At 46.4% G+C, this 69742-nt stretch overlaps 4 protein-coding genes across 4 annotated transcripts; 2 read left to right on the top strand and 2 right to left on the bottom strand.

Annotated features, from left to right (window-relative positions):
* The first annotated feature begins 31198 nt into the window (after window positions 1–31198).
* USP49 (ubiquitin specific peptidase 49) lies at window positions 31199–38912 on the top strand. Its single transcript, XM_068961041.1, has 5 exons — window positions 31199–32539; window positions 33813–34017; window positions 36883–36991; window positions 37535–37740; window positions 38722–38912. The coding sequence occupies exons 1-5, from the start codon at window positions 31199–31201 to the stop codon at window positions 38910–38912; spliced, it is 2052 nt and encodes a 683-aa protein (XP_068817142.1).
* Window positions 38913–45064: 6152 nt separating this feature from the next.
* On the bottom strand, window positions 45065–46444 carry TOMM6 (translocase of outer mitochondrial membrane 6). The gene is made up of 3 exons (XM_068960689.1): window positions 46208–46444; window positions 45565–45670; window positions 45065–45356 (listed from the first exon to the last, which is right to left on the bottom strand). Exons 1-2 carry the CDS (start codon window positions 46333–46335, stop codon window positions 45574–45576), a joined length of 225 nt encoding a protein of 74 aa, XP_068816790.1. The 5' UTR covers window positions 46336–46444; the 3' UTR covers window positions 45065–45356; window positions 45565–45573.
* Window positions 46445–46891: 447 nt separating this feature from the next.
* On the bottom strand, window positions 46892–54227 carry PRICKLE4 (prickle planar cell polarity protein 4). Its single transcript, XM_068994144.1, has 9 exons — window positions 54089–54227; window positions 53650–53907; window positions 52271–52404; window positions 50695–50838; window positions 49913–50020; window positions 49009–49146; window positions 48516–48719; window positions 47747–47951; window positions 46892–47267 (listed from the first exon to the last, which is right to left on the bottom strand). The coding sequence occupies exons 1-9, from the start codon at window positions 54225–54227 to the stop codon at window positions 46894–46896; spliced, it is 1704 nt and encodes a 567-aa protein (XP_068850245.1). The 3' UTR covers window positions 46892–46893.
* A 3187-nt stretch (window positions 54228–57414) lies between these two features.
* FRS3 (fibroblast growth factor receptor substrate 3) lies at window positions 57415–62934 on the top strand. Its single transcript, XM_068961054.1, has 5 exons — window positions 57415–57480; window positions 58315–58501; window positions 60634–60795; window positions 61599–61756; window positions 62020–62934. Exons 1-5 carry the CDS (start codon window positions 57415–57417, stop codon window positions 62932–62934), a joined length of 1488 nt encoding a protein of 495 aa, XP_068817155.1.
* The last annotated feature ends 6808 nt before the right edge of the window (window positions 62935–69742 follow it).

Below are 69742 nucleotides of genomic sequence, written 5' to 3'. Positions count from 1 at the left end.
AATAACCAGTCTCTTCATTCTTTCATCAGTATTTATTGAACACCTAGTGAACACTAGGACACCATCAGTGTTCACAATTAGTAAATTAAGATGCTGCTGCTGTCCTCCAGGAGCTTACAGGGGAAGACAGTTACAGGCAAGAGACAACACAGGTTAATAAATATAAAACTATGAAATATGTAATAAAATATTTTGAGGCATATAAATGTAAAACTATATTTTAATGACGTATAAATTATATACAGTTTAGATAACTTTAATTACCTAAAATATGGATCTGTTCTACTTGGTAAACCATCTGAACATTCCCTACGTTAATATTAGAGAGCTCTTAAGGAAAGCACCTTGCTGCTGCCACCCTGATGCTAGTCCCTGGTGGCCGGTATTTCTTAAGAGGAGAAACCTGGGTTTGAATCCTAGCTCTGCCACTTTTTAACTGTTGAACTTATTTGTGTCTCGGTTTCTTTAACATTTTTTTCATGGCATTTTTATGATTTATGTATTTATTTCTGGTTACCCTGGGTCTCCATTGCTGTGCATGGGCTTTCTCTCGTTGCAGTACACAAGCTTCTCTTTGTGGTGGCTTCTTTTGCTGCAGAGCATGGGGTCTAGGGCTCGCAGGCTACAGTAGTTGCGGCACATGGGCTTAGTAGTTGCAGTTCCTGGGCTCTCAAGCACAGGCTCAGTAGTTGTGGCGCATGAGCTTAGTGGCCCCATGGCATGTGGAATCTTCCCAGACCAGGGGTCGAACCTATGCCCTCTGCATTGGCAGGCAGATTCTTAACCACTGGACCACCAAGGAAGTTCTGAATCTCAGTTTCAATGTCTGTGAAATGGGAATAAAGATAATACCTACCTCACAGTTTACTGTGAGGACTGACTGAGTTAATATTGGGTTGGCCAAAAAGCTCACTTGGGTTTTTACATAACATTTTATAGAAAAACCCGAACAACAACCCACTATATGTTAGAGTGCTTAATTGAGTGTCTGGTACACTTCAAAGGCTATAGAAGTGTCCTTGGCAGCTATCATCATCGTCATCATCATTATCGTTATTGTTTGGCAGGATAAAAGTAAATTGAGTAAAGTTCTCAAGAAAGAATTTTCTCCTCAGCCCCTGAAAATTACTGTAAATGTCGCAAGATGAGGGAAACTAAACTTTTGTTAATCATCAGCTATGTGGTAGGCTGGACTTCCCAGGTGGCTCAGACGATAAAGAATCTGTCTGTCAATGCAGGAGATGTGGGTTCAGATCTCTGGGTTGGGAAGATCCCCTGAAGAAGGAAATGGTAACCCACTCCAGTATTCTTGCCTGGAGAATCCCCATGGACAGAGGAGCCTGGCGGGCTACAGTCCATGGGGTCGCAAAGAGTCAGACACGACTTAGTGACTAAACAACAACAATGTGCCAGGCAGCTTACTAGGATTTTACCTGCATTTTCATTTAATCCTTACGCCAGTGCTCTGACGTAGATGAGAAAACAGGCTTAGAGAAATTAGATTGCTTGCGTAAGGTCTGGTATGGCCACCATGATGATAACTGGTCTCTGTTACTCTACATCTTATACTCTTCTTGCCTCGCACATGCCACAAAGCCTGAGAGTTCAGCAAGTTTCACTTATAATAGGTACAATTGTAATTTGCTTGTTTGGCACTTTATCTCTAATAACTATTTAAAGGAATGTCTTCTACATTTTTAGTTTGGTCCTATTGCAGTGATTTGTTCTATATATCTGAATTTTCACCACCCCCCATTCAAAACTATATTATAGTAGTATAAACAATATAAATGGGACCTAGATGGAAACTATTTGAATGAGGGTAGTCTTATTAATAGTTTGCAGAATTAATCTGACCCATTATAACTTTCCAGTTTTCAAGATCACCGTCATAAGTATTGAAGTCACTGCTCGACAAATTAATAGCTATTTCATAGGTCTTTTAAGCTTAGCCTCTGTGTAGTAATGTATACTAGGTGCTCGGTATAGAACTGATTGTTTTGGCCAGCTTTTGGGTACATCCAGAATGAGTTCAAGTAACTTGGATTTAAAAGTAATTAAGTTAACTTTTAACCATTTGCTGTTTTTATATTAAAAGCAGGGTTGAAAGTTTGGACAGGAAAGAGGGAAATTTTATGAGGAATTCCCTGGTGGTCCAGTGGTTAGGATCCTGTGCTTTCACCGCCAAGGGTGTGGGTTCAGTCTCTGGTTGGGAAACTAAGATCCCACAAGTGGCACGGTGTGCCCCTCCCCCCAGCTAAAGTAACAAGGGAAAGTATATAGTTGTAAAATACCCATCCATATAGTGTCAGCTTAGCTTCCTGAATAAGGTTGCCTCAAACCGCCAACCTAGAATGTGTGCAAGTTGTAAGCTCTTCTCTTCCTAAAAATATGTGTGCATTTCCTGGATTTTCAGTTCAGTTCAGTCGCTCAGTCGTGTCCAACTCTTTGCGACCCCATGAATCGCAGCACGCCAGGCCTCCCTGTCCCTCAGCAACTCCCGGAGTTCACTCAGATTCACATCCATCGAGTCAGTGATGCCATCCAGCCATCTCATCCTCTGTCATCCCCTTCTCCTCCTGCCCTCAATCCCTCCCAGCATCAGAGTCTTTTCGAATGAGTCAACTCTTCGCATGAGGTGGCCAAAGTACTGGAGTTTCAGCTTTAGCATCATTCCTTCCAAGGAAATCCCAGGCTGATCTCCTTCAGAATGGACTGGTTGGATCTCTTTGCAGTCCAAGGGACTCTCAAGAGTCTTCTCCAACACCACAGTTCAAAAGCATCAATTCTTCAGCACTCAGCCTTCTTCACAGTCCAACTCTCACATCTATACACGACCGCAGGAAAAACCATAGCCTTGACTAGACGGACCTTAGTCGGCAAAGTAATGTCTCTGCTTTTGAATATGCTATCTAGGTTGATCATAACTTTTCTTCCAAGGAGTTACCATCATGCAATTGCTTCTGCCTCCTGGGCCCTGTTTTTCTTGCCTTGTGCCTCTGATATGCAGCATAATGTCCTCAGATGGGATACTTGGCTTCTTCTCTGATTCTCAGAAAGGCCCTGTTCATACACGGCATTTGTGTTCTTAGTTAGTACACCTAACTGAAGAAAGGAGGAAAAACGAGTGAGCCCTATATTGCATTCATGCACCTTCCCTCTAAGGCATTCTTGTTCTGAAAATGTTCCAGACCTCCCTTAACTGGAGAACTTCACCTCCCCCTCAACCCCAGCTTCACTCTGCTATACTATTCTTTTCTTCTCTTCCTGTTCCTCTCATCATCCTTCTCTCCGTTCCTTTCAGAGATAAAACAAGTTCTTCTCATCTAATGTAAAAAGTTCCCCTTTCTTGACCATCATTCTGGGATCTTGACAGCCATTCTTCAGGGAACCATCCATCCCAAGGGGACTGGACCTGAGTGGTGGGAGACCCTATTGAGGGAACATGTTTTCAACAAGAGAGTGTCTTCTAAGAGAAATTCTTGTGTTAGCTATTAGGATGGCAAAATAGAGAACTTTTCATCTTGTTACATGGTGGCAGACAGTGTATTAATTTCAAGTTTATTGAATCCTGCCTCCTGAATACAGTGTGAGAAACCTAAAAAATGATTGTGCACGTAATGTGTCCAAATTCTAGATAGTTTAGACTAATACAGTGTTCTTGTGCATAGAATGTATACTGCTTACCTAAAAGACATGAAGCCACCTAACACAAAGATGTCACCACTTGGCATCTTGCATCATTACATGTTTCACTTACACAGAAAGAATTTGGGCTTTTGAAACACAATTATTTTTGTTGCCATGAATTTGTTTTGATTTTTCTGACAGTTTCAAGCTATATGCCAAGGCAGTGTGTAATCTTTAAAACCTAAAATAAACACAGAAGTGCATCTTTTCAGGAAGTAAACCTTTCATACTTCCATCAGTCTATTCATAAATGACTTAATGTTTGATTGCTCTTAGCGGAAAAAAAAAATTACAGCTTTTTATCCTCACTCTTTTACCTCAGTTTTGAAGACTTGTGGGGAGTTCACTAAACTGCACTGTAATATACTGATCCTGTTTTTTGAATTTATAAATAAAATCCATGAAATTGTTTTTCTCTTGCTATATAACAGCCTGACCTGACAGATTTTTCCCCCCGTAGGTAATAGAGACGAGGAGACCTAACCAATGACTGTGGAGTAATATGGAAGAAGAAGGGAAAAACTTGTTTAATGGGTAAGAAATTAAACTGTAATAAAAAGTTGTTCGTGGAAACTATTCACAGTAGTATTATGTAATACTAGGCTTCAGTAGGTGGCCAAGATTGGTATCCTGTTAGGGCGAGTGCTCAGCCACTGTCTTTGTCTTATCACCATTCTGAACTTTCATCGCCTTCTTTCTTCTTACCCTTGTGACTTTTTAAATGCTATGAATTAACTTAAGAGGAGACACAGCTATATTTGAAAATAAACACAGGACCTGGAGACCAGCCCCCATAGTAAAACAGTTCTTGGGTAAGTCTTGTTGCTTACTGTTGCTTGGATAGAGACCATATCTGTCATGACCTGTCTAGAGTGTTAGCAGCCCCTTTTCACTCTCCAGTTACTGCCGGCTGCTGTGATGTTAGGCTCACCCTGGGGATCCTGTTCTTTAGCCAAGTGCAGATTGTGTGTCAGGTGGTAATCAAATAGAATTCTACGGAAAATCCAATAAAAAGGTGTTACTGAGTTTATGATATAAAAATTTATACGAGTCCGTACATGCTTATTGTCAATAATTCAAACATTACAAAGAACAAAAACGTTCTGTTCAAATCTTAGCCGCCCCCCCATCCCGCCCCATATATGTAAGTGCATGATGTCTTTTTCTTTGCCTGCTGGTTAAAAACTTGCGCTTAGGAACCAGACTGTTTTTGACTAGCCATTAGTAGCTTGACATTTGTGCAGGTTAATTTCTCTTTGCCTCAGTTCCTTGGGTATAAGTGGGAACAATAAAATGCCCATCTTATAGCAATGTTGAAAATTAATTAGTTAATCTATATTAAAAAAAACTTGAAAGAATGCCCAAAACATAGTGAGTGTTCAGTAAATGTTAGCTATAGTTTTCTTATGTATCCCAGTTAGCATTTTTATGTACCAGCCTTCCATAGATGAATCTTGTGATACACTGCAAGAGGTAAGCCTTCTTGGATAAAGTCAATCCTGATGTCAAGGATTTTTAATTTTTTTCATGAGTGTTTTCTTTCTTGGCTTCAAGCTTCATTTCTCTCAGAGTATGCTACAAGACTATGCGTGAGAATAGAGTTATACACCCTCATCTCTTACTACATATCATATGGTGTAAATAATGTTTACAGGTATGTATGAATTAACAAGCATCTTCGGGCTGTGATAGTTTTATCTTGCCCATAAAAGTATCTGTGTCAAAAAGGATGCACAGTTCTCTTGTTTCTAGATAGCTGTGTTACATTTTCTGTTAAGATTCCTTTAATCTATTTTGAAGGACAAATCTTGAGTTTTCTTTTCTTCTTGTTTCACAGAATCACGATAGTTTTGAAAACGTCTGGTATCTTTTCCATGGCTAGTCAGCACTTCCTTAGGTGATACAGGCAGCTACTTATTTTAAGAGAGAAGGACACTAAAACAGTCATCTCTTTTTAATATTTCCCTTTTGTATTGTTCCAGGGCTCTATTAGGTTATAATGGACAATTTTTTTCTGCTGTGACTATTTTAGAAGACAAATATATAAAAACGGGTTGACATTCACTGAGTATTTATTCGGTGTCAGGCACCATTTTAAGTGCTTTGCTCATTTATTCATTAGTGAATTTAATCCTGTCATCCACTTATGCTGCTGCTGCTGCCGCCACTGCTAAGTTGCTTCAATTGTGTCCGACTCTGTGCGACCCCACAGACGGCAACCCACCAGGCTCCCCCGCCTCTGGGATTCTCCAGGCAAGAACACTGGAGTGGGTTGCCATTTCCTTCTCCAGCGCATGAAAGTGAAAAGTGAAAGCGAAGTCGTTCAGTCGTGTCCGACTCTTAGCGACCCCATGGACTGCAGCCTACCAGGCTCCTCCGCCCATGGGATTCTCCAGGCAAGAGTACTGGAGTGGGTTGCCATTGCCTTCTCCGCATCCACTTATGAGGCAGATGCTGTTATTATCTTCATTTTAAAAGCTGAGAAAAATGAGGCATTGATTAACTTGCTCAAAGTCAAATCACAAGTGGCAGCTTCAGGATTCAAACCCAGGTCCTCCACTCTGGAGCCTGTGCTGTTAACCAATGGGGTGCTGGCCTAGTTTTTGATCAACTTAGAAGATTTGCTAAGGTGCACAGGGATTTAAGTAAGATAATAAAGTCAAATATCACCTGAAAAAGTCACCATAACCAATCTGTTTCTGCTTGCTTGTGAGAAAGAAAATTTTAAATCATGCTTCTTCTTTAGTTTGGGAAAAATAATGGTGTGAGATGATGTGAGATTCATAAATAATTAGTTTTTTCTTGACTGTACTTAAATGAATACAACTGTTTTACTTCTTTATGAATTGTTTGTAGTAGATAGAAATCACCTGACTCTAGCTAAGGAACAGTACATGTTAAGTGAGTTGATTTGTAGATTACTATTTAATTGCTGCTCATGGAAACATGCAGACAGAAGGACTGAACTGTGCAGCAGTTTGTAACTGGTTGGTAATTAGAAATTGTTCTTTTGTCCTGTTAAATAATATTTGACTGACAGCAGGAAGTTGTTGAAGAGAAGAAAAGGCAGGAGAAAAGGCGATATGGGTCTTGTAATTAGAGTGTCACTTATAAGTGATGATCTAAAAAAGTAAAGGTACATGAGCAGCCGACATTTATATAGGAACTGGAAGGAGTTAGAGTCCGTGGTTTTTGGTTTTTGTTCTGTTTTGTCTTGTCAGAGAGAAATGCTTTTCTTTTCTTCAAATAGCAATTTCATTTCCTGTTGAAATATGGTAAAGTACAAAGAGTAAGCAACATTTAAAGTAACACAAGCACACTGATGAAATAGTTCAGCTTTCTTGTAAAGTGTGGCTACAAGCAGTGATGTTTCCCCCTCTCCATCTTTTTGAACTCTCATTCCTTGTTTGAGAATCCCTTCTGAATGTTCGTAACAGTTATGGCTGTTAGTGTACTCTTTGCCGCACTTAGATACTCTTTACCACAGTGTCTTAAAGGGTGGCCAGGAGCCCCTGAAACTTTCGGGAGTCAAAGCTAATTTCATAACAGTATTAAAACATACTTGCATATGAGTATGCAGTAGAGTTTTCCAAAGACAGCATGATGTACAAAGAATGGAGGGAAGAGATAGGGAGTGTGGAATCTACATATATTCTCTGCTATATTTAAAACGGACAGCCAGCAAGGACCTGCTGTACAGCACACGGAACTCTGCTCAATGTTATGTGGCAGGCAGCCTGCACAGGAGGGGAATTTAGGGGAGAATGGATATATGTATGTGTATGGCTGAGTCCCTTTGCTGTGTACCTAAAACTATTACAACACTGTTAATTGACTTTACTCCAATATAAAACAGAAAGTTTAAAAATAAATAAACATGTATCCTCTTCTCTGAAAGAAAGAAAAAAAGAAATAGCAGAATCCAGCTGTCTTACTTATTCCAGGCATTTAAAAGATTTGTAAAAATGTAACATACAGCCACTTTTCTCACTAGATATATAATGATAATTACTGAGGTTTATTTCTACATTAGCACATTACAATGACCCCAATATAGGCAAGAAAGTCATGGCGCTCTCTCTAGTGACTGGGCGGACTGTGCCTGCCACACAGCATCCCATGCAGATTCTAATGACATCCCAATTGAGTGCAGCTGTGTCCCCCAGATTAGAAAAGTGAAAATGCTGTTCCTTTTTCATAGTTGTGCTAGAGGATATGATAAAGATTACATTGGTTGTTTCCAACTTTGGGAGGACCAGAAGGCCTTCCTGGACAGCCTTTTATTTTTCAGTATTAATTGAGCATCTGTGATGTTGCAGTCTTGTTTTAGGGCTGGAAATATCAGTGAACAACAACAGCAAAAAAACCCCTCTACCCTCATGGGGCTTCCATCCCAGCCTTTGAGTCTTTTGCTGTAGTGACAGCTCCCTCTTGAGGGCAGTCTGAGTTCATGGCAGCGTAGCTATGGTGGGTCTTGAACACTGACTGCTGTTTCTCAGTGGCTAAGAACCGAGAATAAAGTGGGAGCTGCTTGACATTTTGCAATTTTTTTTTTAAAGGCACCAAACGTTTTGGGATTTTTCAAATCTTATCTAGAACCCCAATATAACAATAAAAGTGGGCCTGTCCAGTCACCAGTATTGTGGTTGTTTTAATCTTATCTTGTTTTCAAAGTTAGCACCACTTTTTTCAAGAAGTGTAACTTTTAAAAAAATTCAGTACCAACTGATGTTAAATTTATTCTAATCGTTTTTTATTTGTTGAAGGAAAAATGTTCAGATATGTGTGAGATTTTCATTGCCTGGTGAGTTGCTCCCAAGACCCTATAATTTGTTTAATAGACTTTTATACAGAAGGAGACTACTTGGCTCATTAGATGGAATCACTTAATAATGACTACAAGGTTAACTAATGCGGCCATCAGACTCCTGCTCAGCATTTGGATGTCTCTTGTATCACTCACAACTTCAGCCATTTCTGAATGCACACAACTGGGAATACCATTAGAATATTAATGGAAAAAGAAGCTGACATGCAAAATGTGAATGACCAAAAGTCATCTCTAAAGATTATTTTAACCTTTTTAATTTCCAGGAGTTCTGCATCAAACTTGGCCTTCCAACTTGAGAAATTCTCAACTGTATCAGGAATGCCATGAAATCATTGCTTTCCAGCTGCTTCTGCTTCTTTTTGTTGCTTTTCTTCTCTTACAGTTTTTATTTGATCTGCCCTTTCACTTAATTTTTCCTGCATCGCTGTCACTAGAGTAAAGAGCATCACCATACCAGGGCTTTCTTCTTGCCTGAAATGCTGATAATTTAATGTCTGCAACATTATTCATAATTTCTGTGAAATTACTCTGCAACATCATTATCTTCTAGGTTTACCTGGGAGATTATTTCCTAGAGGGGCGCTTCATCCAGGTACTTCTTACTATATGTAGATTTGAGGATAGTCTGGACAGTTTCATCACTTTCTTCAGCCTCAGATGTTACAGTAATGGTGAAGCTGGGTAGATTTTCTGATAACACTTAGCAGGACCTTGTCAATTGAAGCACTACTGAAAGAGACTGCGGTCTCAGGAGAATCCATTCATATTCTGGAATACTCTTTGTTAGGGGGGGTTGAATTAATGTACAGTCAAGCTGTGAAGGAATTATGGTAGCTTGCATGGCTCCTTGCCATCGTCTGTCATGACCCTTGATCATCCCCGTGAATTGCCTAGACATCCTGTCTGCTGTGGCATTGGCTAAGTAGGCTCAGATGCAAAGATCCAGGCTGAGAGGCCTGTGGCCCAAAGCCAGACCAGGAGCAACACCCGACACTGGCCTCCACCACCTCCCTTGGCAACCTTCTAAAAGGAGAAGGTAACTTCTGAATCCATACCTTCTTCACTTACTGCCTGATCTGTGTGTAGCGCTCCCTTCTACTGTCTTTTCTTTGGCAGTCCCTCAGACCCGTCTTCCTGAGAAAAGCTTTGTTTACAGGCCCCTGAATGACCTTGCTTGTTCTTCCCCAGTATTCTATAGACTATAATAGCCAGAAGGACACAACCACAAGGTCAGTTAATAAAACAAACAATATAAGCAGGTTCATATGTAGTAAAATAGAACTGTTTATAAATAGCTCTAAAAAGCAGGTGGCAAAAAATAAAAAATAAATAAAAAGCAGGTGGCTTCTGTTCTGTAGATCAGCGTTTCTCAAACCCGTGATGTTTGTGTACCACTGCATGGTTTTTACCACAGTCCAGTAACATCTGTTGAGTTAACTTAATATTTTTCTGTAAACCAGATTACTTTTTTTTAACCTAAAAGCCTACTTCCTCACCCTAAAAAAGATACCTACGGAGATATGGATTTTCTATTATTTTATAAGACACATAACCATATTTGACTGCTGCATTTAAAGATACTTGCCTCTGGAGAGTTCCATTTCTGGATAAGATGAAGTAAGCACACTCTGCCTAGTGTCTCCTGCTGAATGCAGCTAAAATCCTGGATGGAACTCATAGACCAGCAATTTAAGGACTCTGAGAAGTCAATAGTAGCAGGTGGATTAGAAAAGACCAGGATTTTAAATACAGCTACGAATATTACCTGGCCTGGGTGGAGTGCACTCCACCCTGGAAGTGGGAATCAGGCATGGAAAGAGAGAGCTCTAGAAGAAACCCTCCAATCTTGACTTGATGGGGAAGGAGACTTCTAACGCTCAGAGAAAGAGGTGTAGAAACTTCCTCCCTTAAAAAAGCATCCCTCCCTTCTCCCAGGCCCCAGCCGCCAGGCAGTCTTGTGGTGTCGTTGCTGGCAGTGACAGCAGCAGGGCCCACAGCGCCTGAAAGTCCTAAGGGAGGGGAACCATCCCCTCCAGTTGTCGGTGTTGTTTGGTCACTAAGTTGTGTCTGACACTTTAAGACCCCATGAACTGCAGCACGCCAGGCCTCCCTGTCCTTCACGGTCTCCTTGAGTTCCCTCCAGTTAGAGAAGCGACAGTCCTAAAAAGGACCCCTCACTTTTTTTCTTTCTCCTTGTCTTCCTGCTGCCTAGCTCTCAAAATATCTGAGAGAACAGGATAGCAAAGGCCTCAGCTTTCTGGCTGGAAGACAGAAAGGAACTGAAAGGTACCTAGGAAGACAGTGGAGGAGGAGGAGCTCAGGAAACCAAGCCTGCAGAGTTATCTGTGCACTCCTGGGTCCCCTTCTCAACACCATGCTGCATGAATCTGGTCCTGAAGAGCACACAAAAACTATTAGAATTGATTATGCGATAAATAACTGCCCAGGGCCTAGACTGGCCACTGGCTAGCCCTCATGCCAGACAGTCCTAATATTTCTGCAAAGGCTTTCACTGAGGAACTGATATACTTTTATTTATTTATTTATGGCTGTGCTGGGTCTTTGTTGCTGCAAGGCTTCTTCTCATTGCTGTGGCTTCTCTTGTTGCAGACCACAGGCTCTGGGACACGCAGGCTCCAGTAGTTGCGGCTCGCATGCTCTGGAGCACAGGCTCAATAGAAGAACTGATACTTAAACCTTACCTCACAGAAGGGTTGGTTGGGACTTGTGATCTGAATCCCACCAGGTTGGATTGCAAATATCAACATTTTCCTTAGGATTTAAGCAAGACTCAGAATCTCACAATATTCAAAATGTCCAAGATACAATACAAAATGATTCAACCTGCATGTGGATTACGCCCTTCCCCTTCAGTTTGATTGGCAAAGCTAGGCCACATGCCCACTGCTAGACTTGTGACCATTGCCTGTGCACAAACTGGCTGAGACCTCACAGGGCCCATCCCTGGAGCTAGTGCTGAAGTCAGCTTCTGCTGAAGCACATGGCCTCGTGGAGGAAGAGTGGCTACTCTAGGTGCAAGCAAACAAAGACCAGCTCCTCCTTTTAGACTTCATTGCTAAGAGTCGGGCACGACTGAGCGGCTTCACTTTCCCTTTTCACTTTCATGCATTGCAGAAGGAAATGGCAACTCACTCCAGTATTCTTGCCTGGAGAATCCCAGGGACAGAGGAGCCTGGTGGGCTGCCATCTATGGGGTCGCACAGAGTCGGACACGACTGAAGCGACTTAGCAGCAGAAACAGCAGAGCTTATCTAACTGCGTTCTCAGATTTTAAGGGACTTTTCTATAATAGGTACAGAGAGGATTGAGAAGAGATGATCTCTCCTAGGACTCATTACAGATTTTATTAGGCCCTTTATATGTTTTCCCTTTGTGTATGATTCTTTCTATTTTTACTTTTTAGCAGATGGGTAAACATGCCTCGAGGCTAACCATCACTTTAGCTCTGAGTTAAATAACCAGTTGAAGAATACAGATGTAATGAGCTACACCTTAGCCTTTGTAGCTGAAGATGCCTGACCAATAATTACCATCTCGCCAGCGGGTCACCACCAGCTGCCCAGGCTGGTCCATGATTTGCAGCTGTGTGGAGTTTGGCATAGTGTGCACCTGCCATCCTCTCTTCAGAAAAGAGATACTCCAGGTGCTCGTCAATGCTCCCTAGGCTTATCAGCCGCTGTGATTTCTCTGGGTCCCCAGTGGTGCTGTATCATTTGAAGTTTTGCTTTAGTGTGTCTTCAAAGTGTTTCCTTTCCGTATTCTGCTTGAGTTATCTCTGTGCAGCTCATCACACAGCAGCTACTTGAGAATGCAAAGCAGAGCATCTCAGAGAGCATGCTTGAGAGAGAGGCTCCTGAAAGTGGTGAAGCCGATTAATATTACATATTCTTAAAGCCTTAAGTGTGTCAGATTTTGAATTGGGCAAACATTTTTCATCTGAAAAATATCTAGAAGAAGGTAGTTTTAAATTGTAAACAAACTTGCAGCATTAAAATGGCAGGATCAGATTGTGAGGGACTAAGTTGGATTCTACTTGAAGAGGTGTGCAGTAATGTGATTTATAAAATATAAATATATACTGATCATGCAGATGACCAAAATATGTTTCTCACATACATTTGGTCTTTGTGCATAATTCCTGGCTCACAGCTCCAAAACCCCGTGGAATTTCCCAAGTGTTGAGTGATGGAGGTGTAGTTGGCTATGTTAATGAAATGACTTTTGAAAAGCACCTGAGGACAGGGTCTGGTTGCCCACAGAACCACCTGTGTGATTAGAGGGTGGGAACTTTTAATTTCACCACCTGACCTCTGCAGTGGGGATAGGGGTGGAGATTGAATTAGTCCCCAGTGCTCAGTGATTTAAGAAATCATGCCTATGTAACGAAGCCGCCGTAAAAACCTAAAAGGTTTGGGCTCAAAGAGCTTCCATGCTGGGAAACCAGAATGTTTCCATGTGCTGCTGTGCTGAGCCCTGAGTTCCATGAAAACACAAGTCCCTTTTAGGACTTTGCCCTTTGTATCTCTTCATCTAGTTGTTGATTCATATCCTTTATGATAAATTGGTAATACAGTAAGTAAACAGAGTTTCCTAACTTCTGTGAGCCATTCTAGCAAATGCATCAAACCCAAAGAGGGAGTCCTGGGAACCTCTAATTGATAGTTGGTCAGAACCACAGGTCACAAATTGGGGTTTCAGTTGGTGTCTGAAGCAGAGATAGTTTTGTAGGACTGAACCCTTTACCTGTGGAATCTGATTCCATCACTGGGTAGATAGTGTCAGAATTCAGTTGAATTATCAGACATGCTGATGGCGTCCAGGAATTAATTGCTTGTTGGTGTGGGGAAGCCTACACACACCACACAGACACACACACACCCTTGAACTGGGTCCAGGAACCTAATGTAAGGTGACTGAGAAGAGCCCAGAGTAAGAATTTGCCCCCGAATACCTGTACATTACTTTTATGTTACTGGACCAATGGGAAGAGGAGTTTGTGTGGGTAGTGGAAGGATTTCAACAGAGAGCATAATCCTAGTTATAATCCTCCCTTTGCTGGCGGTGCCCGTTTGTGATGTGGAGCAAGTTACAGGGTCGCTTTATATGCTGACAGGCATTTCTTGAGCTCTGACTGTGTGCTGGGCATTGCTGCAAGCATTTTTACAGATGTTAATTCATTTAATTCTCACAACAGCCCTATGAAATATAAACTATTATTGCCTCCATATTACAGAGAAGGAAACTGAGGCCCTGAAAGATTATTTTCCCAAGGTCATATATAACTAATAACAATAGAGCTTGAACTCCAACCCCAGCAGTTTGGCTTGAACATTTAAGTGCTATGCTATCCTGCTTCTGGGGGCTTCCCAGGTGCTGCTAGTTGTAAAGAACCCACCTGCCAATGCAGGAGACATAACAGGTGTGGATTTGATACCTGGGTTGGGAAGATCCTCTGGAGGAAGGTGCAGCAAGCCACTCCAGTATTCTTGCCTGGAGAATCCCTTGGCAGAGGAGCCTGGCAGGCTGTAGTCCATAGGGTCGCAAAAGGTTGGACATGACTAAAATGACTTAGCATGCACGCACATATTGCCTCTAGTTTATTTGTAAAAGACACATTAAAAATATGTGCCATAACTATTTTATAGGGTAGGAAGCTGAAGATGAAATAAAAGTACTTTTAGTAAGGAAATAGTTCTCTGCAAAAGAAAACATAGTCAAGAGCCCAAAACTAATGCTGGCAATTACCATGAGAAGCCTTTCTCTGTGCCATTTAGAATCGTAGGCTCAGAAGGTTAGAAGGCTCTCCAAGGCTTTGGTCTAAGAGGACTTTATCTAAAACAGTAGTTCCCAGATTTTTTTATTTCATAGATCTATAAAATACACACTTGCAGGCACACATGTATGCCAACCCAAACTGTCAATCTATTATCACTGTAAAGAAGGGGACTTAACACCAAGAACATTGGAGAGATGTAGTTTCTTAACAAAGAACAGTATTTCCCAAGAACAAAACAGATAGGCATCTTACCTTGGCCAGTGGAATTATTGGTCTGGAGAGTAGTTGGGGAATGTCTTCATCTAGACTGGTAGGTTTAGATCCATTTGTGGGGGTAAAAATTACCTTGGGGTAGAGTGAACTCCTAGGTGATTGCATCAGTCATATCAGTTGGAAGCACACTCAGGAAATACCAGTTGAGGTGTAGTTTACCTTGCTTCTTAGTGAAGCTTTTACTGCGTTTGCTTTGGCACCCTCAGAAGGGGCCCTTACCGAGTCAGGCTCTCTCTATTTCTCATCTTCCATGTGAGATTGGAAACTCTTGAGTTCACAGGTCTCATTTGTGCTGAACAATGTTATATGTTCATTTCTCATTGTGCTGAACAATGTTATATGTTTCTTCAAAAAGGAAGAAACATATAAAAGTATCATCTTAACCAGTTTTGGTTAAAATGTGATAAAGTTAAAAAAAAAGGCAAAAAAAACCTACTGAGATTTCACTGATGGTCCAGTGGCTAAGACTCCTCGCTCTCAGTGCAGAGGGCCTGGATTCGATCCCTTGTCAGGGAACTAGATCCCACAGGCTGTAACTAAAAGATCCTGTGCGCCACAACTCAGAGCCAGGGCAGCTAAATAAAGGAATATTTTAAAAAACTACTATTATAGCCATTTCAGTAGTGTTAAGGATATTCACCTTGTTGTGAAACAGAACTTTTTCGTCCTGCAAATCTAAAACCCCCTACCTACCCTTTTCCTCCTCTCCTCAGTCCCTGGTAACCACCATTATACTTCCTGTTTTGAGGAATTTGACTCTCTGAATATTTTCCATACCTCATGTAAGTGAAATCATACTGTATTTGTCTTTTGGTGACTGGCATATTTCATTTAGCACAATGTTCTTAAGGTCCATCCATGTTGTATTATGTGTCGGAATTCCTTTTTTTAGGCTGAATCTATGCCATTGTACATGTATCAGTTTGTTTATTCATCCATTGATGGGCATTTCTCTGATTACTGATGTTGAGCATCTTTTCAGTGCATATTGGCCATTTGTATATCATCTTTGGAGAAATGCCTATTCAAGTCCTTTGGGTTATTTGATTTATATTTAATTGTTTAATTGGGTTGTTTGATTGGTTTTTTTTTTTGATGTTGAGTTGTAGAAGTTGTTTATACATTTTGGTTATTAATTATTTGAAAATATTTTTCCTATTCTGTAGGCTGCCTTTCACTCTGTTGATTGTATCCTTTGATGCACAGGTTTTCAAGTTTGATGTAGTCTTCTCTATTTTTGCTTTTGTTGCCTGTGTTTTTGGTATAATATCCAAGAAATCGTTGCCAAGTCCAGTGTCATGAAGATTTTCCCCTATGTTTTCTTCTAGGACTTGTATATTTTTAGGTTAGGTCTTTAATCCATTTTGGGTTAATTTTTGTATATGGTGTAAGGGTCCAATCATTCCTTTACATGTGGATATTAATTTTCTAAAAACATTTGTTGAAGAGAGTTCTTTCTTCACTGAGTGGTCTTGGCACCCTTGCTGAAGTTCATTTCACCATATATATAAGAATTTATTTCCGGTTTTTCTGTTCTATTTCACTGGTGTATTTGTTTTTATGCCAGTACCATACCATTTTGATTACTGTAGCTTTGTGGTAGGTTTGGAAATGAGAACATGTGTGTGTTTTTCCAGTGGTGTTCTTTTTCAAAATTGTTTTGACTCTTTGGAGTCCCTTGAGATCCTATATGAATTTTAGGATATATTTTCCTATTTCTGAAAAAAAAAAGCCATTGAAATTTTAATAGGGATTTCATTGAATCAGTAGATTATTTTGGGTAATATTGACATCTTAACATATTAAGTTTTCCAGTCTGTGAACATGAGATGTCTTTTCATGTATTTGTGATTTCTTTCAGCAGTGTTTTGTAGTTTTCAGTATACAAGTCTTTTACTTCCTTGGTGAGGTTTACTCCCAAGTATGTATTCTTTTTATTTTATTCTATTATAAATGAAATTGTTTTCTTAGTTTCCTTTTCATATTTCATTGTTAGTGTATAGGAACATACTGAGTTTTATATATTGATCTTGTACACTGCAACTTTGCTGAATTTATTAGTTTTAACTGTGTGTGTGTGTGTGTGTTATCTCTAGAGTTTTCTACATATAAGATCATGTCATCTATGAACAGAGGTAATTTTTTCAATTTTCATCACTGAGTATGATGTTAGCCCTGCCTGGGCTTTTCATAAATGGGTTTGGGGGAGCCCAGAACTCTGCAGTCATCCAGACCTCAGGATTTTGGCGTTTTTAACAGATAGATTATTGTGTTCAATACATTTTTCTTCTTTCGAACTTCAGCCTTAGAAGATAAAGCCTTATCTGCAGTTTTAGAGACATTCTGCATCATCTTCACGTATGAACACAAAGTGAGGATTCCTTTATTTCTTAAAACTGCTTAATGACATCAACACCTTAGTGTGTCCTGCCACACTTCCCACTAAATTCTGAGATATTTTCTTTACTGGCAGACTCAGGCTGGCCTCTTAGAATAAATAATGCATTAAGTGGTCCCTCAGAAGACTGTTAATTCGTCTCTTGGAATATGTAATGTCTGTTGTTTAGCTTCTGCCAATATTAGATAAGATGTTTTTTTAACTGATAGTTCCTTCAAAGTGATTTAAAGTGAAAGAAAGTGAAGTCGCTCAGTCTTGTCCGACTCTTTGTGACCCCATGGACTGTAACTTATCAGGCTCATCTGTCCATGGGATTTTCCAGGCAATAGTACTGGAGTGGATTGCCGTTTCCTTCTCTAGCGGATCTTCCCGACCCAGGGATCGAACCCAGGTCTCCCGCATTGTAGACAGACGCTTTACCGTCTGAGCCACCAGGGAAGTCAAAGTGGTTTAGTTCTTATTAATCCTGATAAGTTCTTATGTGAATGATAGGTATAGTGATAATGTATATGTTTTGATAAATTGGCTGTAGTGGAATTGGGTTGTTTGATAGGGACTTTACCTTTGACTGTAGGCTATTAGTGACCAGTGACTTAAAAATAACAAACTGAAGTTTTCTGAGATGTCAGACTCAGAAAGCACATATTCAGAAATGAAAGGTTTAACTTGAGAAAAATTACCATTCTGGTTATTCATATGTATTAAAAGCTACAGATAATGAGTAGCTTTTAATACATATGAATAACTAATTCTGGCCTGCCGGAATCTTGTTTTGTTATACCTCACTGAGGTTATAACTTGATGGGTATGGACAACGTTCAGCACAGTTACCACAGGCAACATGGGAAGGATACAGGGGAAAAAATTGATGAAGTCAGTAAAGCTTGTTTTTTGCTCTCATATTGTTTTGTAGGGACCTTTAAGCCTCAAGTCTTCCTTCTCCAGGGTCTCAGGCAGTGATTCATACTTTCCCTTCACTCTTTAGTTGCTTCCTCTTTGCGTTTCAGTTGTGCAGTATCCTGCCCCTTCGCACCAGCTTTCCACTTCCTGCTGTGGTAAATTAATCTATACTTAATTAATAGCAGTTGATTGGTTTTATGTGTTTCCCTTATAAGATTCTCTATTTGCCATTAATGGGAGTGTCAGTGCCTTCATCTAAATGGTGGGACCCACCGGCAGGCCAGGATATATTTAAAATTGGAGAAGAAGTGGCTGGGACTTGTGAGATTTAAACTCCATGAAGTTGGTTGCCTGGGTGTGCACTGGCCTTCTATTCTCTTGTGCCAGCTCACTATAGTTGAGTTCCCAGAAGTACTTCTGCTTTATTCTTAGTGAGAGATGAGGGTTCATGCACAGTTCATGTCTTTGAAATGCCTTCTCTGCCTTATTTGAAAGAAGGCCCCCTTTATATTTTTGCCACACAGCACATTCTGTTGGACCTGTAAGTATTCAATGGGTATACCCCCATTGGAGAGTCTGAGTTGAGACCGAGTCTGCTTCTTTAATTCAATGGCATTTTATGATGCTCTGGGTTTGTTTTTAACATCTTAATTGGACTTTTACTATCCTTACTCTGTGTTACTATTAAACACAATTTTTCAAAAACCTAAGGAAAAGAGATAGTAAATAATAAAACTCTCATTTATTTTGGAAAGGTAGTGATTTTTCTTATTTTTTATGAAAGTATCCTCTGTTTTCTTATTTAATAATATTTTGGTATGACAGGCTTCTTGGATGAAACTATTGGTAAAGTCAAGGCCAGATAATCAGTTACTGTAAGCTGGTCAATTAGCCAGCCCAACTCTAAGCCCTGTGGAAGCAAAAATAACTTTTGGGGAATGAGTGCCAAGGTAGCCAAGTCAGCCAGTACTTTGTTTAGAGTCATCCACTTTCAGAATGCATTTACATGGCCATCTCATTTGCATCTCCCTCAGAACAGCTCTTCGGAGTAGGTGTTATTGCTCCTCAGGTTTACAGACTGAAGACACTGAGGCTTATAACGTACCTGATGTACCTGGAGTGGTGCAGAGGGAGGAGGCCTCTGTCACCCAGCCGATGGCCTTCCCCATCCCGGTGTACACCTGCACTGTCACACTCGTGCTCCTTCAGAGAAGTGGCTTGGGTGTTGAGAGAATTACTTTGCTGCCCAGTAAACTGAAATAATGTTAGGAGCTGTCCATGAAGGAAATGAAGCTCTCTTGAGAACTGGAAGAGTCTGCACACAGAATTCCCTTCTATTGACAATTTTCGGTAGTGGCCTCTGGGGAAGCAGAGTAAAAATTACCTTGGTACCTTGGCTGATATGAAATTTCAAATGATTGGCATGACCGACTGAGGCTTCTGCAATAAGCCAAAGAGGTCTGCACTTTGCTGGTCATAAGCTTGTAGAAAAGAAGTATGTGAGGCGCTTCCTTTTGCAATGCTTAGTGCTACTAGGATATAATTCCTTAGGTTCTCCATATGCCATAAGTACCACCAGACTGCCTGTCCCCGAATCCTATTTTCTAATAAAGATATAGTAAACCATATATGCTCTGTGCTTATCTTCTGTCATCTTGCTGATGCCTGACTTTTTAAAATTGAAACAGTTTCCTCAGTGCTGTATCCTTTTGGAAAATAGATAACACATTTTTTTTTCCCCAAAAGGTACAAATGTCAATGGCTCTCTTTTTTCCCCACCTTTACTCCCCTCCATCCCAGTTTGCCGCTACAGGGCATGTGATAAGAGAGAGGGAGATTGTGCTTGCATAGTTTTTTCCAGTCTTGATGGCATATTATAGGCACTCTTCTACCCCTTTTCTCTTTAACATACTGTATTTTAAAGTATTGTATACATAGGCCTGCCTCTTAAAAAAAAAAAAATGAAAAACGACTGGTAGTTTCAGTTATATGGCCAGTTTATAATTTATAACTTGTTCTCAATTAAAGCCTGAGTGTTTTCTTTGTAGCTTCTAGTCTTCTCCTTTTGTGTGTATGTAACAAACACCACTTTGTATTTGGCCCTTCTCTTTGGACATTTGTCTTCTTTGCTCTTAAAATAAAGTGCTGAAAAGCTGTCTCTCCATTCATGCAAAATATGAAGGGCCTCAATCCTGACGGATGTGCCCTGGCATATCATCGGGAAAGCACCGGATTAAATATACTACCATCCTTTTTTAAGAAACAAGACATCAGCAAGATGGGGTTTCCTTTCCTTAGAGCAGCCACTGAAATCACCATCTCATCCGATGATCCATGTCTAAATTCTAGTCAGATTTATTTTCTGTTCACAGAAATTGTTCCTTTTTCTTCCTCTGCAGGCAGTTCCTAATGTATATATGTGTCTCCCATACAAATGGCCACGTGTGGAAAGCCCTCCTCAGCCATGCGGGGAAAGTGAGAGGAGGGAGATTCCCAATTTCCCTGCCTGGGCTGCAGCTGGGAAAGCAGTTCTTGGCATTTCAAGTTGAAACTTTGAATAAATTTTCTCAGAATAATGCATTTGAGAGTTAACTTCCATAGTGGTATCACTGGTATTCTGGTATGATACCAAGGATTCATGATGGGCTCAACAATATGCCAGAGCACGTCTGTCAGAACAGAGGTCCATCCTATTTTGCATGAATGAAAACACAACTTTTGAGCATTTTATTTCAAGAGCAAAGAAGACAAATGTCCAAAGAGGAGGGCCCAAATACAAAGCAGTACATTTGTGAATATTGTATTGATTCTGTGTGGCCAAATTTTGCTTCCTCAAACATCGCATGGACTGGGAGTAACCTTCATCTGACGGGAGTCAGAGGAACAGAAATATTTGTTGTGCTACTATTTTTTCCTGTGACCACAGTGAAACTCAGAAAGGCGTAGGGTGAGCTCCTTTCCACCTGGATAAATCAGAGTTAGTGAGGAAGAAGCAGAATTGCAAAAAAAAAAAAAAGATTTTTCTTTCCCAATAAAGAAGTTTCATAAAGAGAGGAAACATTAGACTAAGCAAGAACACTTCAACAGATGCACTAAAGTGGCCTTGTGCCCCTTAAAGACAAATATCCTCTGGAAATTTTTGTGAGCAGAATTCTGATGAAATTTTCTGGGGAAGCTACAGAGTTTGCCACCTGAGTCTAAAGGCTGTTTTCTTGAGGCCCAGTCCAGAGGACTATGCAAGCCATGTCTGTGACTAACACTGCCTCAAAACACTGCTCCGCCTTGACTGGGTGTGTCGTAGGGGGCGGGAGGGTGCGCTACAGGGTACTGCTAGATATGGTAAATGGCAGAGAGGAAAGGTGTCTCATAACTTGTCGAATTGGTGAATGGTTCATATCTCAAGGTCTTCTTTGCTATCAGAGAGTATATTGTTTGCTATTTTGTCTTTAAATGTTTTTTTCATGGAACTTTTCAGGCATATGCAAAAATAAAGGGACTAGTTACAATGAACTCCATATCCCCATCAATCAGCTTCAAAAATTTTGAACATTTTGACAATTGTGTTTCATTTATCTTTCTGCCACATTTTCCCCCTAGAGTATTTTAAAGCAAATTCCATACATCATAATATTTCACCTGTAAATACTTGAGATGTCTCTAACATATAAAGACTGAAAAAATACAGCCATAATGCCATTGTTATATCAAACTAGTAATTACTTAGTATTATCTAATACTTAGTCTGTATTTAAATTTCTCCAATTTTGGACTTAGGGTTTAGGGAAGGGCGGCTGGGGGAAAGGACTGCAAAGGGGCATGAAACTTCTGGGGTGATGGACATGTTTATTATTTTGGTTGTGGTGATTTCACAAGTACATACCATCTGTCAAAATTTATCAAGTTGTACCTTTTAAATATGTGCAGTGCCTTGTATGTCAATTCTACTTCAATGAAATTTTTTTAAAATAGAGTGGTACAGCTAGAGACAAACAGTATTTTAAACATTTCCCCCAGTTTTCTCAAAAATACATGTTTATATTTGGCTTGTTCAAATTAGGCTCTAAAGAAGAACCACACATTGCATTTGGTTGATATGTTTCTAGGTTTCCTATAACCTATAGCAGATCTACCCACCCGCCTTTTTCCTCTTGTTGTCTATTTGTTAAAGACTCCAGACCATTGATCCTGTAACATTTGCCACACTCTGACTTGGTGTTTTGGCTCCCTGCAGCCTTGCAGCATGTTCCTGTCACACACTGCTTATGATCTGGTGCCAGATCCAAAGGCTTTGGTGGACTCAGGTTCAGCTGTTTTAGCAAGAGTACGGTAATAGGTGATATTCCTGTGAACTTCTTACTGCATTCCATCAGGAAAGCATATAATGTCTGGTGGTCCTATTTTTGATGTAAAATTGGTCAGTGGAGTCAGGTGCTGTCAGCCTTATGCATCCATTGTAAAGTTTCCTTTCAGCTTTCACTTAGTAGTTGACAGAGCTACTGGCTAGATCTATTATTTCATTAGAGGTATGTGGCATGTATGTGTCTGTACATGGGTGTCTATGCACAATGTATTGAGATGTAATCTACGTACAATAAACTGCACGTATTTAAAGGGCACAATTCAGGAAGTCTGACATGTATACATTTTTGATGACTGCCCAGCTGCTCTAGAGACATAGTGCTTTGGAGGCACACTGTAGGGACAAACCATAATTCCTGGTGGTCAGATATTTAAAGGGTAAATTCATCCTTTCAGCGGTAGAAGTAGACTTTCCATGTGGCTATGGCGTAGAAGGGCTTCCCCAGTGGCTCAGCAGAAAGAATCCAGCTGCAATGCAAGAAACTCGGGTTTGACCCCTGGGTTGGAAAGATACCCTGGATAAGGGCATGGCAACCCACTCTAGTATTCTTGTCTAGAGAATCCCGTAGATAGAGGAACCTGGCAGGCTACAGTCCATACGGCTGTAAAGAGTTGGACACAGCTGAGACCCACAGCACATGGAGCAGAAGAGGAAGACTTGAGTTTGGATTTTGCTTGAACACTAGCTTGTCTGGGAGATCAAACTGAAAGCATCATCAGGTTTGATCTGGAAGCAGCATAAACTACTCAGCCCAGGAGCAGACGTGTTCAGTCCTCACAGCCAGTTTAGTTATCCTCCTTTCTCGTGTGCCACTTCGCATAGAGTCACAGATGACATTTGTATGTGTGTGTATGGGTGGGTGGGTGGGTGTGCTCCCACTGTATTCAGAATTTCTCTGAATTTGGTATGAACAGTCTTCCTTGTGCCCAGTCTACTATCCTCCTGGGTTCAGTTCTAGGCACAGATCTCTTTGGCAAGAGTATTAGGTTAATGAATAAAAAAAACAGATCCCTTTAAGGGCAGCTACTTAGCTTTGTTCCACAGATGGCATATCCTTAACCCCCTGTCTGTCATCTTATATGTCCTAATCATCAGGAGACTTGGATGAAACAGTGTGTATAGCTCAATGTATGATTATCCCTGCTACCAAATGTTCAGAAGCTTCATCCCGCAAGTAGCATTAACAGTAGTGTACCATAATGTGGGTATCAGAATGTGAAGATGCAACTCGAGACCAAGCCTCTGCAAGGAAATGGACAGATGTTATATGCAAGGGTATTTGTGGGGCTCTGTGAATGTACTAAAAATTATTGAGTTGTGTGCTTTGAATGAGTGAATTTTACAGTATGTCAACTATAGCTCAATAAAATGGCTTTTTCTAAACTGTGAGGTTAAAATACATTAATTAATAGAAATGATACTTGATGTTCCGGGAACAGATGAAATCACCAAGAAGACAGCTGAGGATAGAACCTTAAGGAGGAGAGTTCACATTTCAAGGAACACACATGAAAACAAAAAAGGTGTATTTACAGACTCAGGAAGAAACCCAGAAGAGAGCAGTCACCTAAAATGCAGAAGTGAGTGAGTGGTCAGTGTCAGGCAAAATAGATGTGGATGGGGACTGAGAAAAAGCCGATGGACTCAGCTCTGAGGAAACTGCAAAGGCCTTTGAGAAAACAGTTTCTGTGAAATAAATGTGTGAAGGAGTGAGTTGTGGGAAACATGAAGCTGCACATTCCTCTTGCCAGAAATAAAGCAGGCAGAAGGAAGAAGAGCCTAAAAACGTCAAGCAGGGCAGACTTGGGCCTGTGTGTCTTGTAGACAGGAGAGACTTGGACACGTTTGAACCTGGAGAGTAAGGAGGCGAACAGAAGAGCAGAGACTGAAGGTACAGAGGGCTTCGGCCAGTGCTGGCTCTTCATACAGTTAGATCAGTTGGTACTTGGCACAGAGCGGAGCATCTGTGCAGTGCTGGAGGTTCTGTCCTCTGTCATCTCCCGGTGCTGTGGCAAGTCAGGCTTGTGTGCTGGCCGGCTCTCTACATGAACTCTCCTCCTTTATCATCGAAGAGAGCAGATCCTAATGCAAGTGAGACATCATCACGTGGACATAACCTTGAATCTGCTATAACCCCTGATTAGACTCATTCTTGAACATCAGCACTCGGTTACTGATGAGTGATGGCCCACCTTGCAAGCCTCCGACACACCCAGCACATCAGCATACCATCACCTGTGGCCAAGAGCCACTGCTCAGGTGGCCGGTTTACTCTCAGGTCTAAGAGCTCAGGAACACATTGACTTAGAGCTTCCAAACCCATCTCAGAGAATTCAGCCTTGAGGGGGAGTCTCTGAGGGACGGCCTGACCTACAGGTTCTCTCTCACCCATCCACCACAAGCACCCACATTCAGGAAGAATGGTAATGGAGGGGACAAGGGAAAGTGCAGCAGGTGTGAGGACTCTCCACCCCTTTAGCCATCATTCGCCCAGCGCCCAGCCAGTCTCCACACTGCACTTTGTTGTTGTTTAGTCCCTAACTCATATGCAACTCTCTGCGACCCCATGGACTGCAGCAGGCCAGGCTCCTCTGTCCTCCAGTATCTTCTGGACTTTGCTCAAATCCATGTCCACTGAGTTAGTGATGCTATCTAACCATCTCATCCTCTGCCACCCCTTTCTCCTTCTGCCTTTGTCTTTTCCAGTGAGTCAGCTCTTCACATCAAGTGGCCAAAGTATTGGAGCTTCAGCAACAATCCTTCCAATGAGTATTCAGGGTTGATTTCCTTTAGGGTTGACCAGTTTGATCTCCTTGCAGTCCAAGGGACTCTCAAGAATCTTCTCCAGCAGCACAATTGAAAAGCATCAGTTCTTAGCGCTCAGCCATCTTTATGGTACAGCCCTCACATCCGAATATGATACTGGATAAACTATAGCTTTGACTGTAGGGACCTTTGTTGGCAAAGTGATGTCTCTGCTTTTTAATACACTATCTAGGTTTGTTAGGACTTCCCTGGTGGCTCAGACGGTAAAGCGTCTGCCTACAATGTGGGAGACCTGGGTTCAGTCCCTGTGTTGGGAAGATCTCCTGGAGAAGGAAATGGCAACCCACTCCAATACTCTTGCCTGGGAAATCCCATGGACAGAGGAGCCTGGTGGCCTACAGTCCATGGAGTTGAAAAGAGTCAGACACGACTGAGCAACTTCACTTCACTGGGTTTGTTATAGTTTTCCTTCCAAGGAGCAAACATCTTTTAATTTCCTGCTACAGTCACCATCCACAATGATTTTGGAGCTCAAGAAAGAAAAAATCTGTCACTCTTTCCACTTTTTTCCCATCTATTTGCTATGAAGTGATGGGATTGGATACCACGGTCCTAGATTTTTTAATGTTGAGTCTCAAGCCAACATTGCACTTAGACAGAAGCTAACCTCACCCTTCTCAGTCTTTGTCCCTAGTTTTTGTTTTTGTTATTTTGTATCTATTTCTTTGTTTTATTTTTATTTTAGCCATAATTCACAAATTCAAAAGGCTAGTTTCATTATACTTAAAATACAACCTTTTAAAGCCCCATATAATACTCTAAAATGTAGCATTCTTCCCTTTTGGGTTATTAACTGTATCTTAGTTATATTATTTATTTTTATTTTTTGCCTGTGCCACACAGTATATGGGGTCTTAGTTCCCTGACCAGGAATCAAACCCGTGCCCCCTACACTGGAACCAGAGAGTCTTAACTAGACCATCAGGAAAGTCCTATTAACTGTATCTTAATGTGATGTCTACTTTGTTTAAAAAAAAAATTCTTTTTCATAATTTTATATTGATATTAAATTTTATTTCCAGTATCTCTCAGAAAGAAACCATTAGCTGAAAATAAAATTCATTTTTAACACTAGTTATTTGTAAAAACATGTTCACTGTGTTTTCAAGCATCCTTTGCAGGTTTTGTGGGACATGTCATGTAGGGTATGTGCAGTAAGTTGAAGGGTTAAAATACCCTGCTCTGTCGCATATGGCAGTGAGCAGAATCGCAGATGTTGATGATACCACGTAATTAGTATTCTTTTATGTAAATGAAGGCTGTCAGCATGTTACCATAGTGTCTACTCTCTCTGAAGCTGGAATTTATGCCACTTGGTCTCACCAAGACCAAGCAGGATTTTTCCACTATCCATAGTTAAGAACTGAGAAGAAATCAAGACGATGAGAGAGAAGAAATGGAAATTTCCCTAAAGTGGATTCTTTTAAATTTTTCCTATTTTATTTTTGTTGATTTTTCTCCCCAGAAATTTTATTTCTGGTGATAAGATGCTGTTATCCATTTCAGATTGGCTAAGAAATCTGCTCATTGAGAACAGGAATATTCCAATTAAAAGACAAATCATATTTTCAAGCTATAAATTTTTGAAAGATTTTGTAACGTTCAGTCATCTCTCTCAAACAGGAACCTTTTAAAATAATCTAAAAGTTTCTCATCAGAACAGAAGGCTCACACTAAATAGATTTCATTAGCTTCTTTTACTATTTCGTGACATTAACTATAGTAGAATCCTTTAAATATTAATTATGGTTTTTAGCTCGAGCTGATTCAGATTTTTAAATATAAAGCTATAGCACTTGAAGAAGCAAAAGCCAGTATTTTGTCAGGTTTGCTTTCCCTTTATGCAGATCAATCCAAGGTGTCCTGGACATTTATTTACAGTTACTGATCTATTTGATGATGGAGAACTATTAAGGCTCATCTTGTTAATTCCCAGTTACACTGGGAAACATGGTGCCTGCACACTGGATGATATATTTTTTAATTGGAAATGTCAGGACTTTTATTACCTTCAGTGATTATGAAGGAAAAGGGGTATATGTCAGAAAAATGTAAAAGGAATTTCCTATTTGTGCCTATGAGCATGAGGCCTTGTGCGTGAAGTGGTCGGAGGCTGTATGAGGGGTGGTCCATGGAAGCACATGGTCTTCCTTTTGGTGTTTTTGTTTGTTTGTTTGTTTGTACACTGCAAACATTTAAATGATTACTGTTGAGCATACATTTTGGAAATTTTTTTTACTTCAAGCTGCAACAAATTAAATGTTTATATACAAAGAAAATACAGCCAAAATTTCTTGAACTGAGTATACCCAAGATTGTGTTCTCTTTATTCTCCATTGTGTATTGGCTTTTGTGTCACTTTTGAGTGATTTCCAATTCATGCCTCAGATATGTCTTTACTCTAGAGAAGCTAGTCTGCCTAGGTTAAATCAGTGTAGTAAGGTACAGAGTAGCCTCGTGTCTTCCTGAATGGATTTACTCTGCCATATGGCAGGTTAGTGAATCGCCACGACAGATTTGTAACGGGAAAAAGGCTGTGCAGGAAAGGATGTGCGTGCCCAGCAGATTTATGGATCAGAAAATGAAATCGGAAGAAAGAATTTCCAGAGTGCCCTTTCCATTTGACAGCATTCCATGCAGAGGGGGTGGAATGTTTTTTTAGTGTTTTTTTTGTTGTTGTTGTTGTTCCAACATGTTATGCTTTGTTTTTTGTTTTTCTAGACAGAAGCTGATTTTATAAGGTACCAGTGTTCTGGGTGTTGGGTTGCTATATTCCTGTTCACAGATATACTCTCTTTTTATAGAATTTGAAGCTGTGCTGTTTCATGTGATAAGATCTCTGTAGCAATTAAATTTCTAAAGACACATCAAGGTTCCTCTTGGCTCAAGTGGGGATTTGTCCAGTTTTGAGTTATAAGAAGAGGCTATTCAGACATGATTCAGTGAGTACTGAATGTTCTGGAGGGAGAAAACAGAAAAGCCAAGTGAGCTAAAGATAGTATGTCCTGGCGTATTTAAATCTTTGCTATCTAATACTGCAGCCACCAGTCACATGTGGCCATTTAAATTAAAATTAATTAAAAGTAAGCCCCTCCGTCTCACTGGCCACATTTCAGGTGCTCAGGAGACACATGTGACAGTCGTGCAGTATTGGGCGATGCAGATAAAGAATGTTTCCATCATCGCAGAAAGTTCTGTTGGACAACATTTGTCTAAGTGAAAGATCTTGGGAAATAAAATTCTTTCTTTGATTTATATGAGGTGTTCTTCATCCCTATATAATTTCCTGGATTACATTCTAAGGCTTTAATGTAAAAATGAATCTCCTGTAGAGCTTGTGAAAAATGGAGATTTTAGACCCCTCCCCCAAACCATCAAGTTTGGGGTCATCACCAGAAATGTGTACATATGACAAGTATCCTAAGGAATTTTGTTGCTGGTAGATGGCTCAGCGACTACGTTTTGAAAAATACCAAGTTAATGACAAACTTGGGAATTACCAATCTTTTGACTTCCCCTTTTCATTCTTTTATTACTTTCTTTTGTGTCCCCAGTAATTGGTTGTAAGCATCATGTGTATCCAACTTAAACTCTTGATTGGTAATAAGGAGAAAAAAGAAAATTCATTTACTGACCATCTTACCTTTCTAATATGTCTTTTAATTTGATTATGCCCTACAAAAAGTAAACAGAAATGGTTATTTCAGCACTGTTCTGGGCTACGTGGAGAAGTAATTCTGACAGACTACCTTTGACCACTAAAGAAATGAGCACACCCACAAGTCTTGAAATTATAAAGGTTAAAGAAAAAAAGAAATATAACACTTGATCTCCTCTCTGAAGGAGGTTATATCTAGTTATATGGATAAATACATCCACAGACACGGCTTAAAGGGCACTTAGCAACAAGTCAATAGTTAGAAAAATAATATAGTAGAAACTAAATCCTGATAGTACTCAAAGGATGATCTGATTTGATGGAAGATAAACCAATCCATTCTGAAGAAGATCAGCCCTGGGATTTCTTTGGAAGGAATGATGCTAAAGCTGAAACTCCAATACTTTGGCCACCTCATGCGAAGAGTTGACTCATTGGAAAAGACTCTGATGCTGGGAAGGATTGGGGGCAGGAGGAGAAGGGGACGACAGAGGATGAGATGGCTGGATGGCATCACTGACTCGATGGACGTGAGTCTGAGTGAACTCTGGGAGTTGGTGATGGACAGGGTGGCCTGGCGTGCTGCGATTCATGGAGTTGCAAAGAGTCGGACACGACTGAGCGACTGAACTGAACTGAACTGAATCTAGGTTAGTTTCCTTTGTATGATGATTTAAGGATTTCTTATATAGGAATGGGCTGGAATGGGCAATTTAAAAATGAGAAGGGTCTCTGGTTGGTCCTATGGTATATTTGTGAGTTTTAGCAATAGGGCCAAGCCAGAAAGGAAAACCAACTGAAGGAACTACTTAGAGTACTTTGGATTTAGAACTTCTCTTGGGTGACCCCATCATGATAGAACTGTATTTGCTCCCAGAAATGAGAGCAGACAAGAAATGAGGTGAAAGAAGTCCACTTTATAAGAGGAACTCCCTTTAGGGAATTTAAATACTGGTATCATTGGCAGGTCAGCTTTCCAAAGAATAAAAGGTTTTCTTTTAAAATAGCCTCTTTCCCTTGAAGAAATTGCTTATTAGGCTTCTCTGATGAATAATATTGAGGAAGCAATGTTAGAAAGACCAAAAAAAAAAAAAAAGCTTAGTGAGTTACCACTGTTTTAAAAATAAAAAGCATTTTTGCATACATTATCTGGAAGGTTTGCTTTTTTTTTTGGTCTCATAGTTTGATTAAATACTGTAATAACCAGTAGCCACTATATCACCAAGTCAGATTTGTCTAGTTCTGTAGTTACTTATTCTTCCAGTAAGGAAGGTAAATGTTTTCCCATCGTTTTTACAAGATGTAAATGTTCTTTACAGACACTTTGGCTTAGTCCCTCAGAGTTACTGTAACAAAAATGCCATAGACTGGGTGGCTTATACATAACAGTTCTGGAGGCTGGGAAGTCCAAGATCATGGCACCATATTCCATATCTGGCAAAGACATTGGTTCACAGACATGTGGCTGGCTTTTCACTTGTGTTCTCACATGGAGGAAGGGGTGAGGAGCTCTTTTTAGAAGCACTAATCCCATTCCTGAAGGCTCATCCCATGAGGGTCAACCCATTCATGACTTAAGCATCTTCCAAAGACCTCACCTCCTAATACCATCACCTGGGGGAGGGGGTTTAAGATTTCAGCATATGAAATAAGGCACAAACTTGTAGACCACAGAAAACAAATAAAATGTTAGATTGAGGCTCAGTCTACCCTACTTAGCTAGGATCTTTGGACACAAAATAAAATTACTTTGTACTACAAAGGACTTTCTCTTTCTTACCATTTCTCTCGCGCTTTTTTTAACCATATTTTGTTATCTCTACTTTGAAATACAGTGAAATTGACCTAAGATTGCCTTTGTATTTGAGTGTCTTCATGTCTCCTGGTTTGTGATGAGGTCCCGGTGTCACTGGTTTGTGAGCTCTCTCTGTCTCTCTTCGCCTTTCCTCTGCCCTGTCCCTTTTTGCATACAGCCAGCATCTTGTCACCATGAGTCAGAGAGGCTTTCATTTCCAGGACATCATCAATTCAGAGATGGCTCAGAATACGGGCTTCTTTCCCCTAGTGGCCAGTTGAGTGCAACGTGAAATGAGGGTAATGACATTTCTAAATCAGCCTTACGTAAAAATTAGCTGATACTCAAGAACTAAAACAGCCTTAGAAAATGTAAAGTTACACATTAGTGGTAAGGTCTGTCGTTTAGTATTTTATGATTCTTCCTTTTTTTTAAGGAATTGTCTTTCTGTAATTCCCAGTCTATGCCGAAATTGCTTTTTCCTTTTATAAAAATTCCTTCCAAAGGAACCAATTTTGAATTGAAAACTAAAGAATACTGAGTGGAAAATGCCGGTTGCAAGCCTTTTTCTAGAAAAATATTTTGCTGAAAGTTTTTTTTTTTTCTCTCTCTCTCTCTCTCTGGGGACCCTTATCGTGCCAGGTTGAAAGAGTGGAGCCTTCCCTAAGACATGGATAGATGCAAACATGTAGGGCGGTTGCGGCTCGCCCAGGACCACTCCATCCTGAACCCGCAGAAGTGGTACTGCCGGGAGTGCGCCACCACCGAGTCGGTGTGGGCTTGTCTCAAGTGCTCGCACGTGGCCTGCGGCCGCTACATCGAGGATCACGCACTCAAACACTTCGAAGAGACCAGACACCCTCTAGCCATGGAGGTCCGGGATCTCTACGTGTTCTGCTACCTGTGCAAGGACTACGTGCTTAACGACAACCCGGAGGGGGACCTGAAGCTGCTGAGAAGCTCCCTCCTGGCGGTCAGGGGCCAGACGCAGGACCCGCCGCAGAGGCGCGGGCGGACGCTGCGGTCCATGGCGGCGGGCGAGGACGCCGTCCCGCCTCAGCGCGCTCCTCAGGGACAGCCGCAGATGCTCACGGCTCTGTGGTACCGGCGCCAGCGCCTGCTGGCCAGGACGCTGCGGCTCTGGTTCGAGAAGACCTCGCGGGGCCAGGCCAAGCTGGAGCAGCGGCGGCGGGAAGAGGCGCTGGAGCGCAAGAAGGAGGCGGCGCGGCAGCGGCGGCGCGAGGTGAAGCGACGGCTGCTGGAGGAGCTGGCCAGCGCCCCTCCGCGCAAAAGCGCGCGCCTGCTGCTGCACGCGCCCCGCACCGCGCCGCCGCGCGTGCCCGCCGCGCGCGCGCCCGCCGGGCCCCGCCCTGCGCCGCGCCGCGCGCCCGCCATGGCGCCTGGCGTCACGGGCTTGCGCAACCTGGGCAATACCTGCTACATGAACTCCATCCTGCAGGTGCTCAGCCACCTGCGCAAGTTCCGCGAGTGCTTTCTGAACCTCGACCCGTCCAAGACGGAGCAGCTGTTCCCCAGGGCCGCCAACGGCAAGGCCCCGCTCTCAGGCAGGCCAGCCAGCAGCTCCGCCACAGAGCTGTCGTCGCCCCGGAGTGACGGGGCCGAGGCCTGCGAGCGCGAGGGCCTCTGCTTGAACGGTGGGACCTCCCTTAGCAGGAGGCTAGAGCTCATTCAGAACAAGGAGCCCAGCTCGAAGCACATCTCCCTCTGCCACGAACTGCACACCCTCTTCCGCGTCATGTGGTCGGGGAAGTGGGCCCTGGTGTCGCCCTTCGCCATGCTTCACTCGGTGTGGAGCCTGATCCCCGCCTTCCGCGGCTACGACCAGCAGGACGCGCAGGAGTTTCTCTGCGAGCTTTTGCACAAAGTGCAGCAGGAACTCGAGTCCGAAGGCACGACACGCCGGATCCTCATCCCCTTCTCCCAGAGGAAGCTCACCAAACAGGTCTTAAAGGTGGTGAACACCATATTTCACGGGCAGCTACTTAGCCAGGTAGGTGTGTGCTCGGCGCAGCCCTGACTGCCCACCACGCTGGAGCAGGGCTGGTGTAGTAGTAGGCTTCCCGTGAGTGCCTTCCCCAAGTTGTTGGCCTAATGAGGATACGTTTGCTGTAACTATGCACAGTGGAGGGCGACCGCGGTGCCTTTCACAGTACTATGTGAGGGCTTCGTTGGTGAACCTGCCTCCTGTTTTCCAGGCAGATTTTTAGTTTAACTTGCCAAATCACTTCACTTTCAGGAAATGTCTTTTAATCTATAATGATGATACAGTAATGTAATATTCTCGTTACAGTTAAGTACCCCTTGCTGGCATCCCATCCCATTTGATCAGCTTTAGGAAATTGAAGAGTTTGCCTATAACCTTGGTTCCATGGTTGTTTGAAAGAGCATCATTCCTTCTAAAGCCTTCCTTCAAATTACAAGGGAGGGAGGTGGCTAGGAAGATGCCAAAGGCCTAAGCAACCCTCCCTCCGGTTCCCCACTCCCTTTCGTTTCCTTAGCCATGTAAGGATATGAGGGAAGACACAGGTAAGCCTTTGTGAGAACATGCAGAAAGAATTGATAGAGTTAAAAAAGTGGGCAACTTGAGAGATTCAGGTAAAACCTGTGCACTATGCTACTGAGATAGTTAGAATTTTAAAAGAAGGATGAGTAGAACGGGAAGAAAAGTTTATTTCAGCTTTTGTATTTCAGCTTGTGAAAAGGGAGTATTTCTCAGCACTTCCTCAACCTCCCTGGGAGTCTGTAGGAAGAAAGGTGCATCTAGGAAGGTTATAGTCGGGGAGGAGGGCAAATCACAAGGTACTTCGAGGCTCTTGGAGCACAGGCATCAGTGTAGGGATGCTGCTAGAAACAAGAGCAAAAAGAGGAAAGCTGGGTTGGATGGAAGGAGCGGAGTCTAGAGGAGGATAGAGTATGAGGATGAGAGAAGCAGACAGGAATCTGCAAATTCTCCATCTCAGACAGATGCCTTGATGACTCCGTGATAACTTCTGTCTGTAATACTGAGGCTCTGAATGGGAGAGAAGAGAGAAAGGGGGGTCGGAAATACTGTCTGTGCTGTGTGGTTTTCCAGTTCCAGCTAGCATCACAGAGATACATACCAGAAGCAATATGCTCTAATTCTCTTAAAAGTTACGTTTATCATTTAAATACGAAATATTGTTTGAAAGCTATACACTTAGTTTTGGTTGTTATGTGCTAGCAAAAATGAATGTGGGAAGCATGGAAGTTACATAACCTTTAAACTAATCTTTTCATCCTAGGTCACTTGTGTATCATGCAATTACAAATCCAATACCATTGAGCCCTTTTGGGATCTGTCCCTGGAGTTCCCTGAACGCTATCACTGCATAGAAAAGGGGTTTGTCCCTTTGAATCAGACAGAGTGCCTGCTCACTGAGATGCTGGCCAAGTTCACAGAGACAGAGGCCCTGGAAGGCAGAATCTACGCTTGTGACCAGTGTAACAGTGAGTCCTGGGGGGAAGGTGTGGGTAACTAGAATATCAATTTAAGGTATTTCAGTTGCCCTTTTAGTCAAAAATAACACTGTAATATTGAGTGGTTCTAAAGCATCTTTTAAGGATGTTTTTCCTCCTATTTTCCTGAGAAAAAGCATATGGACATTATATATTAAAAAAAATAAAACCAAACCTAGGAGTTGGACCTCCTTGGACTCCTGCTGTGATTGAAGTTAGTTGTTATCTTGGGAGGCATTTGAAAGTATGGACCTTGAAATGGGGACTCCAAGAATGTATTTAGCTTCATAGGTTATGGGGGTCTTGCTTAAATTCATGAATAGAGTTTGACAGTTCTAATTTAGTCTAAATACAGGTGGCATAGCCTGTTTGAGGGCTATGTATCAGAAAAGTGTACTTTTATCCTGAATTCAAGTCTGTCAGAAGTGATGCTAAGGGTACATTGAGACCAAGAGAGCAAGTCATATGGTATATTGCTCCATGGCAGCTTCATCATTATTTTCTCATCCCTGAAAGGTTCACATCTCAGAAGGGTCAGAGGAAGTATTTCTCTATCATGGCTTTAATTGTAAAGTGGAATTTTTTCCATATGGTTCTGAGAGCACCTTATGCATCCCCCAACCCTGTGTCTTGCCACACTAACAATGCTTTTGCTAACCCAGCATGTACACCGGAAATGCAGAGCAAATACTTTGAAACTGATGTTTGGGGGTTTTGGCATATAGAGATTTGGAAACTAAGATGAATGGATTGTGCAGAGATCTGAGAACAATGTGCAGCCATATTATAGTTCAGACTATAAGTTTTGGTTTGGGAATAACAATTTTATGGTAGCCCTTTAATATTTTTGCATATGGTTTTTAAAGTAGTGAATTGTGGGAAACCTGTTCTCTCTGAAGAATGAAGTCAAAAATCAAAAGTCACACTTCTGATACCATTTTGCCATTTTAAAACAAAATGTGAAATCCTGTACTTGGTTAAGCATAAACTCACCTATCCTGTTACATAGAGATATATAAAGGCAGTGATTTAAATTGTCTTATTAGGACAGTATGTATTTTTTTTCTTTTTAAAATAGTGAGTCATGAAGTTTTATACTTGTAGGGAACAGAAAGATGTTAACAGCCTTAAGTCTATCATTCTCGGACCTGATAGATTAGGCAAGAAACACTTTTATTTATTTTTGCAAGAAAGGATTGTTTTTTCTGGTTGTCAGATGTGCCCATTTATCAGTATCTCTGTAGACAGGTTCAAATAGCAAGGAAGGAAAGCTATAGTGAAGGGATGAGATGAAACGATCTGTTGCTTGTGAAAGTTTCAAAACTATCAGTCTTTCACCTCTCTGTATAGCCAGCTTAATCAAATGGGAGACAGAACTGATCAGTCTTAACTGAATCAGTGATTTTTCTTCGTGAATTTCATTTGAGAGAAACAAAGCCAGATTCTATATTGTCTTCATTTTAGCTCACATACTCCCTCTGCTGAGAGCAGCAGTCACTGCCGGGATTCCCAGGCAGAGAGCTGCAGTAATATTCAAAAATCTCCTGGTGAACAGGAATGTAAAATAAGGCCAGGCCCCTCTTTGAATTCTCTTTCTGCTCATGCCCTCACATACCATGACTGCCAGCCCTAGTAAAAGCTGCAATCTAGTTGCTGCAATCTATCATGAGAAGCAACAGCTCCACAACCTATTGTCAGAGAAAGCTCCATGATATGTCATCTGCCTGTGATTTGCTACTTTTCACAAGCAGTACAAACAGGACTTCGAATCAGATGCCAGGCTCCTCAGACACTGAGACCATGATATCGACAGCTCAGAGACAATTAGCAGACACCACAGTGGACCATGAATTTTATATTCCCGTCCATTCACTGACTGAATTAATATAACAGAGCAGTCATCAGTAAATGGTTATAGAGAAGGCTTCTGATGGAAATTAAGAGAACTTCATTTCTGTTTCCTTGCTGTAATTTAGAAATGCATTTCACCCACAATTCAGTATCTTTAGAAACAAAATTGGAGTCCTGAGCATTGGTTTTGTTTTGAATGGGGTATATGTAGCCAATGGCCAGCCTTGTTCTGCATGTCTAGCAGTGCTGTTACCAAGAAACATGTTTCAGAAAATAAGTATGGCATAAAAATACAAAACCAGTTAAGTTTCTTTTCTAAATATTTATATAGGCCACAAGCAAGTCACGTGGGAGAAAAAATCTCTTTAAATACACTGTCCTTTGGTAATCCTGTGCCTCTTGCACGCATGCATGGTCAAACACTAAGTCGTATCTGACTCTTTGCGACCCCATGGACTGTAGCCCACCAGGCTCCTCTGTCCATGGGATTTCCCAGGCAGAAGTACTGGAGTGGGCTGCCATGTCTTCTTCCAGGGTATCTTTCCAACCCAGGGATCGAACCTGCATCTCCTGCCTTGGCAGGCAGATTGTTTAGCACTGAACCACCTGGGAAACCCCCTGTGTCCTCTTACCTTTTCCCTAAACCTGAGATACATGCATTATCCCCCATTTCACAGGAAAGGAAACTGAGATTCCTTTCAAATGGTGGGAAGGACAAAGGATGCACCTTACAACTGCATCAGCCTTCTTTAAGCAGCCATCCCCCGAGAGCCACACAGTCGTTTCTCTCATCTCAGCCAGAACTTCCGTGGCCATACCACGTGGGCATGTGAGGCTGGGAAATGCAGCCTTAGAGAGGATCACATTGCTGCCCAAATAAAACTGAGGTTGAAGTACTGAGACACTAGGAGAATGCATATTGGGTGGCAAGTCACTGTCTCTGCACGGCTCGGAAAGAATGAGTCTCCTCACGATCCATGTCTTATACCTTCCCAAACCATCTAGGCAAACGACGAAAATCCAATCCAAAACCCCTTGTTCTGAGTGAAGCTAGAAAGCAGTTAATGATCTACAGACTACCTCAGGTCCTCCGGCTGCACCTTAAAAGATTCAGGTGAGCTTGCTCTGGGGCATCCCAGGTGTCTGTGAGCTGTGGCAATAGCTACTTCAAAGGCTTTGGTGAGGGCAAATGTCTTTGGTGTTGGGGGGAGAAGCCTGCTTCCTGGAGTCCTTAGGCTTTCCATGGAGTATATGGTTCCTGCCCAGTGAGGCAAGTGGATATTGGGGGTCAGGACGGGGCTTCTGCCCTCACAGCCCTATTAAATCAGCTAGGTTGCAGTGGGTGTCTGTGCTTGAAGGTTTAATAGCCTCACTTGGGCTTATATAGAGCCATCTTCAGAATAAAGTATGAGATAATCTGTGAAAAGAAGGGTAGGAAGTAAACTATCAAGAGTATTGCCTGGATTGCTTGTTTAGGGATTTCTAGTTTCAGAGAACATCTGAATGTTCACAGGAAATATATGTGAACACTGAGTACTCCTACCTTGCTGTGAAAACCAAATCCAGGTTAAGTTTTCCCCACTTCTATTTTACCTACCTCTGCCTATGATCACACATGCCATTTCTTACTGGTAAGAAGTTCATATCCATGTTACAGGTGGTCTGGCCGTAATCACCGAGAGAAGATTGGGGTCCATGTCGTCTTTGACCAGGTATTAACCATGGAACCTTACTGCTGCAGGGACATGCTCTCCTCTCTTGACAAAGAGACCTTTGCCTATGATCTCTCCGCAGTGGTCATGCATCACGGGAAAGGGTTTGGCTCAGGACACTACACAGCCTATTGCTACAACACAGAGGGAGGTGCGTGCGCTTTACTCTGTGGGGTGGGGGACACCAAAAAGGGTTGGTTTGTCCACATTTCATTCCTCTCCTTTTTATTTAATCTGTAGGGGGATATTACATACATTGAAATCCAGTGGAAAGAATTATGAAAGATGGATTCAAATTTTGAATATATCACTGACAACATATAACTCTTCTAAGAATTGACAGGAACCAACATGTAAAAGTGCTGAGCGTGGTGCCTAGCACATAATGGTCAGTTAATGCTAGAGGTTATAGCTGTTGTTAATACTTCTGCTGCAGACCTCTTTCCTTCTTGGTTTTGCATAAACAGTATGACCTAGCTATGTCGTGGTCATATTCATACTATATGAGTCTCACTAGCATCAGCCCATAGTAAAGCTGAGGACACTTTCTGAGCACTTACAATACTATGTCCTGATCACCTCCCTTAACATGGGAGGTGTGAGGATCCAAGGGCCCTTCCCAAGGAGCTTTCTTTCAGTCCTTGTCCCCCAGAGCAGAGCCTCCCAGCTACTGTGCTAAGGCAGGTGGGTTGTGGATGTGTTTTTAATAGTTTACCCATCTTGAACCCCTCAGCCCTTGGGGTGGCTACCAGAGTGAGTGTGAAAAATAACTTTATTCCTTCTAAGTTTTCCTTTCCTTCCATACCTTTATCTATGTACATTTCCCCTCTCCTCCCCATTTTTTTCACATCTCTTAGCCCCCAGTCTGTCTTTGTAGAAGTCCCTAATGGGCAGTGAAAAAGCCTGAATGAAATGAGGACAAAAATTAGTCAGTACTGTAAGCAGTATTGTGGTGGGGCTTGTGGGGCTAAAACCAATGGTTTCATTTACTTATCTCTTCCTCCACCACCACCAATCAAAGGTTGGATCTATTCAGAACTTCTCTGTCCCTTTTTTCATCTCCTCGTTTGCCTGCTGATTGAAATTTAAGTTGGGCAGTCATATTCTCTCTTTCTTTCATTTGGTTTCCTAGGTTTTTGGGTCCACTGCAATGACTCAAAGCTGAATGTATGCAGTGTCGAGGAAGTGTGCAAAACTCAAGCCTACATCCTTTTTTACACTCAAAGAACAGTTCAGGGCAATGCAGGAATCTCAGCAACCCAACTCCAAACTCAGGTGCATTCCAGCAACAACGATGAGGGCAGACCACGGACCTTCCCCTGAATGGCAAGCACATTATCAAGGACTGACTTGCTTTTAAACTCTTGGTATTGGTACCTCTTTCCTCTTACAGGAAATAAGGTTTACTACAGGAACAGATTACTAGGTTTGCCTCACTGGGTCTAGAGCAGAAGGTGCCGGGTAACTGGTATCTATCACAAAATCTGTAGTCACTTTCTTTTAAATGGGTTTAGAAAATTCCCTCCTTTGTTAAAGCAAATCAAAAGGAGTAACTTCTATGAAGACTCTTTCAGCAGTTGCTTCTGAATATAGAGGGATTTGGGTGGAGGAAAGAGGGAGTGAGTTGGTCATATCCAGCAGTGTTTTCTTCCTATTATGTGATTCCCCCGCTAATCGGGACCCCTTGCAGCACCGGAAGAGCCTCCTGACGTGAGCAGCCTTCGACAGAGCACTGCAGAGCAAGGAGGGGCCCTGGGCTGGCAGCTTGCTGGACAGGATTGGTTCCAAGGTGGGAGGTGAAGTCAGGACTTTTTCCTACAGAGGAAGTAGTCCTCAAGGGTTGAAAATTTAGAGACTTCCTTTTTTAGGAGATAGCAGTTGAAGAATGGAAGGAGGTGCATGGAGCAAATTTCTCCATGAAAAATGGGAGGTTTTTCATGTCATATTCTACCTGGCTGCTGCTGTCATTTAATCATTCCACATCTTCTGAGATGGCACGAACATCCCTTCACTCTAAAGAAGGAGCAGTTCATATGGGGAAGCAAGAAACTGGTACATGACATGCTCTTTGTGGCACGCTGAGCCTGAGTTCACTCCTGGATACTCAGTTCTGTAGCAAACTCCTGGTTCAGGTCTAGGGCAAGCACGTAGTTTGGTTTAAACTGGTCTTTTTAGGTCAGGTTTCTGAGGCTTTCTCAGAACTCAGAGGGTGGGGGTGGGGGAGCCAGTGGTCCAGGGCTTATCGAAATGCCTGTCCCCCGTTCTCACCTTGGTGCAGCATGCAGCTTCTCTTAACCTGCAGCTTATTTCCTTTTCACAAGGTGTGGGAGCTTTGGCTTTTCGAAGGCTTAGGACTCTTCCTCCTGTATGTCTGAACTGTTTATTGCTGACAGCCCTGGCCGGTTTCCTCCAAAATCTGCTAATCCCTACTGTTTCTTTACCCACCCACCCTCAGTCCATCAGAGAAAAACAAGTGTCCTGTCCATCACTTCAGTGCTAGTAAGATATATCTTTCTTTTTTAAACTGGGTCAGTTTCTAACTGGCATGAAATTGCCCATATGGAAGCCCTCTGCCCTGTCAGGCACCACTGAATTTCCCTCCTCGGTCCTTCACTTTGACTCACTAGTAAAAGTGAATGCATACTGCAACTCTCACTGTGGGAGTGCCACAGCACCTCAGCCTGTCACTTGGAATGCTCATCTTTTGACTGAGTATGTCATATTAACATTCAGTTCAGGTAGAAGTACAGATGTCACCTGAAGGGAGTAGATGTGAAGGAAGTTTGGGGAGGGGTGGGAAGTTGGCAAACAAGAGGCTAAAGGATGAGGGGCGTAGCTTTAGCAATGTTGAAAGACCACATTTCCCAAGCAGATCTGTATAGTATTTGCTGTTGACCTCTTTTGAGATGAATTCTCCCATAGGACCTACCAGACAGCACTGAGATTTGGAGGAAATCAGACAGAAGATGGCTCACCGTGATAAAGAAAGGGAGTGACTATACTTTAAATTAAACTTGCTTTTTCCAGCACTGTGAGGTTTCTGTAATATTTAGCTTTTATTTGGAAGCGATAGCGTATGGCATTTTTTATGCTATTTGGTTTATATTGTCTACTGCAGGCTTCTTTGTACAAGCTTGGCCCGGGCTTACCCTCACCTGGACACTGTTTTAAAGTGTCACAGCCGCCCATGCTGCCAGAGGCTCTGATAACGAGACTGTAGTCTCTAGATCCACATTTTTAAGTTGGTATGATTGGTGATGACCTGTTGTGGCAAGAGAAAAGCGCACTGACTTAAAAAAAAAAGTAAAAAGGGAAGGAAAATATAAATTGTGCCTCATCTTTCACTGAATGCTATACTTATTATTCTAGAAAAAGAGAACTGACAAACAGAGAAGTACTATACAGCATCTACTAAATCCCTCAGGCTGTCCCGGGGGGGAATAAGAAAAATAAACATCTCATGGAAAATTAAAACATCTTCAAATTTAATTTTTAAAAAGTTTTATACCAAAAGTTAAGAATTAAGCAGACTAAGGACTTTGTATTAATAGGGTAAGTGCTTCAAATTAATAAAATCACTTAAAGTGAGTTGGAACAGAAACCAATACCAGAGTCCTCAAAGTGCTGCACACACTTGAAGGTGCCCCTGCAGCCAGACACCTCAGGTACCCAGAGGCAGCAGCAATAGACGCTGTTGAGAAGTTAGTATTTATGGAGATTTTTATTAAAGAAAAGAATTTCCTGATGCATAAGCCAATGGCTGTTGTGAGGGAAATGTCCTTTTGCCTTTAATTTATTTACATACTGAAGTAGATTAATTTCTTAGTTGCATCTTACTTTAAGTCAAACCATTGTAAAGAAGAAAATAAGAACCAGGTGGAAGTTGACTAGATGCTGCCAAATCAAATCCAAGATCTCCTAACTGAACCTTACGGGCCTGCTTCTCTCCCAGACAAGTAGTTACAGCCCTGTTCTAGGAACCCTTTGTAGTTGGCTGGTGTGTTTACTTCCTGCTGTAGCCAGCCAAGATGAATGCAACCTGGCCCTCAAAATTTTACCTCAGTCTAGCTTGACCCTCATACTTGTGGTTGCCTCAGAGACAAGCATTCATGCTAGTGTTAACAAAAAAAAAATTAGGAATGCCCTCAATGGCTAGGAACTGAAGCTCTTATTCAAGATGGCAGGCCTCTTGCCTGCTTTGATCCAGTCCCTCTCAGGCTGACGGGGACAGCGACGCACTGTAAAGAATTTCCAGATGTCTCTTAAATGTCATGAATAAAATTGGGAACTATAAAAGTGTTAATGTGTCCTATGGACTCAATAGCAGAGTTTATTTTTGTTTTTAATGTCAAGGTTTCTAGAATCAATGATTCTATGAGTTTTCCACTCTGGCTATGATTACACTTCCATCCAAGTGTAAGAACTGATGAGGTGGGTTGGCAGGCAGTGGGGCACAGCCCTAGCCAGGTCCCAGCATAAACGTGAGAGGTTGACAGTAGTACAGAATGAAAACTTGGTTGGGTGGGGGTGGGTGGGGCGGGGGGTGGGATATGGGTGGGCAGGGAGGGAGAAAGGGAGTTTGTTTTACGTACTGATAAAGCTTTGTGAACTGATTTTATACAATTCATAAAATTTGGTGCCTTGTACCTAATTATGGTTTGCATGGGATTGAAAAGATTAAGGGAAAGGATTCTTGTCATTTCAAGTGGCAAATGGGTCTGTATAGTGTAAAGGACATTTGGTATCACTTTTTAAAAACATTTCGTATCTTATGTGTGTGAAAGCAAATTATTACCAGCAAGTTCTGAAAATTCTACTGTAATGTCCAAAATCTTTGTGTTTGATTATTCATCGGTGTCTCCTTTTCAAGGCAAACTATATACCCTATTCTTTTTTACCACCCCTTATATTCCGAACATTAACTCAGGCCTTTTTAAAATCAGGCTGGGAGGGCTTCCCCTTCCTAAACATACAATATATCCCTATCTGAAGTTTTATCTTTTAAGTGGAAGGGTTACTTTTCCAGCTGGTTGGGAGAGCACAAATGTTCAGAAAAAGGTATTTAGTTTGTCTAATGCTAGGCAACGTATAGTGCAAGTCAAACAAAAACCGTTCCTCCTGAAGTGGCACCTTCATTAGTTCTAAGTTCTTCTGCACAAAGTTTCAGGAAGCAGTGTAAAACACAATCCCCTATATGTGAACCTTTAGATTGTAAGGCAAGCCAGTGCACTGTGTAATATGCAAAAAAGAAGGCTCAAGAACCTGTCCCAGCAACCCAGTCCCACTGATGGGGACGAGACTGAGTAGCTGTGGCCGAGAAGACCCGGCCTGCTCACCTGCAGGGCTATAAACAGCGTGTTCCTTTTACTCCCACCTTAGGGTTTCCACTGAGCTCCTGAGTCTTCACCAAAGGGTGTTTAAAAAGCTTACTCAAAGCACATTTGATAATTGGGTCCCTCAGCCTAATGACTGGCCTAATCAGGTGAGGAGGTTCTATCTGTGGAATAAAACCTCTCATGGCCACTTTTTTTTTTCCTTACCAGGTAAGTATGCATCTCCCTGGTGGTTGATTTTTTTGAAGTTAGTTAGCACTAAAATTGAAAAGCGCCTTCTAAATATGACTGTGAGTTTAGTTTTTATCTTCCATATTTAAATTAACCATTTTCTTGGTCTAGGACTTTAACCACTGTGTATTCAACCCAAACACTGTTCTAAGCACACCTCAGTCACTAGAGCACTGAAGTGAATGGTCATTTTGTGGACTGTTTCCATACTAACTTCCGCTGGCATGTTTCTATTTCAGATCTAACTGGGTAGTGTAGGAGATTTTCCCATAGTAGTGTTAACTAGCCTGGGCTAAACACCTCATGACATGATGTAAAACACTTCCCTTGAGGAAAAATGTTGTGTTGAAATGGTGAAAGCCAGGATTTTCATTTACAGAATTCATAATTATCCATCAAAATTTGGTGTAGATTTGGTAGCTTTAACCTGCTAAATTCTTACCGCTTTCAGGAATTAAGCCAGTTGAAATGAAACTTTACCTTATCAGCTTATGGCTTTATAAACCAACAGCAACACTGTTACTTGAAGCTAAGACATCACATTTTAAGTGAAACTTGAATTACACTTTTGGAAGCTGCCATGTCTTTAATTTTGGCCATGTTTTCAATTTTACCTTTGAAAATTGCTATCAAATAGAACTTTTCACAGTTATGAGTAGCTCAGGTAGCAGACTTCAAGGATGTAAGTTTCACTGCTATAAAGAACAACAGGTGCTGCTATTTCTAGGCTTAGCAGTGGTCTGATACAGGCTGACAGGGCTTAAAAGTTTCCTTCCTGGTCACCATTTGGGGGGTGATGGCTTCAAACCCAAGCCTTACTTAATGTATGTTACTTTTCCTCATCTTAACAGCCTAGTAAGATATAAACTTGTCAGAGCATCTGTGATCACTGTGTAGATTCTTAAAAGGATCCTGACATCATGTTAAGCCAGCCATAGGCCTCAATTCATACAGGCTCAAACTCCTTCCTCCTAATAGCTGGGACCTCCCTGATTAGAGCTCATTAAGAAAATGGTGCTTTTCTTTAACATATAAAAAACCTAAGTCTCTTTAACAGCTTTCTTAGCCAGATTTATGCCAGCAGGGTCAAGGAGGGACCATTTTATTCTATTTACCTTTAGTGAACAGACTGCTAGAGATAACGCCTAACTTAAAATTAGGCCACCGTGGTGTATTTATACTGACCCTCCTTCCCAATTCTTATCCTTTAATCCCATACCAGTTACAGAGACTTGGCACAAAAAAGTAGTATGTATATTTTTTAAACACCTAGTAGAGCAAATCAACTAGAAAAAATTGCCAAGGGGAGCCTGTCTGTATGTCCACACCTTTCTAAGCCTACATCATTTTTTCCATGCCAGTTCCTTACATACTCCATTTCCAAAGAACCCCAAACTCCTGGACAGTGGCACTACCCTGAATTTTAGGGTCAGAAAATATCTCTTATCTTGTGAAGGAAGCAGCTTCCTCAAGCAGTGTTGCTTCAGAGCCCACTGCCCAGGCTTACTCACACCTTGCCTCCACCTGCACATTACTGCCCTCGAATCCCACTGTATTATAGCAACAATGCCTCCCTGGTGCCTGGAAACCCACCTGGTGCACTAAAATGCTATGCAACACCAAATGGCTTCTTCCCATAGTACTGCTCAAAAATGGAAATTCCTCAAGAATAAGCTATTACCTATGCTAACATCACTGTATGGTGGCTACAGTTTCCATTTCTTTTTTTCTTTTACTATGAAGCAAACCATCTGTTAAAATCCATGTTTGGGACTTGTTCCTGTCTCTCTTGAGTGTGAAATATAAATCATGTTTTTATGATTTTTGTAAATCTTGACTTTTTACACCTTGTTTTTGTAAGCTGAAGTTTTCTTATTAAAAGAATAAAATATCTTTGTGTACACGCTTTATTTGTTAAAATACCATTAGATTATTCCTCAGGACAAGAGCCAAGATCAGCCCCTGCAGAAACTTAGGAACTATGTACAGCATTTTACAGAACAGAAGACAATACTTTAGCTGAAGCCTGCCTGTTGAGCAGAGAAGGGTGTCCTGAGTGGACTCGGCAAAGAAAAGGAAGTCGGGCAGGGAAGGGAAGGTGCCATCTGACAAACTTCAGCCGCCATCAGGGCAAGTCTGGTGATGGTCACAGATTGGAGGCTGTTTTTGAAGGGGTCGAGTACAGCACAGGGGTTCCATGTGTCTGCAATCAGACAACAGGTGGCATTAGAAAGATAAAATTACTGGAGTAAAAATTGCTAAATCCCTTGCAACATCTGGAAACTTATCTAACTAGGAACAGCCAAGGGTCTTTTGTCAAGTCTCTTTCCTATTAGTCTGTGAACAGGTGATCTAAGTTATTTCTTCTCCCAGCCTCTAGGACTTCTGAAAGAACAGTGGTTAGTGCTTACCTACACAGGCTAGACCCCAGGCTGAGGTGCCATTAGGTCAATGTCACTCAAATTTCTGGCCAGCCAAACTCCAGCAGCAAAGAGTCCCAAATTGAGAATCAAGTTCCTGGAAAAAGGAACGCATCCCATTAACCCTGTGGTCACTGAGTCACGTGTCTTTGGTTAACGAGAGACTTGGGGGGGGGGGGCGGTTCCCATAATCACACACTGGAGGAAGCCGTCCCCTCCTGAGGCAGAAGCACTTCAGAATCGCCTGAGCACTGATCGGTACATAATAGGTTGCCCAAGACCACATGGTTATTTAAGGTTCGTTTCTACGTCTAATAAGAGCAGGGTCAAACGCAAAGGCCAATTAAACACTTGTCCAGAGCCAAAAAGCCTGTTTGTTGCAGCCCCCTCCCCCAGGGTCCCCGTGAGCATAGCTTCTCTAGACAGAGCCTGGTGACTGAAAAGAGCGCTTCGGCAGCACGGAAATCCTCCCGATCAAGGACCTCAGCAAAGCACAGCCAGAGCCACAAAGAGGCCAAGATGTGGGTGATGTAAAAAAATCTGGAGGAACCAGTTCCAAGGAAGGGAAATCCAGGGAGTACGCATAACGCGCGCGAAGGGCCGGAGAGGGACCGAGCCCCCGGGCCTCGGTTACCTCCGGAAGTCATTCCTGTCGGTGGCGAAGCGGTAGACGCCCCGAAGCCAGTCCCCCACGTTGTCTGGAATTTCGGGAGCTTCATTTGCTGAGCCCGCAGCGGTCACGCCGGCCCCACTGGAAGCCATAGCAGCACCTCACCGCTCTGTACGAACGCTCACCACGCACCGGGCGGGCGCCGACAGATTACGCAACTTCCGGCCTCACACTTCCGCCGGCCACTGGCCAACAGAGGGCGCAGCGGCTCGCGCATCGACAGGCGCCTGCAGAACTTCCCGGGTGCGCGTCCGCCACCTCGGCCAGGGGTGGAGCGCCGCCGCGCTCCAGTCTCCCTAGTCGGGTTCCACCTCCAGCTCCGTCCTGGCCTTCGGCCGGCGCACCGGCTCACAGTCCAGCTTCATTGGTTCGGGAGGAGGACGCTGGGGATGGGGCCGCCCGGCCTGTGAGGGTGGGGCAGGGGCACTCAGCGGGGGATGCGTAGCTTTGAGGAATGGGCTTCTCCAAGTCTCCATGAAGAGTCATAAAGTGCGCGGGCTGAAAGGAGGCAGTCAAACCTGTCATCTCGCCGCCCCTTCCCAGACGTGGTCCTGATGGCATTCAGTCTAGGACTTAGAGGGGTAAGAGAGCCTCGCTCTCTCGCCTTACATATCACAACCCCCCAATTCCCCTTTCTCCAGGCTGCGCCACTAGCAAATGGTACAGTGCCTCCTGGAGGTGTCGCTGTCCCCAGTTCGGAGAGGGGCCGGGGTCTCCCAGGGCCGGGGAAGGCGATGGCCTAAGAAAAAGCCTTCGGGTTCCGATTCAGAGGAAGAGGAGCAGGTGGGGCAGGGAGCGTCCTCCTTGGGATCAAGGGGCGTCTCTAGGCGGCCCTGCGCTTGCCCTTGGCGTGCCTCCGTCTGGTCTCCAGTTCGATACTCCTGCTCTGCGCTGGATCCAAGAATCCCGCTCCGGGTTTCCAGACTAGAGCTGACGGCAGTGGCGAGAAGGGTTGCCCGGGAGATGGTCGCAGCATTCGGCTGGGCGCAGTCCCGGTCTCCAACTCTGCAGAGCCCCTCCTCTCCTGTTCCGGGCGGGGTCAGAAACGCCCATCTCAGAGCCGCGAGTCTCCTTCTCCCAGATTCGGGCGGGGCAGCGGCCAGAAGCCAGTCCCAGTCCGGGCCCAACCTCCCGCTCCGCCCCGAGCCGTGCGCGCCGCCGCCGTGGGTCCGCTCCAGGCTCCCGCCCCTCCCCGCCTCCGCCCAGCAGAGGGCGGCCGCGGCCCCAGCCCAGGAGCGAGTCCCGCGCCGCAGCCCCAACGGCGGCGCGGGGTGGGTTCTGGAGGCCCTCGGAGCGCGCCGGCCAGGGACGCGCGGTGAGAGCTGCGGGCCCCGAAGCTCGGGTCTGGGGGGGCGGGGGGCGGGGGGCGGGGCGGGGGCGCTGCTGGAGGGGCGGGACGGCGTGGGACCGGGGTGAGGGTCCCAGCCCGGGAGAACCACCCCCTTCAGCCCAGCCCGAGCCGCTGCCCCCTTCCCCTTTGATCTTAACCTTCTCCTCCCTTACCCGGGGACGCCCTGCTTTCCAGTGTCGGGGCCGGACTCGAACCCGCATCCGAATAGCGACGCTCAAAGCAGCTGGGGCAGCAGGGGCCGCCCCCCGGCAGGGCATAACGTCCCCCGCCCAAGGGCCCGGCGCAGTCCTGGCAGCAGAAGTGATTTTCGTGCCAGCGCTGTCCCTCGGCCTCGGTGCAGCGCTGGGAGAAAATCAGCTGAGAGAGGGAGAGGGGGACGGTTCATTCATTCATTCACTCATTCATTCATCCAATAACCACGCCTTATACCCAGTTGACGCTAAAGCACGTCTACAGACATTCCCATTTGATCTACTCAAACACTCTCAGACGCGGGGAGGGCTCATTGAATTAGCCAGGATCCCCCAGCTAGCAGGTGGCACATCCTGAAGTGCGACCCGGGTCGCCTGGACGCCCATCCCAGGTTTCCATACTGCCTCTTGTGCAGACACTGAACGAGTTCCTCGCTGGAGCAGGCACAGCACTAGCGTACTGAGATGATCGTCTGTCCTAGAGTCCCTGCTCTGGAGAAATTGAGTCCAAGAAAATTGGGGGGACTCTGCTTACGGTGGGGAAGGGCACAAAGGCAACGGGCCCCAGGTACCCAGAGCTCAAAAGTCAGAGCAAGGTGAATACAGAAGTCCCAGACTGATTTCCAGTTCTCTGTACCCCACTCCGTGGTACTGAAAGAGGCGTCCCTTTGCACCCTGCCACTCTTAACCCTGGGCAGACCCCCTCCAGCCCCTCCCTTCAAGTTTGTACCTGGTCACAAGCCGGGCAGCGCGGCCGCAACAGCTCTGCATGATGACGGCCACAGTAAAGACGCCCATCGTGGTAGAAGTAGATGAGGTTGATCAGGGCCTGGCCACAGGCCTGGCAGGCAAAGCAAGCACGGTGCCAGCAGCGCCGCTCTCCTGCCCGAGCTGTGAACACTCCGTACTCCCCTGGCCTCAGCGGCTCCCTGCACTGCGGGGCGTGGGTGCTGGGCTGGTCACAGGCTGCATATGCCAGTCTCCAGGCTCTTCCATCCCAACCCCAACCTAACTGTTCTTCCCACACCTCTGGCAAACCCACCTCCACTGCAGGCTCCACCAAGAACCCCTACATTTGGTTTCCCTTTTTCCTGAATGTTGCCAAACTCAATCCCCAAACCCCTTTTCCTCTTCGGAGTCCCCAAAGCCATCCCCTTCTGCAGCAGTGAGAGGGCAAAGAGAGGAGGAAGGGGAATATGGTGGCCAGGTCAGGTGTTACATACATTTTCACAGGTGCATTCTTCAAGTTTGAGAGGTACCAGGCGGGCCACCCCCTGTCCCAGGGCCTCCCGCCTCCGTTGGGCACAGAAGAGCCGCAGCTCAGCCAGCTCCTCCTCCCCAAGGGCCAGGCAGTAGCGCTCCTGCAGAAACAGGCGTCCACTGTAACTGGGAGAGCTCCAGCAGGTAAGATTGAAGTTTGACTAGAGAGAGGAGGTTTAGTTGTTTGGTCAAAGACAGACTGTAAAACCTCAAGGAGCTGCAGGAAATAACAGCACAGACGAGCACTGAGGAGAGGGAGGAGAGGTGGAGTACATCCACACGTGTCTCATTCCCCAAGGAATGGTGATCACTCAGGCCCTGATGGCCCCATAGCACTTAGCCCATCTTCCTGTACTGGGTTGGCCAAAATGTTCATTCAGGATTTTCCATAACATAGAATGGAAGAACTCAAATGGACTTTTTGACCAACCCAGTATTTAGATCCTGGCTCCCAATGAGCTGTAGCTCAATATCACTTCCCACTGGATTTCCCCTATTCCATATTCTCCTGCCTTGCCTCCCCAATTGAATTGTAAGCCTTTGGGCGGGGCACACGTAGGGGCCTCAATAAATACTTAACCACCATATGCTCTACATTTGTACATTCCATTATCAGGTTCAAAAGCTGGTCATGTTCATTTTCTTATTTGCTCTTCGGCTAAGTATGGTGGTGGACAGAGCGGATGTCACTGCCCACATTGTGTAGACAGGAAAGCTCAGGCCAGGGGTGGGGGGATGTCTTCCCCCAATTAGTGGCATATCTAGGCCATAAATTTGTGCCTCCCTCCCTTGTGTACCTCACTTCTTCCCACAGTAAGTAAAGAGAGGGAAGCAAGAGAGAGGAAAGCTGGGGAGAGGGAGACCCACATCGCTGTCCTGTGGAGGGAGCTGCTGGAGGAGGCTCCGGAGCCCAGGCCAATTGGGGGCCGGGGTGGTATCCAGGCCAGGGTGCCCCCAGCTCAGAACTTCAGGATCCTGAGGAGACACAGCACAGGGAGGGGGGCAGAGCTCGGTTTGTCCTTCCTTCCCCTCCCGCCCTCCCTCATTCATTGCCACGTCTTCGTCAGTCCCAGACAGTGTCTACCCTCCTGCATTTGGAGACTCTTCCTTCACGATCACAAGGACAGTTGATCCACTCTCGTGTTTGTGGTCTCACTGAGGGAGGTTAGCGGGACACACCCCTAAACATCTTCCCTTCTTATGCTTGAAATCACCCCCTTCACTCCTTAGGGCCAAACCCCCTAGGTTCTGCTTTGGCAAAATAAGCCCAGTAGGAGAGAATTCATGTATATGTGTGAATAAGTTTAAGGAAGCTGAAGAATTTCCTGTGGTCCAGTGGTTAGGACTCTATGCTTTCATTGCCAAGGTCCCAGGTTCAATCCCTGGTTGGGGAACTAAGATTCTACAAGCTGTACAGCACAACCAAATTGGAGAAAAAAAAAAGTAAGGTAGAGAAGTTGAACCCCTGTGTTCTGAGGAGGCTATATGGACAGGGATTCCTGCAAAGAAAAAAGGCTGCAAGAAGCTGGGCACAAAGGCTAACTAACTCCCATTTGGTGGAAATGGAAAGAGGTCCAGAGGATGAAGGGGATGGCAATCTCAGAGGGAAGGGCAGGACTCCTCCCACCTGAGCAGAGGACTCCTCCCACCTGAGCAGAGGTCTCCTCAGGGTCCTCCTTGGGCATGAGGTCTAGGTCGCTGTCTGAGTTGACTGGTGGATTCAGCTCTGGAGAGGCCAGCCTCTTTGCTCGATGGGGCCAGCCAGAATTCAGCAGTGATATTGGTGGTAAAGTCTGCACAGAAAACAGCAAGAGGCCTCCCATTTATTTGACCATAACAATGAGCTAGGCAGGCTAAGTGCTTTACAGGCATTGTCTCCATCAGTCCTTCCATCAACTACATGAGTTAGGTAGTTTTCTGGTCACCATTTTACAGATGGTCCAACTGAGCCTCAGTAAGTGTAAGTGGTCTGCTCAAGGTCACAAAGCTAGTAAATGGCAGAGTCAGATCTTGAGGCCAGAGCTTTCAGCTCCAGAGTTTCTGAAGCTCCAACTCTAGGGTCTCCCAGCACTGGGATGGAGGAAAGCAGAGCCCTGTAATGGAGAAAGGAGATAAGCCACCTTTCCCGTGAACCTTTGAGTGGACTGGCCCCTGTTCCCCGCCTCCCCAGTCATAATTCCCACCATTCCTTACTGGGCACTCAGCACCCAGGAAGCCTGCTTTCTCATCTCTTCTCACTTCTGCTGTAGGCTTCGGCCAGGTGAAAGAACCACTTCACCAGGAGACCCTTAGCCTCTCCAGCCCATACCAGCTCACCTTTCCCTATGCTCCAGAAATAGGTACAGTGGGTGTCCCCAGATTTCTCACCTAATGTTCCTCTTTGCCCGCTGTGCCTCTCTCAGCTCCTCATCTGGTCTATCAGCTCTTCCAGGACAGAGGAAAATCCTGTGCTTCTATCTTCTGTCTCTAGTGGCAACGTCACTGGATAATTCTAAGTGCAATTCTTTAGCCCTCCTCTGGGCAAGTCCTGCTATGGCTACATTATCTTGGGGATGGGAGGTGACTACTGAAGTGGTAAAGGGATGAACCCTGCCCACAACAAGCTCATCGTCTACTGGGTCAGGCATCGATGAAACCAGAGAGTATGGGGCCAGGATTCTGGGCAGATAGACACGGCATTCTAGGAAGAAAAAAAAAAGACTAAACTTTCTAGAATATTTACTCTGTGCCAGGGGCTTTTCTGGGGCTTCCCAGGTGGTGCTAGTGGTAAAGAAGCCTCCTGCCAATGCAGGAGTCAGAGGCAACTCAGGTCCAATCCCTGGGTGGGGAAGATCCCCTGGAGGAAGGCATGGCAACCCACTGAAGCAATTTAGCACCCACTGCAGCAATTTAGCACCCACTGCATGCAGAGACTTTTCTAGCATGTTACATAATCATCCTCACAACAATCCTGTGACGTAGTTTCTATTATCCCATTTTACTGTTGAAACAAACAGGTTAACTAACTTGCCTGAGGTCACATTAGAAGGCTAAGGGAAGCTTTAGAGGAGGAAGTTGTCTTTGAGAGCTGGGATGGCACCTGGGCACAGGAAGGGATCATCAAATCCCTAGCCTCCGTGAGACCCAGCTTTAGGGCTGGGTACAGGGTTTTGACCATAAAAATTATATGGCTTCCCAGCCCTGAGCCCTCACCCTCTGCCACCCTTCCCAGCTTCCTGGCTCCACACCCATCTGCTTCCTTCCTGTTCTGTCCCTCAGGTCAGCTTTCCTGTGGAAAGCAGCCAGGATGGGCTGTTCACACTCAGGGCCAGGAGGGGACTGAGACCCTCTTTTCCAGATTCTAGTTTGCATGAAATCGTCTCACAGAGGACCAACGCTCAGAAATCAGTCCTCACGCCTCACCCCAGGACTGGATAACTCCACGTTCACTTATCACTGGACTCCATCTTACTAACATGCTGGATTCCTTCCAGAATTCTCCTCCCCCCACCTTACAAATAATACAAGACTGAACCCCCTCCCCATCGGGCACAAGTGTAAACGGGCTCAGGAGTTCTACTTTCCTGAAGGGCAGAGGCCAGGGATTGGGAAGTTGAGGGGTGGGGTGTAAGGGATGAAAGATTTCCCCGGACAGTGAGAGGAAGAAAGGTTCGAGAAGTTTCTGGTACTGCCAAGTGCCCTATTGACAGATCCCCAAGTTTTTTCTTGGCTTTCTCGGGGCCCACCTCCGAAGCAGGACGTAGTGTGGTTCTCGAGTCAGTTGGGGTGCCCAGTGCGGCTGCTGGAGTTTAGGAGAGGGGACGGAACTCCGCCGGGGTCTCACCCTTGCTGAGCGCTGGTGTCCGGGCAGCTCTGCACAGACGCCGCTGTCGGGCCCCTCACCCAGTCTCCACCTCCAGGTCTAGGCGCCCGCCTCTGCCCGCCCCCGAGAGCGCGGCCCTTCCTCTCCCAGCACCCCCACTCCCCACCCCGCGGGCCCCGTCAGCCTCTCCGGGGCTGGTAGGGCCCGACGGCTCGGGGAGGGGCCTAGAGCTGCTAAGTGAAGGAAAGCATTTGAGGGATATCGGGTGAAAACGCTGCAGGCTCCACTGCTCCCACGTCCGTGGGCTTAGTCCTGGGACCGCATCTCTGCGGGCGCTGAGCAGACACCCAGGAGCCATCGTTATGCGGGGTCCTCAAGCACTCGCTGAACAAAACGCCTTTCGAAGCCTGCAGGTCCCCCCAGACCTTCTTCTGGTCTCCTAGACCCGCCCTTGTCTGTGTGTCCCCACCCCCACCTAGTTCCCTCCCCCTTGTCCCCAGCCCCTTTCTGGGGTCCCTTGTACGACCCTTCCCCGTCCCATCCCTTCAAGTTCCTCCCCCATCTTTCTTGTTTCTCCCCGGTCTCGCCCTGGCTCCGGTCCTTTTTCTCATCCCTGGAGTGGAAACCTTTGGTCCCACCTCTGGTCCCCTCGGCCCCGCCCTGAGCCCCGCCCCGCCCCAGGCTCCGCCCCCGCCCCAGGCTCCGCCCCGTCCCCGCTAGGCTAGCTCTGCCGCTGGCCCGGAGCGCCCTCTGGTGTCTGCGCATGCTCCCTGCTCGCTACTGCAAAGTCCTCCAAAGGGACCTTCTAGGCTGCGCGCCGGTCGCCCCCGATCGGGTCTGCCTGCCCGCAGCGTCTCGTTGGTGCAGCCGATGACCTCCGACCCCGCCGCCGCGGGGCGGGGAGGCCTTAGCTCCGGGCGGGCGGCGGCTGCTGCAGTGGGACCCGGGAGCGGGGCCCGGCGCCGCCCGGGCCGTGGGGCGATGTGAGTCGGGGTGCGGCGGGGCGGGGACGAAACGGCTCCACCGAGGCCGCACCGCGCCTCGCCGCAGTCTCCGCTCCCTCCCGAGGAAGTCCCGGGAGGGCGGGCGGTGGAGCCCCGGGGCTGGGGGCGGGCATCTAGGGACTACGCGCGGCCCTGACCTCCCCTATTCCTTCCCGGCATCTAGAAATTCCCGTTAATTCTGTTACCTAAATCTGCCTCTAACCTCCCAGAACCACCCCATCCCCACCCCCGACACACCTTCGCGTGTCCTGGAGTCCCGAGAACCCCTGTCTCCTGCAAATTCCCCTGCTACGCCTCCAGAACCACCATTCTCTCTGGGATGAACCCAGATGCTTCCACCGTCCTGAAATTCCTCCGAGTCTTCATGCTTCTCCATTCTCCTTGCACCGTGCTCAAATCCAAAGCATCTGTCCACCTTTCCCCAATCCCTCTCAGACGTTTTGAGTCTCCATAACCTCAAACTCCTACTCCCAGTCCACATCTGTCTCAGAGCAGAGCCTTCTCCTCCTGTCACCCGATGTCATCCCCTTAGCTGGGCTGTCATATGTTCTGGTATCTTTAAGAGCAGTGAAGGAAACAGGAAAAGATACAGCGCCCTCTCCCATCTTGCACCCTGCAGTTCTTGGCTTCACCCCCAGACTCCCTGTTGGTGGCTCAAGCCCCAGTATTTACCCAGCTGCCCGTCTTTACCCAGCTGTGCACATCTTCCTCAGCCCGCTGCCCCTTCCAGAGAGTAAGCCAGACAGAGGGTAGGGGTCCTTTTACCTGGAAAGTACCCAAAGATGCAGAGCACATGGGGCCCTGGGAAATGACCTTGTTTTTCCAGAGCAGGAGGGTGGGATTTCAAGGATCTCCAGGGTCCTGGCTTGTTGACTTGTCCACCTAGGGCTCAGATTACTGAAATTTTGGTTGATAGCATTTCTGTTAAATTATAGGCCTTTTGGAGCTTGGAGAACAGAAAGTCTATCAAGGTTCCAAATGTGAGATTGAAGGAGCTTGTCCTAGAAGAGGAAAATGTTGATTTTAGTGGTGTTTGTCCTATGTACTTACTTCTAGAGGTGAAGCTCCATATTTTACAGCTGTTTCCTGTAAAAACTGGAAGGCTATTTCCCTTAAAGGCGTTGGGGTGGGAGTTGTGGGTGGCGATGGAGGATCTGCTTGACAGACTCTCTGTGATACTTAGCAGCAACATAGAATCTTGGTTTCCTGAATCTTAAGCCATTGCTCTTTCCAATACATCTTCGTGTCTTCTTGAGAGATCTCTCTGTAGAGTTCAAGTTCTCTGCAAAGGTAAGGTGATGATCTTGGCATTGGTTGTAACAGGATTCAGAGGGGGTCTAAAAGTGACTTAAAATGTGACTGGCCTGTCTCGGACTTCAAAGTCACTGTTTCCAGGGGAGTCTTTCCCTCTCAGGGCCTATGGGGCTTAGAATTTGTGGTCCCTTTGGCCTTGATCTTTCTTCATTGGCGTTTATATACCATTAGAGCCTGGAACGGATATCCCAGTGGGATGGACTGACAGCAAGTCAGTTTCATCAACCATTGAGGGGTGAGGATAGAAGTTTTCCACTAACCTGTGGTCTCTGTCTCCTATGCTAGGTGAGCCCCAGGTGTGTCCCAGGGAGATCCAGGTGACTTCTCTGCAGACTGCTTGCCATGCCACCCCACCAAGAACAGGGGGAATAAAGTGGGGGTCCTTCCCCATGCCCCTCCCATGGTCAGCTCTCCAATGGCCTGGGTGAGGTGAGACCCGTGTATAGGAGCCACTTTTCTAGAATTTCCCAAGTTGGGAGGAATTGAGGGTGCAGGTCAGGATTGTTCAAGACTTTATACTTTGAATGGGAGTTCTAGAAGGTATCTAGTCCCACCGATTCATTTCTTGCAGCAAGTTGCAAACCCATAATTTCTGGTTGGGATTGGTCCATGGGTTTTCTTGGTCCCTTAGGTCACTGTAGCCTGGTGGTGTCATCGCCATTCCAGCCACAGGCCCAAATGTTGTGACATACAATTTGAGTCCCATAATCCGGGAGGGAAAAGCCGGGTAGTAAGGCCTCTGGTCTCCCATTTGGACAAAAGGGAACAAACCAATTGTTTTTTAAATGAAGAAATGCCTACTCAAGGTTATGAAAATAGTGCTCTGTTTTCAATTTCAATTGCCTGAATATATCTCTTAACCATAACATAACATCTCATTTGAAGAGAACATCAAAAATAAATTTGAGATAGATGTTATAACCTCAGATATGCAGATGACGCCACCCTTATGGCAGAAAGCGAAGAGGAACTAAAGAGCCTCTTGATGAAAGTGAAAGAGGAGAATGAAAAAGCTAGCTTAAAACTCAGCATTCAAAAAACTAAGATCATGGTGTCCAGTCCCATCACTTCATGGCAAATAGATAGGGAAACAGTGAAAACAGTATGAGACTTTATTTTTGGGGGCTCCAAAATCACTGCAGATGGTGACTGCAGCCATGAAATTAAAAGACGCTTGCTCCTTGGAAGAAAAGCCATGACCAACCTAGACAGCATACTCAAAAGCAGAGACATTACTTTGCCAACAAAGGTCCATCTAGTCAAGGCTATGCTTTTTCCAGTAGTCATATATGGATGTGAGAGTTGGATCATAAAGAAAGCTGAGCACCAAAGAATTGATGCTTTTGAACTGTGGCGTTGGAGAAGACTCTTGAGAGTCCCTTGGACTCCAAGGAGATCAAACCAGTCAATCCTAAAGGATATCAACCCTGAATATTCATTGGAAGGACTGAAGCTGAAGCTCCAGTACTTTAGCCACCTGATGCAAAGAACTGACTCATTGGGAAAGACCCTGATGCTGGGAAAGATTGAAGGCAGGAGGAGAAGGGGACGACAGAGGAAAAGATGGTTGGATGCCATCACTGACTCAATGGACATGAGTTTGAGCAAGCTCTGGGAGTTGGTGATGGACAGGAAAGCCTGGCATGCTGCAGTCCATGGGGTCGCAAAGAGTCAGACACAACTGAGCAACTGAACTGAATTGAACTGAGATGTTGGGGTGGTGGTAAGAAAGGAAAAGAGAGGATCTGAGTGAGATGGGACAGGGGGAACAGGAGAAAGTTCCAGGTCAAAGTGTCTGGGACTCCCCACCTACAGTTTCTTTGCTGAATCTGGATGAGGGCCCTGGCTGGCACCCAGCTCCTGATGCAGATCCGTTCCTCTAGGTCTCTCCTTTTAGCCATGTTTTTTATGCTGCCCAGGCTGCCCTTCCCTATCATACTGTTAGTCAGAATCCTACATACTTCTCAAGGTCCAGGTCAAGCGTTACCCCTGAGAAGCTCTCTCCATCCCCTCATCAGCATTAATCCTTAACACATCCTAACTCGAGTTAATGTTTATCCAGTGTGTGTCTGGCCCTGGATTGAGAGTGTGAATTCCTTGAGGAAGGGACTGTGAGTCTTGGACAGAGTAGGTGATCACAGCTGGGTGGTTCTGCCAGAGTTCCCTAGAGCGGGGCTCTGGGGAGCTGGCTTTGATGACCTTACTGCCCTTTGTGTTTTTCGCTAGGGCAGGCAGGCTGCTCTGACACCATGGGGAGCTGCTGCAGCTGCCTGAACCGAGACAGCGTCTCAGACAACCACCCCACCAAGTTCAAGGTACCCACAGCCCCCTCCTTTCCCGTGTACCCAGAATGGCCTCCTAGGTTCTGCCCAAGCTGTCGAGTTGCCTGCCTAGAGAAGGTGAAATGACCTGCTGAGGCTGTGGGCTTTTTAACGCTTACTAAGAATTCTCAAGCTCAGGATCTCTGAGCAGGTCCAAGGAAAACAGGCTCAGTCCATTGCCGTTTCTGCAGCTCTTAGTCTTGCTAAGAATGAAGAAATGCTGAGAGTAGTAAAGATTGTGCTTTCAACACGACCGACGTTCACTCCCGTCAGTGTATCTTTAAACAACAGAAGTGTGCTCTGTTAAGTTTGCAGCTTGCTTTGGGAGGCTAAGGCCAGGCCTAGTGGACCTGTGTACACCGCACACTCCTTCCACTTCCTGTAGGGGGCGCCTCCTCCTCACCCGCGCATCTTGAAGCCCAAGTTTCTCCCGCTCACCAGAAGAGGGAGCCCTCAGCAAGGTCCTCCAGTTGGGGGAGGGGGTGGAGGCCTTTATATTTGTTCTGCTTGAATTTGACTCTCCCAGGGTCTTACGATTTTGAATTCACGATGAAACCTTTTCTCGCATTAACATCTGGTCCTTGGATACTAGCCATGGACCGTTTGGGGTCATCTAACCTTGGATGTCTAACTACCTGACCTTAGGGTCAACTTACCACCCATCCCTGCACTGCCCAAATGACAGAACTAAAGCCTAGAGAATTGTCTTGGGTCACTGACACTGTCTCATCCATGTCCCAGTAATCGTGTGGCGTTCCTAGTGGCTCACAGACCAACACACACTTGAGGGACTCAGTCATTGACCCCTCTGTCCTGTGCGCCTGCCAGGTGACGAACGTGGATGATGAGGGGGTGGAGCTGGGCTCCGGAGTGATGGAGCTGACCCAGAGCGAGCTGGTGCTGCACCTGCATCGGCGCGAGGCTGTCCGCTGGCCTTACCTCTGCCTGCGGCGCTATGGCTACGACTCCAACCTCTTCTCTTTTGAGAGTGGCCGCCGGTGTCAGACTGGCCAGGGTGAGTACCAGGCCTGCCCCACACTGGGATGGGGACTTGTCCATGAGAAACAGGTTCTGCGGCCGGAAGTCGCAGCTGGAGGGTCAGTAGGGAAGTCCGTTGACTTGGCAGGTGTTGCCCAAAGAAGGGAAGGGTCATGGCCAAGGGTGCACAGGAGTAAGTGGACTCCCATGCCGGTGCTTTTTCTCTTCAGTCACTGCAGCTCCAGCCTGGGTGGCTTTGTGGGGTCATTTGTTGCACAACCCATGGGAAGCAGGCAGTGGTCCCAGGCAGGGCCTGCCTGGGAAAGCAAGCAGTTCCTCCTCCTTTGGTTACTTTAGTTTGAGGGTCCCTGTTGCCCCCTCAGTAAGATCAAACAGCCCCATGTCATATGCCCAGGTCCCTGTGTATAATGAAAGGTCAGGCAGGAGCGCTCATTGCCTTGGGCCTGTGCGGGGTGGGAATGATAGATTCCGAGAGGTCCACAGTGTACGGAGTAACCCTCACAAGGTTAATCTTTGTCTCCCGTTACCTGTGGGTGGTGAAATATGATATATTCGGCCTTCCTCCCCTTTCTCCCTGCAGCTGGAGGTCAGGGAGGAGTGGTTTGTTCATGATGTTAAGTCTGGGGCCAACCATTGCTCTTTGAAGGGCGACATGGTCTGGGCTTGTCTTTGAGCTGAGCTGCCAGAAGGAATCCCCCGCAGGATTGTGTTCAGTGCAGTGTGGGGCTGTGATGGCAGCGATGGCACTAGCGAGCTCCTCTGATGAGGCCGCCAGCACAGCAGTGCATCTCTGTGGCTGTAGTGGCCGGGGGAGCACTTCCCTCCATGCACCTTACTGTGGAACTCAAGAGGCAGAGACAGTTAACTCTGGCTGAGCAGCAAGAGGGGAGGAAGGGGCCTCTCTGCTCCTGGTGGGGTTTAATCCACACTGAGGATCCCAGAGGAACCACAGATCCCAACACAGGGTTCTTCTAAAACTCCAGTCTTTTAAGCCCTTGACATATCTTGGAATGAGATGTAATAGAATAGAATGAGGAAAGAATAGTCCTGTTTCTTCTCCCTTCTACCCTTTTCATTCCATTCCTGCAGACCTGACACCCCAGCTTAGTCTGTCTGTGTGGACACCCACATGCACATCCCAAGTAGCTTCCCTGAGTCCTGGTCCCCATTGTTAAAGGAGGATGTACAGTCCCAGGCTGGCCCAACATCCCAAGGACATCTTTGGATTCCCTGAGCCATGCATCCTCAGCCCAATCCTGCTGAGGACCATGCGTTGCTGCCTTGGAGTTTGAGGGGCTGTAAGGGTACCCGCATGGAGGAGCCACATGGTTGCCATGCCATATTTGTCCTTTAGCTAGATGGCCCATCCTTCCTTTCTCTACCAGAGTTCAAGCTCCGTGAGGTCAGAAGCCCGTACACAGTAGATAGTCACTCTCCGACCAGGCACTGGGCTAAGTATACAGTGAACAGACAGTGAACAGGACAGACCCTCCCACCCTCAAAGAGCTTTGAGACTGTTGGGCATAGAGCTGAGGGCTGGGGCCCTGGCAGAGCTCTTTTTTTCTGGGGAGCAAGGGGTATCTGACACCATTCTTTCCACTTTGGTTTTTTACTTCACTTTCCTTCACCCCTGTACACAGACATCCTTATGAAAGTAATTTAACCTCGGGAATATAGTTGAAGTACCAGATCTTATGGTTCAGACGGTAAAGAATCTGCCTGCAGTGTGGGAAACCTGGGTTCTATCCCTGGGTTGGGAAGACCCCCCTGGAGGAGGGCATGGCAACCCACTCCAGTATTCTTGCCTGGAGAATCCCCATGGACAGAGAGGCCCAGCGGGCCACAGTCCATGGGGTCACAGAGTGGGACACAACTAAGCGACTAAGCACAGCACGCTAGATCTTAAGATGATGGAAATGCATAGTGTGTGTTGAGGGAGGGGAGTGAAGGCCTTGGGCCGGCTCCTCCCATGGCTCTTGGATATTGGCGAGTGTGCGGAGAACAGTCAGGATGCTAACCCTAACCCCTCAGGCCTGGGACTGAAGTTCAGGGACGTTTCCTGAACTCTGTGCATCCTTTCAACCTCTCTGGTCCTCCCCTATAGGATGCAGGGTCAGAGGAGCCTCATTTCTTCCTCTCCTTCTTCAGGGATATTTGCATTTAAGTGCTCCAGGGCTGAGGAAATCTTCAACCTTCTCCAGGATCTGATGCAGTGCAACAGCATCAATGTGATGGAAGAGCCAGTCATCATCACCCGCAACAGCCACCCGGCTGAGCTTGACCTCCCTCGGGCCCCCCAGCCTCCCAATGGTGAGGAAACCCCTCTCCTCAGCACCCCAACGCACACACAAGCATAGGTCCAGGGAGCACTGGTCTTGGAGGCATGAGTCAGGCAGGCAGGTGGAGGATGGCTGGGTGAGCCAGGCTTCCAGGACCATCATCCATCATCAGACAACTCCCAGGGATGGATAAGTCCTGGCCTGGACCAATCACGTGACTCAAGCTGAGGCTGGGGAGTCCAGAGCCTTGTACTGACGGATGGTTGGGGAGCAGACAGGAAGACATTGGGTTTCCATGGAAACGGCAGTCTGGAGCCGCTTTGCTTCCTTTCTTCTGTCTACTGGGTCATACCCATATACCTTTCCTGACAGCTGGTGCACCATCTCTGCCCACAGCTGTCTGGAGAGGTTCCCACAGTTTCTGCTTGTTCATTCACTAAATCACATCGAACACCTGCTTTGTGTCCTGCCCTCCATCGGCTGGCCCATGAGGGACAGAAGAAATAGACACACGGTCCTTGATTTTGAGGAGCTTCCCTGGAGCTCACTGGCAGAGCTGGAATGAAGTGTAGGGTCAGTTCAGTGACAGCAAGGTGTGCCTTAAGTGTTTCAGATAAGGCTCTGATGGGGGGAGTGGAGTTCAAGCTGAGCTTTCAGAAGAATGGCAGAGGTTGAAGATCAGACACAAGGTGAAGACAATGGGGACTGCCAGTTCAGTGGGTGGGCCCTCGAGGACCCTGGGAGTGTCTCCCTGGGAGAGTCCCAGGCTGCCACATGCACGGTTGCAGGCAGCTGCCACCTGGTTTAAGGACTCCTTGTCTCCTGTGTGCCCAGCTCTAGGCTATACCATCTCCAGCTTCTCCAATGGCTTCCCTGGCTGCCCAGGGGAGGGTCCCCGATTCTCAGCACCCCGGCGCCCCTCAACGAGCAGCCTCCGCCACCCCTCGCTTGGTGAAGAGTCCACCCATGCCCTCATTGCCCCAGATGAGCAGGTGAGCAACTGGCTGCCCAGGGTCTTCCTGTTGGTCTGGTGGGGGTAGGGGGTTGGGAAAATACAGCACTTCCTGCCAGTGAGGCTCATGAGAGGGAAGAAAGTGGACAGGGCCCCTTCCTGTCCCAAGAAAGGGAGGCCGCTTCCCTGGAAGGTTTGGAGGGCAAGGAAGAGGAGGAGACTGCAGCCCTCTCCCATGTGCTTCTCCTCTCATCCTGTCCCCTGTTCTCTGCTTCCTTCTTGCCCTTGGACCCTCCCGCCCAGTCCCACACCTACGTCAACACGCCAGCCAGCGAGGAGGAGCAGCGCCGAAGCCGGCACTGCCTGCAGCCCTTGCCTGAGGGCCGGGCGCCCTTCGCGCAGCAGGCCCGGGGCCCCGACCAGCGGGACCCACAGGTGTTCCTGCAGCCGGGCCAGGTGAAGTTCGTGTTGGGCCCCACCCCAGCTCGGCGGCACATGACCAAGTGCCAAGGCCTGTGCCCGAGCCTGCAGGACGCCCCCCACCACAACAATAACAACGAGGGCCTTTCAGAGTGCCCGGCCCAGCCCAAGTGCACCTACGAGAACGTCAGCAGCGGGTTGCGGCCGGGGGCGGGCTGGAAACTGAGCCCGGAGGAGCCGGGCTGGAACGGCCTGGCCCAGCGCCGGGCTGCACTACTGCACTATGAAAACCTGCCCTCCCTGCCCCCCGTGTGGGAGAGCCAGGCCCCACAGCCAGGGGAGGAGGCCGGGGATGACGGTGACTCAAGGGACGGGCTCACACCCTCCTCCAACGGCTTCCCGGAAGGCGAGGAGGACGAGACCCCGCTGCAGAAGCCCACCAGCACCCGGCCTGCCCTCCGCAGCCACGGCAGCTTCCCCGTGCCGCTGACCCGGCGCCGAGGCTCCCCGAGGGTCTTCAACTTTGATTTCCGCCGCCCGGGCCCGGAGCCCCCGAGGCAGCTCAACTACATCCAGGTGGAGCTGAAGGGCTGGGGTGGAGACCACTCCAAGGGGCCCCCAAACCCCTCCGCCCCCCGAGGCCCTGTGCCTACCACGCACCCTACCCGCAGCTCAGACTCCTACGCCGTGATCGACCTCAAAAAGACCGTGGCCATGTCCAACCTGCAGAGGGCGCTGCCCCGCGACGACGGGACCGCCCGGAAAACCCGGCACAACAGCACCGACCTGCCTCTGTAGGGGCGCCCCTCCTCCGCCCGCCCCATCCTCCGCCTCCCGCTCCCATGCCCCGAACCCCGACGCCGGGGCTCGGGGCTGCTTCGCAGAAGGGCACTGAGGTGGACCAGATGCTTACCGCACTGGCCAGAGTCCCCAAAGATATCAGCCGCAGAGTCCCCCGGTGTCCGAGTTGGGGACAGGAGAAGGTGACCAGGCGAGGAGGGAGCCGCGGTGTAAACTGTGAAGGGCCCCCCGACGGCAATTAGCACCCTCCCGTTCTGTCATCTGTCGCGTCTGTCGTCTGTGTGTTTTTTTGGTTGAAATTTGGAAACATTTTGTACCTGTTGATTTTATTTATCAGTTTATTTTTCTATTTATTGTTTTAAATGTAATTTAACATATTTATTATTAATATAATTATTTTTAAATTCTGACGTGGATGATGTCACATTTTTAAAGAGTGTTTTTCTGGCATGCCTGGGGTGGGAGTCCAGGAGGCCTCACAGAGGTACGGTCTTCACTCTAGGGTGATTGTGGTATTTGTGACAAGTAACAACCATTTCTTTTTCTCCTCTAAGAAGCCCTGGCCGGGAACTGAAAGTTGCCAGGGACGGCTGCTCTGTCAAAGTAAAGTGACAAGGCACCTGGAGTCCTTGATGCCCAAAGGGGATCTGTAAGAAAAACTACCCGGACCCTCTGAGGCTGCAGTCAGTGGGAGTGGAATTGAGGGGTGGGGTGCTGTTCCATATTCACCTTCTCTGGACTCTCACTGAGTCCCCCTTCCGCCCCCAGGTGGATCTGATTGGGTACTGCCCTCCTTTCCCACCTTGGCCCCAAGGGGGACCCTGGATCTTCCTTCAGCGCCATCCACATGGCAGGGTCAAGACTAGAACCTTTAAACAGCACTTTACTAAAAACCCAGGAAAAGCAAAAAAAAACAAAGAGGGAAAAACAGAGTAATACAGAACTAAATAGACTTACAAAGTGTGACTTTCCCAGAGAAGTCCTCCCTCGGAATGAGCTCTTTGGGGCATTTCTGACCGACTGCAGGGATGGGGCCCTCACAGAGCCACCACATCGCAACTCCTGCCTGGGCCCCTCTGCCCAGGGCTGTATGCTCCCCCTGCCTGAGGCCGTGGTTGCGGAAGCTCCTTTTCCGTATAGGGAGGCTGCCTCTTTCCTCTTCCTCCTCCCACCAGCCTCCCTGCCTCAAAATTCCCCTTTCTGTCTCAAACCCCTGAATGGTTAATCTCCAGAAAATCCAGTGTCTCTAATGAGGCACTTAGGGCCCTGTGGAAGAGAGGGAGCAGGGTTTGTCCAAGCCTTAGGGACAAGCCTTCTTGTCTCTGATCACTGTTTGTGCCCCAGCTCCCTGTCCAGTGGAGTGAGCAGACCTGTCCTCCACACCAAGGAAACAGGCCAGGGCCTCAATTCCAGAAGTGCCCTCTTCCCTGAGCGGGAATTAAACCAACCAGCTTCCAGAACCCCCTGACCTTGGGTGTCCCTCTCTGTGCAGGAAATGGGCAAAGAGAACTGGCCACAGAAGATGTAAGAGACCCTTCACCTGGGGCCCAGTAGGATCCCAGGGTGCGGCTAGCTCCTAACACTTCTCTCCTTTACACCCTTTTGATCTCTGGACCAGAGGGCTCACCCATGGCAGGCTGGGTTTCATGCATTTTTCCCACACTGCAGTAGGGCAGCACCGTCCTCTCTCTGCTGCTTACCCAGGCAGGCAGCTCAATTCTGCTTTCTCTGTGTCCTCCCACATGACCCCTGCTCCTCCGTTGGGCCTCCACAGTCAGGAGCAGTGGACCCTTCAAACAGGATCACCAAGATTGGGGGGCAGATATGGCTGTGCCAGGACCAGGCCTAGGGCCCCTGGCTGTGCTAGTGACTCATGAGTGTGCTCAGGCTCCTCCTTACTCGTGAACTCTGTCATGGGGGAGTCAGGAGCCTGGCTTGAGTCGAGGCTGGGTTCTGGGGCTGACTTGGCTGTCATCTCCACTCTCTTGAGCATTTGGTCACCCCAAATAGGCCTTGGATTTGCCCTTGGAAAACACAGAGCTAATGGTGAGAAGTAGCTAATGAGATGATGAAAATAGCACCGCTTTGGAAAGCAGATCTACCTGGGCAGGCTTTTGCCCCAACCGCTCCCCAGGGAACAAAACCACTGGCTGTCATATCTCTTCAGCCCCAGAGACCGACCTCAGGCTTGCTGCTGCTCCTTTACTGAACACTCACTGTCAGGGATGGCCAGGTCTTGGTCAGGCCCAGAGCTTCCCCCAGAGTAAGCTGTAATCACTCTAGTCTGCATATTTATGGGGCATTGGGTGGGGGTCCAGGGCACATCCCAGGAATTGGCTCCCAGCCCAGTGTGGCCGCCAAGCTTCCCTGTTCCCTCCCCAGGTCACTGCCTGTGACCCACGAGGCTGTGGCAGGAATTTTCCTCTGGTGTGGCGGTGGGCTGTGAGTGGACGGCTTTCCCGGTGGGAGGGGAGCACTGGGGAGGGAGTGATGCCGAGGAGGGTGACCACCGCTCCTATGTCTGAGCCTACCCTGGTAGCGTCAGGGTGTGGTGTGCAGGCCGAATCTGTTTCCATTGCCATCATCATCCAACCATCTCCACCAACATGGTGAATGTTTGCTGACTGCTCAATTCTTTTCTTTAGAATCGGGCCCTACCCACCTCCCAGGCTGCCCTCAGGAAAGGACAGGAGCCAACATCCTGTCCAGGAGTGACATTTCAGGTCAGACCAGGAGGGGCCCTCCCCAAGCCCACCCCTGGGTAATAATAGCACTTGACAACGGTATAAACATGGGCAGCTTATAGACGGTTTATCTCTTTCAGCTCACTGGGCCGGATTGTTATCACTGCCGTGCAGAGGAGGAAACAGGTCAAGAGGTGAAGTGACTTGCCTGGGGCCATGGAGTTAATTAGTGGCTTGAGCTGGGGCTGCCTGCCAGTCGTGTGTCTTTCCCAGGCCCTTCTCCCAGGCTGGCCTCCAGGTGCTGAGTTTCCTCAGGTGGGCTGCAGGGTGAACATGTTGAGTGCTGCCCTAGACAGAAGTGGGCCAGTTGTTGGTGGGGGCCACATTCCAGTGTTCTCACTCAGGAATCCTTTTGAATTCCAAGCCTGGGCCTTGCCTGGCTGACAGCAAGGTGGACCTGCTTTCCCCTCAGGTTGGCCTGACACCCACCCACACATCCTGCCTCTCTATTCTTTAATATATTTAAATTTAAAAATAATTTTTTAAAATTTATTTTTCTGGTTATACCTCAAGGCATGTGGAACTTCCCAAACTTAGGGATCAAACCTAAGCTCCCTCCAGTGCCAATGCAGTCTTAACCACTGGACTACCAGGGATGCCCTAAAGCCACTCAACTCTTTCAGTGCCTTAGAATGGCTCCCATTCTGTAGGTGGGTGTGCAGAGGGGCTTGAACTCTCCCACCCCCACCACCCTCTCCTCCAGGCATCGCAAGCCCACAAGAGGCTTGTCAGGTCAGGCCAGGACCTCCCTGGGCTCTGGGGGGTTCTCTGACCAACACCTTAAAGAGGAGTCATACTCTCAGGTGGAGGAGGGTTTATAGTGAAGGGTCCCCAAGACTCCAGGAAGGCCATGGGCGGCTGAAGCCCGGTTGAGAGGGCCTGGGCTCCATTTCTACAGAATCACAAAGTTAAGATGGAATCTTGCAGGTCAGCTAGGCTGGGACCCATCCGGCAGTCCCTTCGACAGGATTCCTCAGGATGCTTATCAGGTTTCCATTGACACACTCCCTGGATGGGGAGCTCACTGCTTCACAAGTGCTCTCTCCAGGGAGGTCTTACGATGTCCCTAAACTGTCCATTGGTGGGCCCTAACTCTGCTCACAGACCCACACACAGTTAAGGCTAGTCTCTCTGCCAAGGGAACTTGAATTTTGAAACCTGGCCTCATTGCTTACTAACAACTTGACCTCTTCAGGCTTCGGTTTCCTCATCTGTGACACGGGGATTATAACAGTTCTTCCGTCTTGAAAGTGTGAGGATCAGGGAATTCCCTGGTGTGCCCTGGTTTGACCCAGAACTGCTGAATGCAGGGCTCAGGACTGACCTGCACCTTCCTTCAGCCCGGTGTCATTGTTGTTCCAGATGTTACACCTCTGCCTGAGTTTGCACTCACTCCACGGGTCCTTCCTGTTCTTGGGACCTCAGAGCTGGCCTGACATCAGGTCTTTCCATACAAACAGCAGCAGCTACCTTGGTTTGTTAAATCAAATTCTAGACCCTCCTGCTCATCCAGCTGACGTCTCTTGTTGTTTGCCTGTGCCTATCCTGGCATCTAGAGGCACCAGCCCTGGCAGTAAACCTGGAGGTGATGGGGAAGCAGAGGTTGGGGTGGGAGGGGCTCTCCGTGGGCGATGGATCACGAGGGGTCTCCACGGCATCTGGGGTTCTCAGCCTAACTCTTCTGGAAGCTTCACTCTGCCTGCCAGTGGTTGGTAGGAAGCCTTGCCCCCACTTGCCTTGCTCGCGGGTGGACCCCTCTCCTGACCTCTCTGGGGATGGATATTCCCACCCCAGGGCCCCGTGGATGCTTGTGGATGGGGCTGGGGAGGTCAGGAGAGTAACAGCATCACTCCAGGTGACGCTCCAGGTGGGCGCTGTCATTATACTCCTTCTTGAGGGATTATTAATATAATGACTGAGCTAATGAGCACTGTGGGGGTGGGAAGGGGACTTTAACACCGCCCAGTGCCTGCTGATTGATGGAGTTGTTTCCTCAGCCATCTCTTCAGCTCCTTTAGCTGGGGAGACCTGGCCCCTTGGGGGCCCCCATCGTCTCCCTCCACTTGCCTCTCCTTTAGCCTGACCCGGTTCCCCTTTGGGTGAGAAGATCCCATAAAGGGTGTGGCAGGGACAAGATGCGGGGGTGAGAGATGACGGACTGGGGACTCTGGCTCTGGGGAAGGGAATGTAAAAGCAGTGAAACCTCTGATTTTGACTGCATGCTGCCTGGGCTGGGGAAAGCCAGGCAGCTGAGTCTGAGGAGGGCTTGAGGGGAGATGGGAGCAGCCATGGAAGAAAGGGTGAGGGACCTCAGGGTGGGAGTGAGGAAGTTTCCAGGTGTTCTTTGAGGCACCTTGCTGGGCTGGTGCTGGCCCAAATCTTTCCTTTTAAGCGCCTTTCCTCTTGGGGTGAAAGGGCTTGGGGGATCTCTCAGTGTATTGCTATATCAGAGTGGAGGGGGAGGACCCCATGAATCTATGACTTGTATACAGGCATACAAGTATCTGCCGTGCTGTGCTAAGTTGTCCCAGTCATGTGCATCTCTTTGCGACCCCATGGACTGTAGCCCACAAAGCTCCTCTGCCCATGGGATTCTCCAGGAAAGAATACTTCAGTGGGTTGCCATGCCCTCCTCCAGGGGATCTTCCAGACCCAAGGATCAAACCCGCATCTCTTATGTCTCCTGCACTGGCAGTTGGGTTCTTTACCACTAGTGCCACCTGGGAAGCCTTGATTTCTCAAGCCATGGTTAGACACAGCGGGTCCAAGTTTCAAAATCTGGGTCACGGAGGCTAAGTCCTGACAAAACCCCACCTCCCCGCAACTCACTGTCAAGTTGGAGCAGTGAGGCTCACACAAGATAGGATTATGGACCATGTGCCTCTGCACACGGAGAGCTGTGTGACCCCAGACAGATCACCCAACCTCTCTGAATCTGTTTCCTCATTTATTAAGGGAAGCTAATAGCACCTTCCAGTGTTGTGTCTTAAATAAGAAAATGCACATAAAGTGCTCAGTGGGCACTTGGCACAGAGCTCGAGCTTTCCTGTGCTATGGTTGTAGCAACTGCCGGTGACATGGGCAAGCTGGCTGAAAGGGAATCATGAATGGTGGGGAAGATTAGGGGAAGGAATTGGAAGTGTGGGCCTAGCAGTGAAGCTGGGGGCATGGGAGGAGAGGAGCCGATGGGGCGGGAGCATGATGGTTGGGGAAGAAGGAGGGGGAGGTGACTATACTTGATAGGCCATGTGCCCATGATTGGAAGAGGCAGCTGTGGGGCTCAGACCAGATCGGGTGTGGGCATTCACCTGTCCACTCACTCAACAAATATTTAGTGAGTGCCTGTTAGGTGCCAGGCACGGTGATGGGTGGGGACAAGGCAGCCATCAGGACAAATAGGGCACTGCCCTCCTGAGCTTACCTTCTACTGACGGTGAGAGGATTAACCACCTAATTAATTACAATGAACAAGTTAAGTTCAGGGACAAACATTCCTTTGAAGAAACTGCAGAAGGAGCCATGTGATTGAAGGGCAGGAAGGGGCCACATGTCAAAGAAGGTCTTGCTGGGGAGATGACTGTGAGGCGGAGGCAGGAAGAAGGCCGAGTGAACAGCCAAGGGAAGGAAGGTCCAGACGATGGGGAGAGCACGTGCAAAGGCCCTGCAGGAAGAGTGACAGGGTCCAAGGAGGCCTGTGTAGCTGGAAAGGGGTTAAGGAGCCGAGAGGGGGCAGGGGAAGGATCCAGGACACAGGGAGCCCTGTGGGCCAGGGGAGGCCACTGGACTAGCTACTGACAGGTTGGAAGCAGAGACCTGACTTGAGTTCTAATAGAGTGGGTCTGGGTGCGGCCTGGGGTGGGGCTATTGGGTAGAAAGGGCAGAAGTGGGGAGACATATGAGGAGGCTACTGCTGGAATCTGGGGAGACGTGACAGTGCTGAGGAGCCCACTGGTGGCCATAGGAAAAGAGAAGAGGTCAGATTTGGGATCTATTCTGAAGTAGATCCAACAGAGGATTGGCAAAGGAAATGATCGGGGTGGTGAGATGTGGGAAAGACAAAG

The sequence above is a fragment of the Capricornis sumatraensis genome, chromosome 22 (genome assembly GCF_032405125.1).
Source record: "Capricornis sumatraensis isolate serow.1 chromosome 22, serow.2, whole genome shotgun sequence".
NCBI classification, from domain to species: Eukaryota; Metazoa; Chordata; class Mammalia; order Artiodactyla; family Bovidae; genus Capricornis; species Capricornis sumatraensis.
Note: the sequence above shows the minus strand (reverse complement) of the source record. Positions and strands in the feature narration are given on the sequence as shown.

What these genes read in the sequence shown, in the direction of transcription:
- USP49 (XM_068961041.1), top strand. Translation starts at nt 31,199, where the DNA reads ATGGATAGATGCAAACATGTAGGGCGGTTGCGGCTCGCCCAGGACCAC. An exon ending in ACGGGCAGCTACTTAGCCAG is followed by an intron (nt 32,540 to 33,812) that starts GTAGGTGTGTGC and finishes TTTTCATCCTAG; the next exon opens with GTCACTTGTGTATCATGCAA. An exon ending in TTGCTACAACACAGAGGGAG is followed by an intron (nt 37,741 to 38,721) that starts GTGCGTGCGCTT and finishes TTGGTTTCCTAG; the next exon opens with GTTTTTGGGTCCACTGCAAT.
- TOMM6 (XM_068960689.1), bottom strand. Translation starts at nt 46,335, where the DNA reads ATGGCTTCCAGTGGGGCCGGCGTGACCGCTGCGGGCTCAGCAAATGAA. An exon ending in GACAGGAATGACTTCCGGAG is followed by an intron (nt 45,671 to 46,207) that starts GTAACCGAGGCC and finishes TCCTTTTTCCAG; the next exon opens with GAACTTGATTCTCAATTTGG.
- PRICKLE4 (XM_068994144.1), bottom strand. Translation starts at nt 54,227, where the DNA reads ATGGAGAAGCATGAAGACTCGGAGGAATTTCAGGACGGTGGAAGCATC. An exon ending in GGACTCCAGGACACGCGAAG is followed by an intron (nt 53,908 to 54,088) that starts GTGTGTCGGGGG and finishes CTTCCTCGGGAG; the next exon opens with GGAGCGGAGACTGCGGCGAG. An exon ending in GGAAAGCAGGGCGTCCCCGG is followed by an intron (nt 47,268 to 47,746) that starts GTAAGGGAGGAG and finishes CGCCCGGAACAG; the next exon opens with GAGAGGAGGGGCTCTGCAGA.
- FRS3 (XM_068961054.1), top strand. Translation starts at nt 57,415, where the DNA reads ATGGGGAGCTGCTGCAGCTGCCTGAACCGAGACAGCGTCTCAGACAAC. An exon ending in ACCACCCCACCAAGTTCAAG is followed by an intron (nt 57,481 to 58,314) that starts GTACCCACAGCC and finishes TGCGCCTGCCAG; the next exon opens with GTGACGAACGTGGATGATGA. An exon ending in GGCCCCCCAGCCTCCCAATG is followed by an intron (nt 60,796 to 61,598) that starts GTGAGGAAACCC and finishes CTGTGTGCCCAG; the next exon opens with CTCTAGGCTATACCATCTCC.